The following is a 72,089-nucleotide window of genomic DNA, read 5'->3' on the forward strand; positions in this document are numbered from 1 at the left end:
AAAGTGATGATCGGTTAGGGTAAGGAAGTAAACCATATCATCAAGGTTCTTCGGTAAGCTTCGGGTGTTAAAATGTATGACGGAAGTATGAGAAGCAGAGTAACTAAGAAGTTGCTTCAGCTCAAGGACGGAGTGCGTCGCTATGATGGTTCATAATCATCATATATGCTTAAATGCTATTAGGAAAAAACGGCCAGATCACCAACGCCAAAGATACGGTACACTCGGCTATCCGTAGACTTTCTTGCTTTGATGCGGCAGTTGTCAACCCATAGGAACTGCCACTGCTTTTCTTTCTTAAGAGCCAATGCCTGAGCAAACAGCCGCTTGTTCTCTCGCGTTAGGTGATCGTTGACAAATATGGGTTTATCATGATTCATCATGGCGATAGACCGGGTTGTCAGACGCGCTTTTCTGGCCTTTGGAGCAAATTCAGTCTTCTTTTGTCGTGAACAAAAATGCGCAATAATGTTCGAACCACCTTTAGCGGGGACTCTGTGCACAACATCAATCTCGGTAGGGCTTACAGGACAACCAATCTTTTCTGCGATCTGTTGCAGAATTGCTTCACAGCTTTCGTCTTTTGTTTCCGGAACACCTTTGATTTCAACGTTGTTCATGCGTGAGTATTGCTGGAATTCAGCAACCTGTTTTGTTAGCTGCTCATTTGTTCGAGACAGCTCTTTATTTTCTTTGATCAGGCTTTCCTGCTTAGACTTCATTGTTTCATAGATGTCATTAAACATGGTGACGCTGTTACGCAACTGCCCAACTTCCTTGCGCAATGATTCCAAGTCTCTATGTAGCTCAGCACAAGTGGGCATTTTGGTTTGGCAGCAGTGGGTGCGGGAAAAAAGAAAAATCAAATTGTTTTCAGTAATGCAACTTCAACCAACCTGCGCGCGTAAGAGGATGCAGTCAGCGGAATGTTGCGTTGCCGCCAACCCAGCTGCCAAGTGATGAGTTCCGCGATGATACCATCTTATATAGCTTTCAGAAGATGGTTCTGATGTAGATGGACAGGTGGCGTTCGTCAAAGGTGGCACCTGGCGCTGTGATGACACAGCCAGTCCGATGATTTCTTCGTGCTAGGAGCATACACTTCTATTGATCGCTATAGAGTGCTGCGGTGGTTTCGCGGTGATTTTGCGCCGGATCCGTAGATACCTGCGCACGTAAGAGGATGCAGTCAGCGTAATGTTGCGTTGCCGCCAACCCAGCTGCCAAGGCCCAGCAGGAATCGAACCCAAGCATTCTGCGTGGCAATCAGGTATTTTACGAGAGCCACGCCAGGTCTGTAAACTGGTGGGAAAAACAGCCTATACAGGCGTAATGTCAGCGCAACGTCAATTGTGTTTGTGGTGCTGGCTATATAATTTTACAAGAAAGCAATAAACACTACATATGTACTCTTACGATACAGGTGTCATATCAGATTAACGTCTGTGGTTCCAGTGTTCGCGCCGTCTATAGCAGTCTAATAAACATTACGTTTGTATTCCTATGATTCAGCAAGCTATTTTGAAGCATTGCTCCACCCCGGTGGAATACATTAACGAATTTTACGTGTGATATTCTCATGATTGCACTATAAAGTGCACTTAGTTTGGATAATACTCACGCATGTACTCTAACGTGAGGGCTGACGTTACGTCGCACCATAAGTTACCCTTTAAACGCCAGCGTTGTCGACGTACCTGGTAAGCCCACGATGTGCACATAGCTACTGCACTTACAAAAACACGTCGATCCACCTCGTAACGCTTGGCTAAAAGCCATAAAATGCAGCAGAGAGAACTACTCTCTGACTGCTTCGCATGAAATCGAGGCAGCATACGTGGAGCACACTACAGGTGCCACCAGGGGCGTAGCCAAAGGTGGGGCGGGGGGGGGATGGGTGGGTTCAACCCCACCCCCACCCCGAAAATTTTAAATTTTGATTGGGTATACAAACGCACGCACGAACATACATAAAGTATAGCTGAACCACCCCGCCCCCGTCCCCCCCCCCCCCAAAAAAAATAATTCTGGCTACGCCCCCGGGTGCCACCGTTGCTGATGAGGCAGACTTCACATATAATGTCCTAAGTTCTGCGAGTCAGCACCAGGCACTTATTTCTTGATCCCTGCGCTCAGCACGCCCTATGCACACATTTAAAGGGCCTCATTGTTCCAGGACAAGCCTTGTATTTTAACTTCTTGCCAAAATGCAGCCATGATCTATTGCTATGTGCAGCACACCAACAACAACACATGTTCAAGTACACGCCACCAAAGTATGGCTGTTTTTGCGCAAGGAAATAACGAGAGAAAGGGTCAAGAGGAGCGCAAACTTTCGACTGTTTATTCAACAAATAGTGCAACGAAATATACAGGCACGCATCGAGCGCATACCACCCTGATCAGAACATGGGATCTATGATATTGCTTTGTGCCTGCGAGGAAGACAATGAAGTATCACGGAAAGAAAGTGACTTTTAAGGGCTCGTTTCTTCTTCCTTAGACACAATATTAATGAGAACTAACAGACAATAATGCCAAGGAAAGTATAGGGCGTGTTATTTCTAGTAATTAGAATATAAATGCGAAGAAAGTAAAGTGGACGAAAAGATAACTTGCCGCCGGCACGGAGCGAACCTGCGACCTTTCAATAACGCGTTCGATGCTCTACCACTGAGCTGCGGCGGCGGTCATCCTCTCGTCCACATTATGGGGTATATATGTGCATTTAAGGCTGGGAGTGTTAGTCACCTTCATTCATAGCGAGGGTCTCGTTCTGACAGACTTGATGCCTTCAGGTAGTATGCCACGGATTATTGGTCAGCTTCTGGCTTGTAAAAAGATCACGTGCTACGTGGCGCCAACAGGCAGAAAAAGAGTGTTCCACAGTCGTCGCCATGGCTGCGATCGGCACTGACTAACACTCCTTGGTTTAAATGTACATATATAGCCCATAATGTGGACGAGAGGATGACCGCCGCCGTAGCTCAGTGGTAGAGCATCGGACGCATTATTTTAAGGTCGCAGGTTCAGTCCCTGCCGGCGGCAAGTTATCTTTTCGTCCACTTTACTTTCTTCACATTTATATTTTAATTACTAGAAATACCACCCCCTATACTTTCCTTGTCATTAGGTTAACCTCCCTGCATTTCCTTTTCATCTATTTCTCTCTCTATTGTCTGTTAGTTCTCATTAATATGAAATATCACTGATACATATGGAATTTCGTGCTTTTATATGAAATGCCTCCAACAATTCTAGAGCCTTGGTGTCCGCGCTTCTACCAGAATCTGAATCTTATTCAGGCACGGCTCACACTTATGGGAATTGAAGTGCTTCGGCAAAAGTGCCCCATCTTTGCCTTTTAGAGAAAGCTCTTGTTGCCGAGCACGCACCTTCCCGTCTGGCCGGCATACGTCTTGCCGCAGGATAGCGGAAGTTCATAAACAACACCGGTGGCCCACTTTGTGAATGATTCAAAATGTGTCACGAGTGTTGTTTATGAATTTCCACTATTTCATAGCTATTTCATTTCATAGCTTTAGTGCCTCGACAACAATATTGCTTATCAAGCAAAATGGCATGGGCCTTTTGAAATGTTTCCTTCTTGTGATGTTACTGAAGAAACATGCACAAGAGGCATTATAAATAAATGTACCTGTCAGTCTTCACACAAGGTGCGCATCATTGTGCCTCAATATAAAATATTTTTAATGACCTACATATGCGTTGTCTATGAAATTACCTTGATGTAATAAAAACATTTTGCCACATAATTATTCGGTCTGGTTGACTTACTCCCATCGTGTATGTGTTCTGGAGCCATCAAGATCACACGCAATGCTGTTCGCGCACATGACAGACTTGTACTTCAGGGCATGCACGCCCAGAGAAGCGAATTCTCTGGTTCACCGACGGCCGGCAAATCGGTGTGGCAGTCCCGTCCACGTACCACTAGCACTTCTGCGATGTACAGCCTGCAAATGAAAGCACATAAGCGATTCCCTTGTCGCTCACGAAATGCCCAAGCAGTTTGAGAGTAACCTAGTAACGTTTCGTGCCAGTTTTACCACGCATCTCCAAGCACCGAAGTTCGCATAGCTCGGTATTTCAATGCACTGTATTTGCCTCAGAAAAACGGCCGAGCTCTCCCGTGTTCAGCCATTTGTTGTTCATCAAGTTAAGCAAATGGCCGAACTTCTCTTCAATGTGCGCAAGCACTGCCGACACAACGCTTGACAACGTCGCATAGTTACGGCCGAACAGAGGTTCCAGACCCCACAATCGGTTGGCATATGCTAGCCTGCGCAGGCTCATGAGGAGAGCTTCTTCTCTACTCCCACGGACACTTTGGGCCCTTATAACAATATCCGGGATGAGCAAAGACGTCTTCAGTTCATTCAGATGTTCCTTCCCTAACCTGAACATGCGCCTGAAAATGTCATCCTAGAACTCTTTAACATTGAACAGTCCATTCACCGACTTATATTTCCGGGGCATGCGCTCTCGATGCACAAGGAAAATGTCCTCGAAATCGCTCCAGCTCAGCTCTAGATACAGCAGGTGCTCGCAAAGAGCACCTGCGCGCAGTCGGCTCACTTTCGGTATGGAGCAAACTTTTAATGTTACTTCATTTTACGTCGCACGTCTCAAACACGACAGCAAACAAACAGCAAGACAACGCGCACGTTGGATTGGCTGGTGGATTAACTTGGCTGGTAAAAACGGGTGTTGGTTACTTTGAGAGCAAAAAGCTGCGTCCTGCTAATAGAATAACTTGTTATTTGGAAGTCAACGCGCAAACACGCAATATAAAATTATTGTTTTTATCACGCAATAGTATGTTTTACCTTTGCTGTAGCTCTTCTTTGACGGCGTAGTGGCGCTACAAACGCAAGACGCAATCGGTAAGAGCGAAACCCCATTCCTTGCTCCTGCGTGCCCCAACGCTAACACCCGCAAAGCTCTTTGGGGCCCCTATTCGAAAACTCCCTATCATATCCTCACCGCGACAATTAATCACACTCCAGAATATTTTAAGGGTACGATGTTTGAGGCCCGCATGCACTCTTCATCGCTGAGTTTTTAGGCCGACCAACGAGCATTGTTTAGCTGATTTGAACATTTGCCTCTGGCTTACTGCACATTATTAAAAAGCACACTATAGTTTCAATGATCGTTGCGACAGTCGAATACTCGTAAATATTACAAAGAAATACTGCGAGTTCAACTGAACTCGCACTGGCGCTCGGTGGGTGGCATTTCGTGGGTGTGGCGGCATTCAAAAAGAACTGGCATTACTGCTGAAGCGCCTAACAGAAAAACGCTTCTAACATTCCTTCCAGAAATGGAAGTTGTGGTACTTTTGCACTATTCTCTTTTCCAAAGGAACTTCATTAATGCATCTGAAAGTTAGTGAAACGATTTGAAATGAAGCGCATGAAGGCTTCAACGAAGCTCATATGATAAAATGTTTCCATACAACTTCCTCTTATTGAACTTTTGTTCACTCTTAGTTGATCCCCGCCACGTGGTATAGGGGTTATTGTGCTCGTCTGCTGACCCGAAGGTCACGGGATCGAATCCCGGCCGCGGCGACCGCATTTTGATGAGGGCGATATGCTAGAGGACCGTGTACATAGATTTAGGGGCACGTTAACGAATATCAGGCGGTCCAAACTTCCGGAGCCCATTGCTACGGCGTCCCTCATAGTCATATCGTGGTTTTGAGACGTAAAACACCAGCGATTATTATTATTATTATTATTATTATTATTATTATTATTATTATTATTATTATTATTATTATTATTATTATTATTATTATTACTCTTAGTTGACTCCTTCCACCTTGTTCTCTCGTACTCCTTTCTTTGTAGTGATGGCAATACGTATGTGTGAACACATGGGTGAGGAACGCAAAACTAGCTCGAAAATGTATCTGCTAGCTTCGAGCGGCATGGTTCGGATACTGCTGCCGCATCGAGAACTTAGTCACCGGAGGGCTTCGTTCAGAGGAAGCCGTAAACAGGACGCGGTATGGCAACGGTGAACGCGACACCACGCCCGCAAGCTTGCCGTGGTCTTTCGTACACATTGTGGCATGTCAGGCGACACCGCTACAGTCAGCGAATAAACAAGAGGCAAGCACATGCGCAAGCTTTGAGATGGCCCTTTGCACACTGACACGGTGATACCGCCAGAGAGCGCGAGAGCGGACTCGTCATGCAGTTCCCACGGGCCCAACTGGGAACCAATGCCTGCCGTTCGCTTTTCAGGAGCTCTAGCGACGCAATGTAACCCCTCAGTGCGACAGCTAGAAGCACGACAATGGCGCTATTTGCCGAGCGTGGCCGCAGGATGACGCTTTAGTCCCCAGCAGGCCTTTTCAATCGACCCTGTCGACTTTCATATCGTAACCATTGTGCGTGAATGGCAAAGATTGCGCAAGTGCCTTTCTACGGCGATCTTCAGATTGGCGTAGAAACAACGGTCGGTGACTAAAACGTGAATCAAAAGCCGTGATTCTACTAGAATGGCGATAGTAGCGCCCTCACGTAGCTTTCACCACTTCTAGCAGCTGAAGCATAGCTGTAACCCTATAGCGTAGCGCGTACACACTGTCCTTAACTGCTCAGGAAAGTTTCGTGCCAGATCGCTACTTGATCCTGTGGCCAAGCATTGCTGTGGACGCGGCAGACGCTACGCTGACTCGTCACGCTTCGCCATGGAGGCTCACGGCCAAGGTAAATACCCTGTTTACCTAACTTGCGGATATTTTGTCTACCAGGACAAGTTAAAAAAGAGATAAATCTGTATCGTCTGGGTGGAAGTTATTTAGTGCCCGTGCGGCTTGCTTGTTGAGTTCGTAGTGTGCGCTTATGTTTTTAAAGCGCATGTTTTTGCGAGGCGGTCGTGCTAGCTGTTTGGGCTTAGGGTACCGTGACTCTCCGATACAAACACTGTATCGGCCTACATGCAAACAGGCTAGCATTGACGCGTTGATGACCTTGGAGCATTCCGAAATGCATAAACAACAACACCTCGATACAAGCTGATGCTTCGTAGGGGCAGAGCAGCTGCACTCTATAGATTCTAGCCCTGTTATTCGTTGATGGGACCTCACAGTTTAGTTCTGAGTGTTCACATACTCGTTCGGGTGTGCCACGCGTATTCAGTTGTTGTACCTAGTGAAAGACACAGCTTCGAGACCACGACGTTTACTTTGACTAAGTTATATCACGACGTTGTGCAAGGCAGTAATCCTGAGAAGACGTCTACGCTACAGGATACAACAATGGTGATATGCATGCTTACTCGGCCCTTTGGTCCTGCAGCAGGGGCGTAGCCAAGGGGGGGATGGGGGGGTTCAAACCCCCCCCCCCCCCGAAATTTTTTAATTTTGCTTGCGTATATAGGCACGCACACATACAAACGCACGCACGAACATACATAAAGTATGGTTGAACCCCCCCCCCGAAAAAAAATTCTGGCTACGCCTCTGTCCTGCAGTGTGCACTGTGGTTGTGCTGTGCAATCGTTTCATTCTTTCATTCCTTCCCCGTCTATTTACTTGTGAAAAGTAGCCAACGTTTACCGCCGCTGATCTTCGTCCCCCCCTCGTTCCTTGACATCCTCATTGCGTGTTTCATCGTATCCTCTGCTAAAAACTAGCAAGTGCTATAGAATTTTTGTTTTACATGCGTGCATGTACTATATGTCTACGGTGAATGAAAACCAAATGACTAACACGAAAGACTTCGGCGAGGTTTAGGGCGAAAGTATATAAAGGCGGTATAATGCAGCAGTTATCTGTCGCTATATGACGGGTACAATAATTTTTACAAGCCTATAGGTGTGAAATACTGACAAGGAACACTAATATTAGTGCCAGAATGAGGGCCGGCCCTTTACAACGCTCCATCGGACTTTAAGAACGCGCCTCACAGAGCCATGTTTCATAAGCTTCCATTTAGTTTCGTAAAACCGCGCTGTGGCCCGCTAAGCATCACACATCGCTGCAGGCACCCGTATTTGAATAACACCTTGACTTGGGCGAGTTGGTAGTACTTTGGACGAATGCAGCGCGAATCGGTCGAAGACAGGAGACTGTCTTCGTGAAATCGCCGTCTCTTTCGTCTCTGTTTATCTCTGCCTCCTGTGTTCGTCTAAGTCGCGCTGCATTAGTCCAGTCCATATTTGAAGCTACGAGAGCATCCGTTGTGTTCTGTAACATCCGCACGCATCAAAACTGGTGAGGTGGATACCTCTGTACCACTGACTGCTGCTTGTCCGCTTGTTCTCTCCGTTGAGAAATACCGGACCGAGAGAATTCCTTCCGCTCGATTCTATGCCACTTCTATCATCCATAGTTCAGAGCCGGTTGATCTTGTGGACAGCGCGAGCACATCGCGCACTTACGGAGCGTTCATAGAAATTATATCGATATTTATTTATTTATTTATTTATTTACAAGCTATTTTATTGTGCGTGGAATATGCCTATGATTTTAGGCGTTCATAATCTTCGAGTGTGCATATCGTGATGCACTGTTGGTGACGAAACCGATAATTTTGGCAATGCCATTGTAGCCAAAAGCAAATCCTGAAAAACAATTCTGAGAAGGTCAAAGTACAGATATATATATATATATATATATATATATATATATATATATATATATATATATATATATATATATATATATATATATATATATATAGGATGATAACGAAAGAAGCAGTAATATCCCAGAGGAATCTGACATCCCCCCAGTATTAACAGAAGAAGTAAAGAAAGCCCTAAAGGGAATGCAAAGAGGCAAAGCCGCTGGTGAGGATCAGGTAACATCAGACCTGTTGAAAGACGGTGGAGAGATTATGTTAGAGAAACTGGCCACCCTGTATACGAAGTGTCTCTCGACAGGGAGGATACCAGAATCTTGGAAGAATGCCAACATCATCGTGATCCATAAGAAAGGGGACGTCAATGACCTGAAAAATTACAGGCCCATCAGCTTACTGTCCGTTGTCTACAAGCTATTCACAAAAGTAATTGCTAACAGAATTAATACGACATTAGAGTTTAATCAACCAAGGGACCAGGCAGGATTTCGTACAGGCTTCTCAACAATAGACCATATTCATACTATCAATCAGGTGATAGAGAAATGCGCGGAATACAACCAACCCCTATACATAGCCTTCATAGATTACGAGAAGGCATTTGATTCGGTGGAGACATCAGCAGTCATGCAGGCACTGCGGAATCAGGGCATCGACGAAGCCTATATAAACATAATGGAAGAAATCTACAGCGCATCCACAGCCACTATAGTCCTTTATAAAGAAAGCGACAGAATCCCAATAAAGAAGGGCGTACGACAGGGAGACACGATCTCTCCAATGCTATTCACCGCGTGTTTACAGGAGGTTTTCAGGGCCCTAGATTGGGAAGAATTAGGGATAAGAGTTAATGGAGAGTATCTCAGTAACCTGCGATTCGCTGATGACATTGCATTGATGAGTAACGGGGGAGACGAATTACAGCTCATGATTACTGAACTGGATACGGAAAGTAGAAGAGTAGGTCTGAAAATTAATATGCATAAAACTAAAGTAATGTGGAACAACCTTGGCAGAGAACAGCGCATTGCGATAGGTGGCGAGACACTGGAAGTTGTAAAGGAGTACGTCTACTTAGGGCAGGTAGTAACCGCGGAGCCGAACCATGAGAGTGAAATAACTAAAAGAATAAGGATGGGATGGGCTCATTCGGCAAGCATTATCAAATTATAAATGGTAATCTACCACTATCCCTCAAGAGGAAGGTATATAACAGCTGCATCTTACCGGTACTTACCTACGGAGCAGAAACCTGGAGAATTACAAAGAGGGTTCATCTTAAATTGAGGACGACGCAGCGAGCGATGGAAAGGAAAATGATAGGTGTAACCTTAAGAGACAGGAAGAGAGCAGAGTGGGTCAGGGAACAAACGGGGGTTAAGGACATCATAGTTGAAATCAAGAAGAAATGGATATGGGCCGGGCACGTAGCACGTCGGCAGGACAACCGGTGGTCATTAAGGGTAACTGACTGGATTCCAAGAGAGGGCAAACGCGTGAGGGGAAGACAGAAAATTAGGTGGGTAGATGAGATTAAGAAGTTTGTAGGTATAACGTGGCAACAGAAAGCATAGGACCGGGTTGATTGGCGGAACATGGGAGAGGCCTTTGCCCTGCAGTGGGCGTAGACAGGCTGATGATGATGATGATATATATATATACATACATATTTCTCTTTCCTATATTTCTTTCCTTCTTTCCTATATATATATATATATATATATATATATATATATATATATATATATATATATATATATATATATATAATATATAGGAAAGAAGATGACTCTTTTACGGGATTCTCTTTCTTTGATAGACACCATACTAATGAGAACTAACTTTACTTTCTTTGGCATCATTGTCTGTTCTTAATATTGTGTCTAACAAAGAAAAGCGAGCCCTTAAAAGTAATCTTTCCTTCATTCATAGCGAGGGTCTCGTTCTGGCAGACTTGATGCATTCAGGTAGTATGCGGGGGATTATTTGTCAGCTGCTAGCTGGTAAAAAGATCCCGTGCTACGTGACTCCAACAGGCAGAAAAAGTGTGTTCCACACTCGCCGCCATGGCTGCGATCGGCGCTGACTAACACTCCTAGGTTTAAGTGCACATATATACCCCATAAAGTGGACGGGAGGATGACCGCCGCCGTAGCTCAGTGGTAGAGCATCGGATGCGTTATTCCAAGGTTGCAGGTTTGGTCCCTGCCGGCGGCAAGTTATCTGTTCGTCCGTCCACTTTACTTTCTTCACATTTATATCCTAATATATATATATATATATATATATATATATATATATATATATATATATATATATATATATATATATATATATCAGGGGCGTAGCCAGGGGGGGGGGGGCTTAAGCCCCCCCCGAAATTTTTCGTGCTCTCATACACCACCAACCAGCGGCGTCACCCGGGTGGTGGGATTTATTGGGCTTCAGCCTGATTATCATTTATTTAATTATTTATCTTTTTCTGACCCTCAAAATGTTAGCAGAAGCAAGTTTGATATCGGGCTCTACACAGATGGCTCAAAAGTAGATGACACAAAACATCAACTGCTAGCTTCTCCTTAGATTCCTCCGCCATGCTATATGTTTAAGTCTATGAACGATTTGAAGCAGAAACGAAGTTTACGTGGCTTGGATGGACAGGTACCGATGGCTTAGCTACTCAGCGCTTCAAGAGGGTGCGTTTTGCCGAGTATGTGTCCTTTTTAGCAGAAGTGAGATTGGCAAGGGCCAACATGCGCGCACTAAGGCCCTCGTGTCCAAGCCATTTCAAAAGTGGAAGCACGCCCTCGGAGTCTTCGGTGCACATGAAGTCACTAAATATCACACTGACGCTCATCTGGTAGCCGATAGTTTTCTTCAAACCTTCTCAGGATGTGTGCCCAGTGTTGTTGATCAACCGGACCATGGCAGGCTAATTAAAATAAGAGAGACCCGAAGGAAGTTACAGCCTATAGTTGAGACAGTTCTCTTTTGCGGGCGGCAAGGTGTGGCTCTCCGTGGACATATAGAGACAGTGGTCCCATGGATTCAAGCACAGCCTCCTCTACAAATACAGGCAACTTCAGAGAGCTGCTTTGCATGCGCGCGGATTGTGGCGACACAGATTTAAAAAAGCATTTGGAAAGTTGCCCAAGTAAGGCCTCATATTTTAGTCCAGATGTACAAAACCACATTATAGAAACCTCTGCTGCAATCATCAAGGAAAGCCTAGTCGCAGAAGTAAGCGCTGCAGGCTGCTTCTCCGTACTTGCTAATGAAACGACGGATGTTGCTGGTATCGAGCAGCTTACTGTTTGTGCAAGGTACCTTAATAAGGATGCGAACGGAATCGAAGATGTGTTCTTAGGCTGTGTGCCAATTCACGACCAAATGGCCGGGCCCTCGCCGACACCATCATAAGGCGCCTTATAGAAATGGGAATTAACATGCAGTATCTCCGTGGTCAAGGCTACGATGGTGCAAGTTCGATGGCCGACAAAACGAATGGTGTTCAAGCTGCTGTTCGTGAGAAATATCCAGCCGCTCTCTATGTACTCGCTGCGCGTGTCACTACCTTAATCTAGTTGTGTGTGCGGCTTGCTCCATCACAGACATTCGAAACTGTTCTGTGACTCTGAAGGCGACGTCAGTCTTTTTCCGTAAATCTTCTAGCCGCTCACACGTTTTGCGAAAAATGATACGTTTGAGCTGTCCTGAGTCTACAAGGCAGCGCCTTTTGGGACTATGCGAAACGCGCTGGACCGAGAAGCACGATGCAGTGCTTTCATTTGTGAGCCTCTTTGAGCCGTTGATCGCAGCACTAGAGGAGATTAAGTTTAACGGAAATGGCGAAAGTCCAGTGCAGGCAAACAGTCTAATGTTGGCACTCTTTTCACCAGCGTTCCTTGTAAGCCTGCATGTGACAGAGCACGTGTTAGCACTGACTTTGCCACTGTCAAAGAAGCTGTAGACGAGGAGTATCGACATGAGCGCTGCCATTAAAGACATAGAAGTGGTACAGCAGACAATTTAAAGTGACCGCAAGAACACGAATGCTTCTTCCTCAAAAATATTTGCACAAGTGCAGGCATTGGCAGAAAAATATGTGATCACCAGCCGTCGAGCCGGTGTCCGGAAGCAAAACCTTGGGAGCAATGCATTCGAAAGCGCGGAAGAATATTTTCGCAGAACCCTGTTCATTCCGTTCATGGACCAGTTAAACCAACGGTTCTAAAAGCACAGGGCACTTCTAAAGGACTTTTCATTAATTGTACCATCCGCAATACCATCAATGCAAGATGATCGGGAGCAGAAAGGAGCAGCAAAACTCCTGACCGTTTTTGCGCATGACGTCGGAACGAGGGCTGGTTTTGGAGAACTGCGACTATGGTGGACAAAGTGGGCGAACGAAGCAGCAAACCAGCGCCCCGGTACTGGAACCGATGCCCTCTCTCATTGTGACAGCAGGTTGTATGCGAATGTGTACAAGCTACTCCTGATTCTAGTCACCACTGCCAGCGCAGAGAGAACGTTACTTAAGAGGTTACTTAAGAGGTTACTTATGAGGTTACTTAAGAACTACTTACGCTTTACGATGTCTGAGGAACGCATGGTTGGCCAGGCACTTCTGTACGCCTACAGAAATGTCGACATCAGCGTGTCGGAAGTCATTGACCGTTTCGCTAAGCTTCCTCGCCGGGTCAACGTTGTCCTTTGATACCGAGCAGGACAAAAATCAGCGCAAACGAAACGAAAAGACACTGCTGTTCCAGAGTTCAGGTCAATGAGCCCGTAATTCTGACGCAATATTATTGTTCATCACCTTTTAAAGCCGTGAGGATTTTGTACCTTTTAGCAGTTAACACTGTGACCTAATATAAACATAAGAATACGGGCATCAGGTGGACATTACCAGCCAATCGACAGCTTCGCCTTGTTCACTGAGAGGTCAGCATACGCGGCGTTACCAAACAAATTCAACTATTGGGAAACCATACTAGCATCATTGTTTGTTACATTAATTTGTCGTTTTTGTTCTTCATTGCATTTTGAAGTAGAAGCGGCAACCTTCCTTTTATATTGAGTGCACAATAGTGGTTCGCACTTTTAAAACAGTTTTGAAATAGTTTGTTTCGTTATTTCTGCGCTCTTCCTTTATAGACATCGGCAGCGGCGGTCACCCGGAGCAGACCGTGCTAAGGACTTCTTTTTCTACACGCAGTCCCCAGCAGCTGAACCGTGTCGCGGTTACGGGAGGATTTCCTACCTGCCAAAACCCTGGTCTGTCACGGCGTGCGGTGTTTCCGTCTACCGAACACTTCTGCGTTTCCCGGAGGATCATCTTTTTCAAGCCACTGCCGCGAGCACCACTGCGCAGCCATTTGGCGCAACTGATATCATCCGGCAAAAAACGCCCCCGTGCTCCTTTGCTTCACATCGGCAGCGGCGGTCACCCGGAGCAGACCGTGCTAAGGACTTCTTTTTCTACACGCAGTCCCCAGCAGCTGAACCGTGTCGCGGTTACGGGAGGATTTCCTACCTGCCAAAACCCTGGTCTGTCACGGCGTGCGGTGTTTCCGTCTACCGAACACTTCTGCGTTTCCCGGAGGATCATCTTTTTCAAGCCACTGCCGCGAGCACCACTGCGCAGCCATTTGGCGCAACTGATATCATCCGGCAAAAAACGCCCCCGTGCTCCTTTGCTTCACATCGGCAGCGGCGGTCACCCGGAGCAGACCGTGCTAAGGACTTCTTTTTCTACACGCAGTCCCCAGCAGCTGAACCGTGTCGCGGTTACGGGAGGATTTCCTACCTGCCAAAACCCTGGTCTGTCACGGCGTGCGGTGTTTTCCGTCTACCGAACACTTCTGCGTTTCCCGGAGGATCATCTTTTTCAAGCCACTGCCGCGAGCACCACTGCGCAGCCATTTGGCGCAACTGATATCATCCGGCAAAAAACGCCCCCGTGCTCCTTGCTTCACATCGGCAGCGGCGGTCACCCGGAGCAGACCGTGCTAAGGACTTCTTTTTCTACACGCAGGTTGGTGCCTTGTACCTTCCCCTTTAGTAGCGATTTTATCCCTTGCCGCTGCCGAATCAGTGTGTTTATGCATTTTTCTTGCCTGTCTTGTATTCTTTCGCTATCTTTTTGATTGCACTATGACTAGCTCTGAATTGTGTGCGTCGTGTGCAAAAGCACTTCCCACCCTCAGTCGCTTTTTAGCATGTTGTGAATGCAATAAGTCCTATCACTTAGGTAAGTGCTCAGGCCTTTCTGAAGCACAAGCTAAGAACAAATCTGAAACTTTTTTCGTCTCATGGAAATGCACAAATTGCTATTCGCAGCGCCTGAGGGGGCAGGGAGGTGGTAAAGAAGGTAATGACCAGGATGTACGTGCTCTGCTCAATACAATTCTAGAGCGGCTCGAAAAGCTTGATAACCTTCCGGCGCAAGTTGACAGCATTGATAAAGCCATCTCTCACCTGTCTGACAAGTACGATGAGATTCTAAAAACTATGAATCAGCAAGACGCAGAAATAAAACATCTATGCAAGCGTGTGGACGTGCTTGAAGTCCAGGACAACCCCGCGCAGATTCAAGAGCTTAAGTTTGCTGTGCATAATCTTGAATGGAGAAGCCGTAGACAGAACCTAATTTTCCATGGAATAGCTCAGTCTGACAAGGAAGATTTGCTCTCTAAGATTAACGCTGTTGGGCAATCCTTAAGTCTTCCTGTCCTTGCGAAAAGCGACGTGGAAGCCTTGCACAGGTTACCGTCAAAGGCTGGGAGGGTTCCAGGAGTCATTGTTCGCTTTGTAAAATTGGAAACAAAAAGTGAATGGCTGCAGGGGAATAAGAGGCTGAGAGAAGGGCGGTCCAAAGTGTCAATCACTGAGAACATGACACAACACAGCCGGATTTTGTTGCAGTCTGCGAAGCAATGGGCAGATCGCAATGACTTTAAATATGCGTGGCACCGCGATGGCAAAGTTTATGTGCGGAAAGGTGACGGGGAACGGGCTCATGTCATCCAACGTGCAGAGGATTTGACGCGACTGGCCGTGTAACGCCGCGACTAGCCGTGTAATGCTATAATTCCATTTGTACACTTCCTAATTCACGATGGATTCCCCGTATGTTTCCCCTAATAACATTGGAAAACTCGTTACTAAATCTACACTATCAGTGCTGCACATTAACATTCAATCGATCCGTGGTAAAGAAGATCTTTTAGAAATGTTTCTTTGCGAATTCAGTTTCAAATTTAATGCAATAATGTTGACCGAAACTTGGATGTTAGAGAATGACTCTTTCGCTCTCGAAAACTATGATTCTTTTTATTTGCATCGCGTTGGTAAACGTGGTGGAGGTACATGTTTGCTGTTGCTAAAGCACATGTACTCGGATAGGATTGAACATTTATGCGCTGTTACACCTGATTATGAAGTTCTATCTGTGCTTTCTGGAAAACTACTTTTCGTTGTTGTCTATCGCCCCCCGTGTGGTCGCATTGAAGATTTCTTTGCTTACATTGAAAGTGTTTTTGAATTTGCGTGTCAGTGCCAATATACTATTTTCCTTGGTGGTGATCTGAATATTAATATTCTTGAGAATTCTCCAGGACGCACACAGTTGTTGCTTCTGATTGAGTCTTATCTTCTCCGAAATGTTATCACTGTACCAACCCGTGTTACCTCGTCGTCTGCAACTGCACTTGACTTGATAATCACTAATGAATCTACTGAATGTGTTTCTGCAGGGGTTATTAACAGAGCATTGAGTGATCACCTCCCCGTATTTCTGTTGAGCAACGTCTCATTGGTTTCTAACAAAATTACTCACGACTCATTATTTCGGACACAAAATATTAACGCCAGCTCATTAGAAGAATTTCGTTGCATGATATTAAATTTTGACTGGACGCCACTGTACAGACACACGACTGCAGACGAGGCATTTAACTTTTTTTTAAAACACTTCACAATGTTTTACAGCAAGGCATTCCCATACAGGGTTGCGAAAAAACCGAAGAAGGCCCGTAAGCCTTGGATGACGTCTCGCATCCTTAAAATGATTTCCAAGAAAAACAACTTATATCAGAAGTTTTTACAGAGTCGCGAACACCCCGATCTCGTAGCTTTTAAAAAATTTCGCAATAATTTGAATGGCACAATAAGAAAATCTAAAAAAGAGTATCACATTCGCTTATTTTCAGGCATTAGTGATCAAAAGGTTCTCTGGAATAGATTAACATGTTGCTAAAATCTGAACGAACGTGCTCACCTGCTTCTCTTACAATTGATGGTATCAACTATGTTGGGAAAGATTTAAGTGACAAGTTCAATGACTACTTTGCATCCCTTGTTCAAAGTGAGCATGACCCTAGCACTCTCGATTACGTGAGAAACCGAGCACAGGACACCATGGCACTTATCGAGTGTGATAGCGATGAAGTATTAGCCGCTTTCAGACGTATGAAAATCAGTAAATGCGCGGATGCTTTTGGTCTGACAATGAGACCCGTGCTACATGTACTTGATGTCATTTGCCCCTTCCTAACTCATATTTATAACTTGTCCCTCAGCACTGGTATATTTCCATCAGAAATGAAAAAGGCGAAAGTGATTATTCTCCATAAGGGAGGTGCTAAAGAAACCCTCGGTAATTATAGGCCCATATCCATTCTACCAATTTTTTCCAAGGGATTAGAGCGAGTTATTTATGTGCGTATTTCAAAATTTTTCGAAAAATACGGGCTGATAACCAATACACAGTTTGGTTTCAGGGAAAGATCATCTACGGAAGTTGCGTTGCTCACACAAAAAGAACTTATTCTTCATAATATAGAAATGAAACTATTGACTTTAGGAATATTTATAGATTTTTCAAAAGCGTTCGATAGAATTAATCATAAAACCCTTCTTTTAAAACTTCCAGCTTATGGTGTCAGAGGTATTTCTTTGGATTTAATATCGAGTTATTTGCGTAATCGTACTCAGTATGTGGCTATCGACAACCACGACTCGTCCTGTAATAAAGTAGAACATGGTGTTCCTCAGGGTAGCCTGCTTGGTCCTTTGCTGTTCATTATTTATATTAATGATTTGATAGAAATAGACACTAGTGTTCAATATATTATATACGCAGATGACACGAGCTTATTCTTATCGGGTTCAAATGCAGATGATTTAGTCAATCGGGCCAATATCGTCCTAAATAAGTTACATACTTGGTCTCTTAAAAATTCCCTTCTTATTAATTCCAATAAAACTAAAGCAACATTTTTCAGAGCAAAAAATCAAGTTATTTCTGTCAGAGCCACACTTACCTTAGGAGGAAATGCCATAGAAATTACTGACACAGTTAGAACGCTTGGAGTCTACTTTAATGAATTCATGCTCTGGGATAGTCACATAGAACATCTTCAAAGTAAGCTTGCACGTGTAGTTGGCGTTTTGAGAAAATTCCAGCATCTATTGCCAGAAAAGGCAAAGCTTACGTTGTACCACGCCCTGTTTGAATCACAGTTAAAATATTGCGTATTGGTATGGGGAAGTTCAACAAAAACAAATATTAGTAAACTAGTCTCTATGCAGAAAAATGCGCTTAGAGCGATTGCTGGCGTGCCTTACAGAACGCACTCTGAACCACTGTTTACCACCTACCATATCATGCACTTTACCAACATGTACCATCATCGTCTTTTACAGCTCTACAAATCACAGATTGAACGCGGCATATTGTTCTTATGTGAAGTCGCTAACCTCCACACCAACATTCTTTGCTACCTTACAAGACACCACGAGTACTGGTCTGTGCCTCACCCACGTACTAATTACGGCTTTCAAACCCTAAGCTATACATTACCTTCCTTGCTTAACAAGTTTGGCTTTACTCACACCTCGATACGCGAACTTTCCTTTAACTCTCTTCGAAACTTATTTCGTTAATGTGTACATTTTTGATGATGATTTGTGATTTTTGATTTTTAATGTGTGCACCTTAATTATATTTTGTGTACGCAACTTTATTTGAATATATCTGGAGATATAATGTGTTTGTAGTGTCACCCATTTTATTGTGCACCGTGTTCTTTTTTCTGCTTTGGAGTTCTTGTTTGTTATGCTACAATGTTATCCTGTGCTATTTCTGTTTCGTGCATACCGCAGTGCCGATGTATACGGGGGGAAGGGAGCAATGTCAAGCCGCGACTGTGCGGCTTTTTTTTCCCTCCTCAGCCATGTATATATATATTTTTTTGTATGCATGTCTGAAATAAAGACTCAGACTCAGACTCAGACTAGTTCTGTCCACATGGTGCGCCCGAGACAGAAGCTTGGCCCAAGGACATATCAGTTGGGCATTATGTATAGTGATCATTGCTTAGTTCCGTTTATTGATTGCATATTTAAATGTACATTTGTGAAGTTTTGCGTAAGCATACTGCGCACTGTTTCCGGTGACATGTTTTGCCAGTATTCGAGGTGTACTTTCCCATTCTTGCTTTTCCCTAGCCGCACCATTTGTGCAAAAAGATGAACATTTTGCGTAAACAATCTACATTAAAATATTTGATCTCGTCCTGGTTATTTTGTGGACTTCATTTTTTTTTGTTATCAGGCGCTTCTTCAGTTCAAAACTGATGCAGTTCCGAAGTTTACGTGATATTTGCCCTACCTGTTACACACACACACACACACAAAATATTGAAAAGATTGATGACAGTTATTCTAGGAAAGATTCTGCGGGCATGCCAACATAATACTTTTACGAAAAAAACTTATTTCTTACTAGTTCTTAACAGAGGGCAGCATTCAAGAAGTGATTTGCAGCATCTAATACAAATTGTCACTGGTAATACATGTTAATGGTAATACCAGTAACAATGTATGTAACATGGTAATACATGTACATACCCACGCCTTTTTTGGAAAATTATGAAACCGGACGACAAAACCACAGTCTCTCTTTGTGACACTTCTGGATCCCCCGTTGCCGATTGCGACGTTCCATCCATCAATTCTGCATTTTGTTCCGTCTTTACTAACGAACCTAACAACGAACTTCCTGATTTTCCGCATTTTTGTTTTTCCGCCAATGCCAAAGATTGAATTCAATTCACAGGGAATCGTAAAAGTTATTAACCAATTAAAGAACTCTTCGTCATGCCGTATAGATGGCATAAACGCCAAAATTCTGAAAAATACTAAACATGTATGCAGTTCCATATTGCCAATCATTTTTCAGCAGTCACTCGACACAGGTGAAGTCCCATTAGACTGGAGAGTTGGGAAGGTCATTCCGGTCTTCAAGAAAGGTGACCGCTCATTTGCAGGTAATTACCGACCAATCTCGCTCACTAGTGTTTGTTCAAAGATCATGGAACACGTCATCTTTTCTCATGTTGCTACATTTTTATCATCCGTAAACTTCTTTCACCCAAACCAACATGGCTTTCGTAAAGCTCACTCATGCGAGACCCAACTAACATTATTCCTGCACGACATTCAGCTTCATATGGACCGTAACATCCCAATTGACACACTGTTCTTAGATTTTGAAAAAGCCTTCGATAAGGTACCCCACTCCCGTCTCCTTCTAAAAACCTTGCGTCTAAGCCTTCATCGGCATGTTTTTAACTGGATTAAAGCATTCCTAACAAACCGTAAACAATTCGTGCATGTTAATGATCACTCCTGCGACCTCTCCCATATGTCTTGTCCGGCGTGCCCCAGGGTACCGTCTCTTATATTCCTAATATACATTAACGATATTCCGCTTTCCGTTGAATCTAACATCCGTCTTTTTGCTGATGATTGTGTCCTCTACCGCCCTATAAATAACCCCACCGATGTCTCCCCTCTACAGCATGACCTCTCACGCATTCAGCAGTGGTGTACCACCTGGTTGATGTCTCTTAATGTGAAAAAAACATTACTAATTTCTTTCCATCGTAGCCGAAATCACACGCCGGCTACTTACACAATCAACAACTGTGATATAGCTGCTACTGACTAGATTAAATAACTGGGTGTCCATCTTTCGAGTGACCTATCTTGGGGCGACCATATAAATCACATAATTCACTCCGCTAACCGCGCTCTCGGGTACATACGCCGTGACATTTCCATGGCACCACCTTCCGTTAAACTACTCGCTTATAAAACCATTGTCAGACCAAAACTTGATTGAGTATGCATCTGCTGTTTTTGACCCCCACCAAACTAATCATATCGAAATACTTGAGTCAGTACACAACCGAGCAACCAGATTCATTGTTTCAGATTATTCCCGCTACTCGAGCGTCTCCGCCCTCAAATCCCAGTTAAATATTTCTACCCTCGCTCTTCGTCGTCGTATTGCACGTCTCTGCCTTTTTCACAGATTCTTTTATTCAACCCCACGTGACAACCACCTCAACAGCCGGTCCATCAAGGTCATCGCACAAGTCATCCAAATGCTGTGATTCCGCCACGTGCCCACACCATCTCATTTCAGCCACCCTTCTTTTTGCGCACCGCCCGAGACTGGAATGACCTTCCGAACGAAGCAGCAGTCATCCGCGATTTTGCGCGCTTCAAAAATGCCATCCAGGAAGCAGACACAACCACATCCTAACATACACCTTCATCGATACCGCCTTTTTATGACACCCACCCCTGATGTAAAATCCAATACGGGACCTTTGAGGATATAATAAATAAATAAATAAGTAAATAAATAAGTAAATAAATAAATAAATAAATAAATAAATGTTATTCATATACTTGGTCGTTCTAAAAATTCATGTGAGGAGGTCGCGCTGCAACGTGAGCCCCCCCCGAACAAAATTCCTGGCTACGCCACTGATATATATATATATATATATATATATATATATATATATATATATATATATATATATATATATATATGTATATATATATATACTACAAAGCGACAGGCAGCTTGAGCTAATGAGAAAGGTTCAGTTTTAATGGATTACTGGTGATACACCATTGGCTCGTGCAAGACTGGTACGATACGATAAACCGATTGGCTCGGTTCTGAATGCGTTCGTATTTTCTGATGGTTTGATTGGACATCATAAAAAAAACAGTCCTAGCAGACTAAAATTTTGGACGCGCAACAGTTTTACATTATTTAAAATTAATAGTAGGAAACACTGGAAACACGAACGTGCAGCGCCACTGCGGACAAGTGGAGCATAATGTTCCGGTTCCCTTCTAGGTGCGTAACTCGAGGTTGGGTGCGGTTAACGTCGGTGCTTGTGAATGACAAGGCGAAACGAGGGCCTCTTGCTGTTTGGACGCTACGGAACAATACCCAACGTTCACGAATACTTCAAACAAAGTAGTTTGCATCGCGCTGGCGACTTGTACGCCGCTTATGACGTTTACTGTGTGAAACGAGAACTTCAAAGTGGCATATTTTCGTCGAAAATTTTCGGAAATCGCGTTGCACAGATGCAGAGCGTGCAGTACTACACGCGTCTAGGGGTGATTGGACTTAGAGGTGTGCACGGGCTCCGGGTAGCCCGAAAGCCCGAGCCCGACCCGGCCCGCGGGCCGGGCTCGGGCGGGCCGACGTATTTTCACCTCGGGCCCGGGCCGGGCTCGGGCTACTTGGAGTTTTATCGGGCCGGGCTCGGGCCCGGCGCAAAGCCCGACTCAAGCCCGAAATATAGAGAATGAGCGGGAATTGTTTTCCAGCACGCATACAGCGCCTTTTCCGCGACCGCCCTTTACCGTTTTTCCTTTCCATTCGCTACTTTAAACAAAAGGGGAGCAGGTAAAGCACTGCCTCTGTTGCACTCCGAAGAACAGAGAAGTAACACCACCTGAGCTAGTGACGGCGCCACGCGACTGTTCGCGTTAGATTTAAGGCCAAAGCCCATATGAGTGAAAATGCACGCGACAGCGACGAGCGACCGATCGCCTTCGTGCAAGCTGACGCTTGCATGGGCATGCCCCATACACGCGACGGCTTTGGCGAGCGAACTCCATTGTTGCTGGCATGAGGCCGTCTACTTGTAATTTATAATCTGTTTAATAGAGACTGTTCGTCGTGTGTCGTTTGGTCATATTTGATATGCTCAATAAAATGTTAAATTACCGGAAAACGATGTGTCGTTTTCGCAGCGAACCTTCAAAACCTTCAAAAAGCCGGACCGCGCCGGGCCGGGCCCGGGATTGTGTTTTCGTACGTCGGGCCGGGCCGGGCCGGGCCGGGCGGGCTCGCAGCCCTTTGTCGTCGGGCTCGGGCGGGCCTTCGACAAAGTCAGCGGGCCCGGGCCGGGCTCGGGCTCGGAAATACGGCCCGTGCACAGCTCTAATTGGACTGTTTTGCCGGTATGCATTCCGGTTGTATGCCTCTTCTGTAAAGCTTACGTTTAGAAAAACTTTCCATTGCCAGCCTGGCGTGTTCGCTTGTCCCATCATCTGCGTGCATTATAGCAGAAAGGTCGACTAGTTGCTTGGGTTGATTTGACATATTAGCAGCGGCTAAATAAATAAATGAATAAATGAATAAATAAATAAATAAATAAATAAATAAATAAATAAATAAATAAATAAATAACTGAATAAATAAATAAATAAATAAATAAATAAATAAAATAAAAAAAAAATAAATAAATAAATAAATAAATAAATAAATAAATAAAAACGGCGACAATGAAGTGCCCGTCCTGTATTATTCGTGTTCCGCATTCCAAGTATCCAAAAAGTTGTTCTGGTTCAGTGTCAACCGACGCTCACACTCACGCGGCAATACGCAGCTCGCTGATTCGTGTTCAGCGTAGGGCGTGCCGATGGCCGTACGTGCGCCCATGTTGTGTGTCCGCGCGTGGTGGCAGCCGGCTGCATGTCACCGTCTCCGAAACCTATGCGAATGAATTCACCCGTGCCTTGCTTTGCACAGGCAGTGCAACTGACTTCGACGTCGTAATGAGCGACCCGTCGACCGGTTGACGAAGGATTTGGCGCAGCTGTTGTAGCCCAGGCTGAATCGGCTGGCGTCTGCCTCGTCCCCGCGCGGATGCCAGCCCATCCAGTTCGGACTTCAACAGCCGGAAACGAGGAAAACCAGGAAACGAGGAAACGAGGAAAATGCAGCACCCATTTGATAAGCGCTGAAACTTATTTTTTCTACCAGTAGTAATTTGTGCGGGGAAAATATAACCCCAATTTTCCAAATAATGATTTAACCGTGATTATTCGGTTGACGTGGGTTCAGCAAAACACAAGAAACACGCATTGTCGTAGAAATGAATGCAGTTCGCCGAGGCACTGCGCACCACAGCTTACCACTCTGTTCGAATAAGCTCCTTGGCACAGCATACTGTTTCAGGAGGCACCTGAGCGTGGAGCCATCTCATCGTAAGTCAGTGAAGGTTGACCTTGGTCTCTGTAGGTTACCAGTCAATTTTCATTCCTTTAGTTGTGCATTACGAGCCTGGTGTAATGTCAAAGATACGTGCATGTCGCCTACTTTTTTATGCATGCAGGTGTGAAAGAAATATAGCGTTGCCGTGCCTCGTGTTCTCAATGCAGCGAGTCAACTAGTATATGTTCTGCGTTGCAGCTATTGTTATCTGCTTTCAGATACCTTTAAGGTATGAAACCAAGTGTCCGAAAAAAATTAAAAAAAACGATAAGCACTAGAGACTATCAGTCTACATTATAAAGCACAACTTTTTAGCACATGTGGGCATGAGAAAGCAAGTCCTATTTTTCGTTAATTTTTCACTATTCAAAATTTCATTAAAAATGGGCCTTATGCGAACGCTCTCAACTTCCTCTCAATGAAAAACTTCATTTTTTGTTGGGATATAAAAGAAGCTTTGTTCAGTGCAATGAACCAAAACAATTGAGAACAGATGAATATTAAATACCTATTGATTAAATAACCAAAAAGTTATGCACTAGCACTAGGGGCACCTTCGTGTAACAGGCAGCCATATTTAATCTTGTGGCACGATTTTTCTTATTGAAGTTCATTGCACACCTTATGTGATAAGGAAGTGTGCTATGTTTTGATGAAAAATACTTTTTTTAGCAAAAACGTTATGACTGTTCGCGTACGGAAAAATGCCAGAAATATAAGTTCTGAGAAAATCAACAAAAGATTTGAAACAGGTGCAGCGCTTACAAATGGTGACCAGGAGCGCTAAAATCCTCGATATTTGTAGCTAGTTCCATCCTGGACCTTGTTCTCGTCTGCCATTGCTGGAGCGGTACCTCGCCATTTTTTTCTAGCTCGCTCTGCAGCATCAGTGCTGTGACGGATGCTTTCGCGATGCGGTGCCAATCATTTGAGAGGCAAGCTTTTGCAGTGTAGAGGCCAGGCTCGATATGCCAACTTGCTTCAACATATCAAATGTGCTTCTGTTGTGGTTATTGAAATGACACACAGTGTCGTACAAAGCAAATTTGATGACTGACAGGCACATACGTGTCCTTGAGCTTAAAGAAAACATGTACGACGTTGCGCGTCCACCCGGTCAGGAGTTTAACTATTGAGATAAAAAATGACGCATTGACAATGCTGTTAGAGCATTATTACATGTTCGCACTTGATATATGATTGTTAAATAACCAACAAACTGTTACGTATCAAGCTAATCTAATGATGCACACAAAACTGGCACTTTCAGTTTCGGTTTCTTAGATGACGGGCGGTCTAACATTTTTGCTTGTATCTTTTGAAAGAAACTGCGCAAACAGAAAATTTATGCAGCAAAATGATGGACGATAACTCGTACATCTAACATAACCAAAAACAAAAAAAAATGACTTTTTAAAAAAGATTCGCTTTTTCCACTTGCCTCATACCTTAATCCTTTACATCTCGAGTTATTCTTAACAATCGTATTCAAAATGCCAATTTTTTAGGTGCTTAATTAATTGCATCGGCACATTGAATAAATGCCGGAAATACGCTTGGACTAATACATTTATTTGTATAACCTTCATAAGCGTTTGTTCAGTTCTAGAGACAGTTGGCTCCTTCACTGCACTGTGATCGTCCCAGACAGAACATCTCTGGCCTGTGAGAACACACACACACACACACACACACACACACACACACACACACACACACACACACACACACACACACACACACACACACACACACACACACACACACACACACACACACACACACACACACACACACACACACACACACACACACACGCACACACACACACACACACACACACACACAACACACACACACACACAACACACACACACACACACACACACACACACACACACACACACACACACACACACACACACACACACACACACACACACACACACACACACACACACACACACACCAAGTGTCCCGGCTAATTTGTCCCAAGGGTTAAAAAATAAAATATTAGCGGCAGCTGAGTGAAATAAGTTGCATATTGCTGACAGCCACTTTGCGCAGTACAGAAAATATTGTGTTTTGTAATTATTAATTTGCTAATTAGGATTGTCTAACCAAATTGCTAAATATTGACTTTAGGCAAGACATGCAATTTGCAAAGTTCGACAGCGTCTTCACAAACACCCACTGCATTATTTGCAATAAAGAAAGTCTGACGTGTACCAATTTCTAAGCTGCAAAGAAAGCCCTCGAAATACAAGAAAAAGAACTCGTGACCAGCTATATCTATCTATCTATCTATCTATCTATCTATCTATCTATCTATCTATCTATCTATCTATCTATCTATCTATCTATCTATCTATCTATCTATCTATCTATCTATATATATATATATATATATATATATATATATATATATATATATATATATATATAAATTGAGTTGAGTTCATTTACCACGTACAGTTGTACAGTAAGTGGCAGGGACAGGGGAAAAAAGCTGTATAAAAACAGCTTGACAAAGCCCCACATCCCCATGTTCACTGTGACAACAAAACGGCAAACGCAAAGTAAACCACAAGACAGTTTAAACCAGCAATGCACATGCTTTGCATCGGAACAAAGAAGTTATACAAACTTATACAACCCAGCAACGCACATGCTATACATCGGAAGAAAGAAGTATACAAAACCACAAATAATACTACACGCATAAACTAATAAAGCATATTTAAAATAGAAGTATTAGAGAGCGTACGAACATTTTCATAATTAATTCCTAATTTATTTAGTGTATTCGGCAAGCAATAATGCTATGTCTCAAAACCTTAATTTGTGCGCGGTCTCGGCACATGCCAATGTTCGGAATGTCGGTTTAGGTGCGTCGACGGATTTAATTGTAAGTTAGCTAAACTGCGTATATAGCTGCGACCTTTTATGGTATCAGATCTAAAAGAGATTACTAAGGAATATTCGTAGAGCACGTTTAATTTGATTATTTTATATTTAACGAATATTTGTGAAGTATGGGCATTAAAAGGAAGGTTAGCAACAGAACGTAGCGCTTTTTTCTGTAAGATAATAAGATTACTAATAGATTGCTTTGTTCCATTACCCCAAATTAAGTTGCAATAACTCAGATGTGATGTAAAGAGCGCATTAAATATCAGAAGTTTTTGAGGAACTGGCAATAGACCCTGACATTTTCTCAAGACACCTACGACTTTGCAAAGCTTGTTGTATAAAAATTCTGTATGATAATCCCATTCATGTGCTCATGGAAAACAACGCCCAGAAACTTCGCGATGGAGGAGAATTAGATTATGCTGTTATTTAACATGAGATTGTAGGATTCAGTGACTTCATTAAGGGGGATTTGGAGCGAAAAAGAACAGCTTTTGTTTTGGAACAATTTATAAGTAAAGAATTTTTAAGGGTCCAGCTGTGTATCTTTTGTAATGTTGAGTTAGCTGTATTTACGAGATGACTAACATTCGTTCCTGAAAAAAAATAAGCTTGTGTCGTCTGCGTAGATTATGATTGGGCTGACCGCCCTAAGCGGCCGGGCGCCCCCTTCAATGAAGGGTGACATTAAGCCCTGCTCGAGAGGCTAGTGCCGAGCGCTTTCGTGTACTCCGTTTCATATATCAGGTACAACGAGAGGCTGGCGAGACTACTTGAAAGAAATGCGTTTGCGCCTCCAAATACTTCAATGTTTTTACCGCCATAATGTGATTTCGTTTTCTTTTTCAGGCTAAGTAATACCTGAAGATATTTGGCGCCTTAGAAATAAACTCCGTTATACGGCTTTTAATATGTTGTTCCACATCATGTTTTCGGTTCCTGGTGTTTGATATGTAGTCAGTCGCGACGCTTCACGCGCAGGCTCATGCTCGGCTCGCAGAAGCATTCACAACCGCGAAAGCCGACGAAAGCTGCTGACCGAACTTCCTGCATAGCTTCAACAGCGGTACACCTCATGTGGGAAACGGAGTGAAGTCTGCCGAAGCATCAGAACAACTGGACTGCCAGCCGCGCCAGTCCAAAATATACTTGTTACTCTGGCTTGGTGTCATCTCTGCCATTTAGCTTGGTCACCATACGTGCCCTGACCCCGCCGACTACAGCAACAGACTGTGAGTTTCATTCCACACGCTTCGTGCCCCTGAACCGCGCTGCGTCGGAATTCCACGTCGCCAGCGCCGAGTGCGGAAGCCACTTCAGCGCGCTTACGATGGTGTATAATTGGCGCCGTCATGTCGTGGCGGCCGTTCCTAGGCGGAAGTCCACGGCGGCGCCCCTGCGTGCGCGCAGCCAATAGCACGCCGCTGCCGTTGCCATGCTTTGAGCGCTCAGGCTATTACAAACATGCGACGCCGTGCGCGACCTGAACTCTTCCATTTCGTTTGTCTTAAACCATTTGATGCGCTTACATTAAGAGAGAACTGAGCTGGTTGGTACGTATTCTTGTTAAAACACGCGTTAGGAAGTCTTATACGCGTTAGCGAACCTTTGGACCCTACTTTTTGGCTTCTTTATTATTGTTCTTTCTTTGTGTACACATATTTGTGTAACCACAGCGGGTAGAGCAGCGGAAGGCTCGACGCGCCGAAGCGCAACGTAAACGTCGGCAAGCGGACCCCAAGCTCCGAGCTAGGGAAGCCCAGCGCAAACGGCAACGTCGGCGGGAAACTGCTACGGATGAAACGCGAGCTCGACATGCCGAAACGCTGCTTCGCATCGCCTCATGGTACCCTTTAGCGGGAGATGGTGTAATTTTTTTCTTCGTTTCAATGTTCTGTCTTGAGCATCGCGATAATGCTCTTTCAGAGGAGGGAAGTGCCATGAGTGCTCCTTTTTCTATTTTCACGTTAAGTAATGATGGTATTTTTGGGGGTTTAACGCCCCGAAACCACTAAGGGACGCCGTAGTGGAGGGCTCCGCAAATTTCGACCACCTGGGGTTCTTTAACGTGCACCTCAATCTAAGTACACGGGCCTCACGCATTGTTCGCCTCCATTAAAAATACTGCCGCTGCGGCCGGGATACGATCCCGCGACATTCAGGTCAACAGTCGAGCATGATAACCACTAGATCACTGTGGCGGTGGGTTAGTGAGGGCCTAGATCACTCTTATGTGATCTTGGCCCTCACTAAAGCATTATCTCTGCATTTTACATCATTCATTACTTGTATGTCATGTACTAGGCGTATCCGCAAATCATAAAGTATTTTTCTTTTCTTTCTTTTGTCCCTTAGGGCTTTTCCGTGTCCGCTCTTTATTTTTATGTTTACGAAAAACGGTGTTCATTATACGGCGTCGATTTCTTTCTGTGAATTGCACCAGCATTTCTCTTCTGCTACTCCAAGAGTCGATGCCATAGTTGCCGATTGCCTGTTGTCCTCCTGCTTTCTTCGCACTTTCGAATTGGACGCCCTGTGAATATGGTGTACTGGATTCGTTTCTATTGCATTGCCAATTCAACATCCTCGTATAACTGCTCTATGTTTTCGTCGTCATGGCCGGGTGTTGGAGGGCACCCTTGCGCTACTTTAAGTTTCTTTCTAATTTTTAGTTTTATAACGAATGACCAACACGAACACTTTTTTTAAAGACCTGGCCAACAACGCTGACACTGTTGTCACAGAAGCACATGACACTACAGCAGAGTCAATTGCAATGTGGCATGGTAGAAATAAAAGCACTGAAAAATGGTCTTGCTGAAATATGACAATGTTTCGACTTCCACATGGAAGCCTTGTTCGCTCTAAAACGTTATTATATTTTCAACAACACCGTTTTGGTCGGTGTTCAGTGTTTTCATTTCTACGATGTCGTTACATCCGGGCCAGATGAGATTTCGTCCAATTCTCGATTTCACAATTGCAATATTTTTCTGCACAATAAATGCGGCGCCTCTGGTGTCTGCGTTTGCTTGGCATCTGCCGCATCGTTATGGTTTGAGGCATGCGTCCAATACGGGCAGCTGTACAAAATAAGACTCATCATGTGGCATCATGTACCGACGTTGAGGTAGGCAAGGTGACGTATATTCACCGCAGCAGAATCGACGCAGCCTGCTCAAAATGCTTTAGGTATAAAACTCGACAGTTAAATTATCCAAAGTGCTGTGTGACGTCCTGTGTGACAGTCACCACTATTGCTAAGAGCGACAGATACCAAAGGCAGCCCTACATTAGTAACGCGACTCGAGCTTGGAGCGGGGGCACCTGCACGGCTCGTGGCAAAATACTGCATGCGCCCTAGCAATATTGCCACACGCGCTCATTTCTTTGTATGTTTTATGTTGCCGCTCCCTTCACATGTTAATATTGCCTTGCGCAAGCCGCGCCAGAATGTCTGGGAACATTCCAGATTGTAGTAGATCATTTCGTTAAGATTGCGCACATGACACGAATAGTCAAGAATATTCCGGAGCTTGTGCGACCACCAGTGATAAGGCTGGAAAGTTCGATGCGTGATGTATAAAAGACGGCGCGTCTCAGCGATGAGCAGTTTCGTCGATGGCCGACGCTCTGTTCGCCGCTATCAGTGTACAGTGGGTATTGCTGTAGTTTGACTTTCCGTTTCCCGGCCACAAGTTCGGCCAAATAAAGAGTTTCATCTTCGACACGCCGACTGCTGCCTTCGTCGATGTGACGACCCTGTGATAATATGAACGCGCTGGCGGTGTTCCCAAGGGCAACATGCCATAGCAAAAGTGTAGCAAGGAAAAAATAGCTGAAAGAAAAAAAAAACATTGGTCGCCCTATCTGCCACTTCCCGGCCGATGAAGTGCGTCGCTTTTGTCTTGCAGAATCGGGCTGCAATCAGAACTGCGCTCCGCGTTATCATTGCGAGCAGACGGCCGTGACATATCGATAATGATAGAGGCGTACAATCAGCGGAAAGATTACCTGCGTAATTGCGACTCATGTTGTTGGTACTCGTCCTGTACTCTTGCCAAAGTGCGGAACGCTGCCACTGGCACCGAACGACAGGCAAAGCGGATGCTTGTAGTAAGCTTATTAGAGGGCACTACTTTTTGCGCAGGTCGGAGCGTAGTCCCGTGGTATTTTTCACACTAAGAGGACTTTCTTTATGAGGCGAAAAAAAATGAGCACACAATTAGTACGCTGTTGAATATAGCGCAGTTGGATGTCATTTAAATAGGCCTGCACATGCTTCATTGACATTTTCAAGATTGGGCTAGTACTTGTAGTGTTACAAATTTATTGACATCAACCAACTAAACCTCATTATTGAAGAAATTGCTAGTTGCCACTGCAGTTTACTGGGAATAGTACATAAAAATCAGGAGCCCATTCCCAATCGTGGAAATGCGGACAAGCGAAGCATGGCGTGGGCGTACCTGACGTACTGCTTTCCTTTCCTGCTTTCTTTCATTATTTCTTTCTCTCTCCCTTCCTTCCTTTACTTCTTCCCTTTGTTTCCTAGTTCCTCCCTCTTCATATTTCTTTCTTGCTTTCTTCCTCCCTCTCTTCGGTCCTTCCTTCCTCTCTTTCTTCGTTCCCCTTTTCCTTTCTTTCTTTCTTGCTTTCTTCGTTCCTTCCTTTTTTTTATTCTTACTTTCTGTCTTTCTTGCTTTCTTTCTTCCTTCCTTTCTTTCTTTTTTCCTTTATTTCGTCCTTTCCTTTTTTCTCTCTTTCTTTCTTCCTTCCTTACTTCGCTACTTTCTTTATTTCTTTCTGTCTCCCTTTCTCTCTTCCTTTCTTCCTTCCTTTACTCCTTTCTTTCTTTCTGAACTGTAAGCTCGCAAGGAGCGTTCTCGCTCCTTGCGAGCTTACAGTTAAGCGTCCATAGCAGAAAGAGCGTTTCCGGAGCCGACGCGCGCCTTGCGCTCTCTCGCCACACGGCGCACGCTGATTGGGCGCCGGAGAAGCGCCGGTGGGCGAGGCGATCGCGCCTTTGCTGAAGCGGTGGTGCCGTCTCTTCCGTTAAAACCAGTTTTAATCATTTAAATGAGGCAGACTTGCCGTAAGTTGTCTTCAAGCTACGAAGTATGATTTACAGGACAAAACTTGGTATTTGAAACCAATTTTGGGACGGAATTTAACAATATTTTGTTAATAATTTAAATTAATTTAAATCGTGTTAGTTTATTCAGAACTGGTTTTGACTAATTATACCCTTCTTTTTGACCATAGTTTACAACTTGATTTACCGTGACGACGACGGGACAGACCGGCAAGCCGAGACCCTAAGGTGTTTTTGCCCCTAAAATGATGCGCAAAGGTGGTTTGCCTCTAAAATGGGGCAGTCATGCAGTAGTAGCGGTGGTGGACTGAGGAGGCAGTGGAGCTAGTGGGGTTCCCCTGTTCTCCCTCACTTGTCTTTTCCACCCCGTTGCTTTACTATACTACACAAGGCTATGCCATGCTTTACTCCGTTCCCTCCTCCTCACCCCCACTTCTCTTTTCTACCCCTTTGCGATACAATACTATACAAGGCTGCGCTGTGCTTTCTTTTTCCCTCTTTCTGTTTCTCTTTCTTTGTCTCTCTCTTTCTTTGTCTTTCTTTCTCTCTTCTTAGCGACATGGTTCTCTTTCTCTCTATCGTTTTCTCGTTCTCTAGCCCATATCAACGCAAAAATATTGTTCCCATAAATGTTGGCTCAGCTAGCCTGCCTGGACGACCGAGAAGTTACGACGCTCGTCACCGTCAGACCATGGGAACGCGGGATCGAATTCCGCCTCGCCAAAGACTTAATTTGTTTTATTTATTTCTTCTCCTCCTACTCTGCACTTCTCTGCTCCAACTTTGTCCGCCACGGTAGATCAGTGGTTACGGTGCCCTGCTGCTGACCCGAAGGTCGCTAGTTCGATCCTGGGCGCAGCGCTCGCATTTCGGGGGAGGCGAAATGGTGGAGGCCCGTGTACTGTGCGATGTCGTTAAAGAAAACGAAATGGTCAAAATTTCCGAAGCCCTCCACTAAGGCATGCCTCATAATCATATCTTGGTTTTGGTACGTACTAAAATAATAATAATAATAATAATAATAATAATAATATTATTATTATTATTATTATTATTATTATTATTATTATTATTATTATTATTATTATTATTATTATATTATTATTACCTGCGCGATGACATGCTTCATCCCTCTGAGCTAGTGACTGGAATCGAAAGTGCCGTGTAACGTAGACATATTCTACCAAAATGCTCGTGGTCTACGTACCAAGACACGCGAGTTTTTCTCTAACGTTCTTTCGTCTTCTTTTCCTATTATTGCTATTTCTGAAACCTGGCTAGGCACTGAAATTCCCTCATCTGACTTTTTTCCCCCGACCTACACCACCTTCCGCAGTGACCGAGATTTCAGTGAAACCAAGCAGAAAGGCGGTGGCGTGCTGATTGCCATTGACAATTCACTTAAATCCGTTAGACGGAAAGACCTACACTGTAAACCATATTACACCCATATGGGTGTTCTTTGGTGTCTATAACTCACACCCTTACACCCCACGAAAAGGGCGTAACAGGCAGGATTACACCCTTCTTATGGGCGTACTTCACGGACTTACACTCTTTATGCATCAATTTTCAAGGGTGTAATATGAAAACTACACCCTTATGGCAAAAGTGGAATGGGGTGTTTAAGCAAACATACACCCCAACACCCTTCCAAAAATAATTTAATAATAATGATTGTAGGGATTTAACCTCCCAAAACCACGATATGATTATGAGAGACGCCGTAGTGGAGGGCTCCGGAAATTTCCACCACATGGGGTGCACCTAAATCGAAGTACACGGGCCTCAAGCATTCTCGTTTTCATCGAAAATGCGGCCCCCGTGGCCGGGATTTGATCCCGCGACCTGCGGGTCAGCAGTCGATCACCATAACCACTAGACCACCGTGGCGGGTCGCTTTCAAAAATATAAATAAAGCGGTTACACACGCCTCCTTTCCTCCCTTTCTTCTGAAGCACTATAAATCAAATGACATAGCTACTTCTTCCAGGGTAGGACTATAGCTATAATTCACACTCCTAAAAAAATCGGGTGACCCTCGCTCCATTAAGAGAGAAACGGCGACAACGGAAGGCTGATGCAGAGGATTTACATACATTATATTGATAGCGCACGTTAACTGGTATGCGAGACACATAGTACACACACTCACTGAATTCAATACACAATTCATTCATACTTATACAACCCATAGTACACACTCACTCAATTCAATACAGAATTCACTCATACGCATACAACCCATAAGATGAACAAGTCACTACAGCGTAATATATGGACCCGTTAACACATACCCTAATAGAAAGCGTGGCGCTTATATAGTCAATGCATTACGAACAGCCCTGGTGGGTCAAGCGATGCGTCATTTTTCTTCAACTCTTTACATTTCATGGCTGCATCACAAGGTACGCAGACATTATCATATTGTAGCTATCACTTGGCCAAGCACGTTTTTTAGTCTAAAGTTGCGTAATAATGAATGGTATAATTACAGATTTGATTAATTTTATGTGAAAACGACCACCTTCACAAAACTGTATAGGTGTAACATTTCAAGAAACACCCCCACACCCTAGCAGTTATTTAGGGTGTTATATTTGAACATTTGCCCTTTATGCACCCTTATTTCAAATAAGGGTGTGCAAAGGGCGTTAGTGTTGTATTTACACCCTTTGAATAAACATTGTCAGATATAAGGGTGTACCAAGGGCGTTTCAGTGATTGAAACACCCATATGGGTGTGAAAAGGTGTACAGTGTAGAAACTATCGAAGAATCCATTTGGCTAGAAACCAACCTTGAGCGCAGTGAAAAATTGTTGATTGGATGTTTCTATTTACCGCCCAGCATGTCCCCTGCCTCGTTTCATGATGCCATGTCTTCCATTGAACTTGTGGTATCTTCTCATAGTGGGCACAGAATTATTGTTCTTGGGGATTTCAATGCACCTGAAATTGACTGGAGCACGCTTACCTTTTCTCATTATAATCTTTTCATAGAGAAAAAGTGCAGCCTGCTCTTAGACTTTCTGGCGTTTAATTCCCTACTGCAACATAACTCAGTCGTCAATTCCCGTGGCAACGTCTTAGACCTGTGTGTGTCAAACGATCAACCCCTTAAAGTTTCCCGCTCTGACATCTCTCTTGTACGTCCTGACAAATTCCACCCACCACTTAACGTAAGATTATCCGCATCAGCCGAAACAACAAGCTTCAGCAGTTACGTAAACAAATCTCCGAGATTTGCCTTCAAGCGAGGTGATTACACGGGCCTCTATCATCACTTGTCCACCGTTGAGTGGTCACAGGTTACTGACAAACCAAATGTTGATGACCAGGTTGATCAATTTACGGAGCTTGTACTGAGCAGCATGCGTAATTTTATTCCCCAATATACACTTAAACAACGTAAATATCCCCACTGGTTCTCATCTGAACTTATCAGTGCACTGAAGCATAAAGATCATGCACACAGGAAATCTAAATGTTCTCCATCCAGCGAGTGGAAGGAAGAATTCAGCTTCTTTCGAACTCTCTCTAAACGCCTACATAAACGGGATCATAGTTCGTATATTGAATTCTTAGAAAAAAGCGCCTCTGACAGGCCGGCTGAGTTTTGGAAGTATGTACTTAAACGGTCTAGCAAAAGCGGAGAGTCCTTCAGACTACTGGACTCAAATGGCGTAGAAGTGCATGCCGTCGCTGACTGTTTAGCCACGCATTTCTCATCCGTTTATAAGGCCTCAGACTCTAGCACTGGTATCAGACAACAGCCCAAGGCAATTAGCTCATCCAGTGCTTTGTCGCTGGATGAAAATCTTATCTGCGAATGCATTAAGTGCTTAAAACCATCCTTATCATGTGGCCCAGATGGCATCCCCTCCGCCATATTAAAAGCTTATGGTAGTATATTTGTCCCAGTACTGACTACAATATTTAATAACTGCCTGGACACGTCCACATTTCCTAGCATGTGGAAAACTGCTCGTGTTTTTCCAGTATTTAAGTCGGGTTCTAAAACAGATGCTTCTAATTATCGCCCGATTTCTCTACTATGTGCCACATCAAAGGTCTTCGAGCTGGCTCTTCACAACATATTGTCTTTTAGTGTGAAAAACTCATTGATTCCTAATCAACATGGTTTTCTCGCTGGCCGCTCAACTACCACAAATCTTGCCAGTTTCATGACGCAGATCTCCACACCTATTTCTCAGTGAGGACAGGTTGACGTAATTTACTGTGACCTGAGCAAGGCTTTTGACGTAGTCAGCCACACACTGATTATGGTTAAACTTGCGCACTTTGATGTTGACTTGTCAGTTGTGAATCTCCTGCAGAGCTATCTGCTCAATAGATATTGTTATGTAGCCGTAAATGGCCAAACGTCTTCTTTGTATAAAGTGACTAGTGGGGTCCCTCAAGGGTCGGTATTAGGCCCACTCCTACTTTTAATTTACGTTATTGATGTTTCTTTTGCCATTCGTAATTCTTCTTTCCTCTTGTATGCCGATGACATCAAGATTTTTAAGGAAATTCATTCCGTTAACGACTGTCGCTTGCTGCAGTCAGACTTGCGCTCTTTTTCCGAATGGTGCAATGGTAATAACCTTTCTCTGAATACCTCGAAGACAAAATTCATGTCTATCACTCGCAAAACATCTAGCGTGTCATTTCAATACTCTGTCAATTCTGTGTCCTTATGCAAGGTTTATGAGATCAGTGATCTTGGTGTTGTTGTTGACAGCGCGTTAAACTTTTCTGCTCACGTTAAGCGTGCCGCTATGCGGGGCCTTCGTTCTCTCGGATGTGTTTGTAGAATATCTCGAGAATTCAGGTCTCCCATGGCCCTCCACATATTGTACACAGCAATATGTCTTCCACAACTTGAGTATGCGTCCGTGATATGGAATGGCATTGCTCAATCCAGCGGTAACACCATTGAACGAGTCCAGATAAAATTCCTCAGCATATATAACCATCGTTTTGCTAAAAATGAGTCTGGATCTCGTTCGAATACTGCTGAATTATTATCACTGCCATCACTTCACTGCCGACGAAATCGTTCTGATCTCTCATTTCTTTACAAGCTAGTCCACGGTATCATATCCTGCCCTGTACTTCTCAATAGTGTTAATTTTCGAATTCCGCGTAAGTTAACCAGAGAGAACAGACCGTTTCATGTACCCGCCTGCTTCTTCCCACACTCTACCGTTCACAGAATACAAAGTCTCTATAATGTTAATTTTCTTGATCTTGACGTTTTTCATAGTCCACAATCATTGTTTTTATCCGAGCTTTGCACTGTTTTGGCATAGTGTGGCACAATGTACAAAGTCTTCCCTTCTCAGTCTTTCCGCATAGTTGTATATATGCAATCTAATTTTTTTATTCCCCGTCAATATTTCTCGTGTTGTCTTATTTTACTCCTCCCCTTTTGTGTTCATTTCTCTTTGTCTACGTGGTTTTGCTCTTTTTATTTCTGAAAACTGTCTGTATTGTATTGTTTATGTTTATTGTTTTTTTTGCGTGCGCCTGCATAAAGACCTTACGGTTGTTCCTGGGCACGTTAAATAAATGATTGATTGATTGATCATCATCTCCTCCTACTTTCCTTCCTCCAACGCGTTGCTAGGCGACGCGAGATATCTGATAAGGTAGAGGCTGTTCATGATGATGATAGTTTTCTGTTACCGCCACACGGACCTTTGGCGAGCTTAAAGGTCCAATGTTAAATATGGATGCCTAGTGTAGTGGTGAAGACACTCGTCTACGGAGCGTGATGGCCCGGGTTCAAACGCAACACCGGAGTGAAAGCTTCTTTTATTCTACATTCATTTCTTTATAGCGGCAATCTTCTTTGTGACAAACGGACGGACAGTTTTTAGGGGCGAAGCTCCTTAAGGCGGCACCCGTTCGTCCCTCGTAGTCGTAGTCGTAGTGCGTAACCAGTCTTACGCTTTGACCTCCAAGGTGGTGCCGGTGGGAGATTTTTCCTGTGCGTTGTTGAACAATAAAAAATTCGCAGCGGTAGCTAAAAGCCGACTTCTTCTGCCTCTCATTCCCATTAGCAGCCATTCTTTACCTCCAAGGTAGTGCCTGGTGAGATTTCTCCTGTGCGTGATTAAACAATGAAAATTTTGTTCAAAACGCCGTTGATTGATGAAATAAACCAACGAAAGACGCCAGATGTTTTGTAAAAGCAAAACGGAAGAACGCCAGATGTTTCTAAAGCAAAACGAAAAGACGCAAGCTGCTTAACGAAAGACGCCAGATGTTTGCTAAAGCAATGGTTTTCTAAACAATGAAAATTCACAGCGTACATGTAAAATTAAAGTGAGCTGCAAGTCGTCATAACTCATCGAACCTTTAGTATAAACGCGCCCGATCTCACGTCGGTGATGATGTACTGGGCAGAATTCACGGAAGATTCACGGTTTACCGATGAACCTCCGCAGCTTCGCCCACTCATCATCATTCACTCCGTGGATATGTTTCTTTCTTTCTTTTTTCGTTGAATCGACACAGCAATGCTTACGCTGAACACCGTAACTAGTGTACTTACATCTGGCCATTTTATGTACCATTGTCATTGCTTGAAACCTGGAATACCAAGCTGGGCTACAAAACAGGCTAAAATCTCTAGAAATATCTTTTGGAATCATTCATCCGTCCGTTCATCTATCTATCTATCTATCTATCTATCTATCTATCTATCTATCTATCTATCTATCTATCTATCTATCTATCTATCTATCTATCTATCTATCTATCTATCTATCTATCTATCTATCTATCTATCTATCTATCTATCTATCTATCTATCTATCTATCTATCTATCTATCTATCTATCTATCTATCTATCTATCTATCTATCTATCATCCTCTCTTTTCTTTTTTCTTTCGTTTTTTCTCTCTTCACGCTTTTCCTTAAACTGCTACTCAAGCTCTGCATTCACGGAAGAAGTTATGGCTATGACTTTGGTGAGGTTATTTATACTCACGTTCCATACTCAGCCGTAAGTGCACGGCTGGTACGGAAACTATCCGTAGATTGGCCAAGTCACAGAAAAAAAAGGGTGTTCGCGCAGGTGATCATGCGTGGTTCTTCTGAAATAGTCTCAAGGAACCCACGCGTTCTGGCGGTAAGATGTCATCGATCACCAACATTCCCTTTTCCGCAGATGCTTTGTTCAGGGACGCCTGGCTTGGGCCAAGGCCAGCCACAGACGACTCCTACCTGCAAACTCTTACCGACAGCAGTGAGGCTGACAAGGCTGGCACCCACGGGGCAACCATTAGCGACACAGAGGGCGGAACGACGCTAACGCTCGCTGGCGCTCAGCAGCTGGTGTGTTCGGCTGCTGCCGAGCTGCAGTCTGTCGAGCCCTACCAGTGCACAACAAATTTGCAAACATGCACAGCTGCAGCGCCAGGACTTGTCGCCGATGCTGAAGCGCCACCACCGACCAAACCCCCGTACTCGTACGTTGCTCTCATCGACATGGTGCTCAAGGAGGCTCCGGGCGGAAAACTTCCACTCAGTGGCATCTACAACGCCATCATGGAAAGGTTTCCGTACTACAAAAAGGAACAACGTGGATGGCAGAACTCCATACGCCACAACCTCAGCCTGAATGAATGCTTCGTCAAGGTGGGCACTGCATTTTCTTCAGCTTCGTGTCTTGGGTGTATCAGCCGTGGCTTGTTGTGTCACGTTTCTCCGACGCGCATTAAACAGAGAGTGTAGCTCGAAACCAGTAGTGCAGTAGTTCATTAATGCCCCATATATCAATTATGCCTGCCACTGGGTTCCTCGCTGTCACGTTATCTCGGGAGCGCTTGCGAGGGATGGAAATTGAGACGTGGGAGACATAGTGCCACAGCAAACACTTTATATTGAACAACATAGGAAAAACTAAGTAACACTAAAAAATTCTCACAATCAAAAATACATAAAAATAAGCTACACAGTCTATGACTACACTAGCAGTCCCGCCACACAGGCCTCCCGATCGCGTCCGCAAGGAGCGTCCTTACTGCACGGTCGGCGTGGCGTCCAAGTCGACTCCGTCGTCGTCCGTGTTGCGTCGCGCTCGCCGTCGATGCTCTCGATGAAGTCCTGCGGTCGTCGTTACTCAGCAGCAGCTCGACGATCCACCTGCTGCCGGTTTCCCCGTTGTCCTCGTGGCCAACGCTGAAAGCAGACGGGTTAGGTCTAGCTGCCTCCTCGGTCCACAAGAGAGTCCCGGGGACTGTCTTGTGGGTCCGGGTCGTTCTGCCAACGAAGGTAGAGCGTTGCAGGCGCTTCGAGAACCGCACTGAGGAGGAAGCTGCAAGTCCGTGGTAGCCTCACCCGGTCATCGCCGAGGTCGACATGGACTCATGGTGCTGCACCTTCCGACCTGGAACCCGCTGCTCTCTTCACTCGTGAGACGCTCGCTCCACTGACCTGCTTCGAACAGTGCGCCACAGACAATCCCCGTTCTATCTTCCTGGATTTTCTCCACGGCTTGGGTCGCTTGCCGCGAGCCCTCCTCCGGCCAATCGCGTGCACGGACGTGGAAGAGGTACATACCATCGAGGAATTTATCGCTCCTCGCACACCATGAGTACTTTCCATCATTATGGGCGTGCCTCGTGCCCCTTACTCAAGAGACTCAAGAGCTACCGTTCGGATAATGATCATTATAATTTTTTCATTGACCGCGTTCGCGGTGTGGCGTATGCTGGTTCCCGGTTTTTTTCTTTCTGACTTCTTGTCTGCTTCGTTAGCAAAGATACATCGCTGCACTGCGTCATCCACCCTTCGCAACCCTGGCCTGCTTCCTAAAATCACATCGTACATTGGATCGTCCATACACTTTGCAGTGTGTTCGCCTACAAAATAAGGGGTATCTAGCCTTATTTTTTGCCTCGGGTAACCTCTTCTTAAACCCATCTACAACGACCACTATTCCTATTCTCCCCGTGAAATCCCTTTCATTCGCCAGACTTCTCCGCAGCCCTCCAAGGGCACAAATGTGAATAAAGACGTGTCAACTACAACAACCTCACTAATACAGTTGTAAAAGTCTACAAAAGCAGTGCGCCTTCGGTAGTTTATTGAGGCTACATGAGCGCCATCTTCTCTTCCTTCTCTTCTCCTCCCTGTCCTTTCACCGTTTCACCACTTTGTCGTTCTGCCATTGCGATGAGGTTAAGTTTGCGGAACGCTATATCCTCCTAACCTTCGATCTTCATCTCTGCTGGGACTGTACGGAAGAACATTTCCAATCGAAGCCTGCTATCATTTTCCTCTCAAGCCTTGGTAGTGCACTGTCTTCAATGTTCCTTTTGGTTTGCCATTTTAAGCACTGTGAAAGGGCCGATGAACGGAGACTTTGCATCGAGGCCTTTAAGCACCAAAATCATGCCGCCAGGAATAATATCCGGCATCTTTGCCACGTGTCGTTTATCGAAGTTTTTCTTCACGTTACATTGGTACTTCTTCCACTGTTCTGTTGACAAGGGCGTTTCTCGAAGAGACACTTTACCAGCGATGTCCAGCGCTTTATCATCCGCAAGCCCTGCACACGTTCCAAAAGCCGCAAAATGTGGACTACATGGTATTTCAGCTGTGTAAGCGATTATGATGTGAGGCTGCTGCCTCGGAGCTTGTCACTTCGGAAAGCTGATCCGTTGTCGGCCACGATAACTTTCACATTTTTGAAGATGTTTCTTTCAAGAAGCTGAATACCGGAGTTCGCGTCCTCACTTCCGGCATTCGCTTCAACAAACCGGGTACATTCATCTACTGCCACTAGAAAATCCTGCGTTTTTCTAACACCCTCGGCCTCCTCTTTTATCTCGGCGAAGTCGCGGTGCAACACTACGAAGGGAAAGTTTGAATATGTTGGCATGGCGATCTGATTCCCTGTTGGCTTGAACTTGGCTTTGTTTACCTAACATTCGTGGCATGTCTTGATGTAGCGAGTAACATCTGCTTTCATGTTTCTCCACGTGAATCTTTGTGTAAGTTTCCGGTATGTCCTCTAAAAACAATCATGACCACCTGATTCCGGGCTATTATGGTAAAGTCTAAGAATTAATGGCACACTTGTTTCAGGGGCGTGTATTCGACCATTCTTATGTTGTAAATCCTGTGTGCTTTCCCAGAGCGCCGTAATGTTTACGCTCTCGCAGCTGGCCTCCCTTGGCACGTGCAATGTTGAAAGCGCATCAGCGTCTCGATGCTTGAGCCCCGGCCAAGCGCAACTTCGAAACTATACTGCTGGATTTCACTTATCCGCCGAGCCAGCCTTCCTTTAGGCTGCGTCAGCTAAAGGAGGTGCGTGAGAGCTTGATTATCAGTGAAAAGCTTGAAATTTCGGCCTTCGAGGTAACTCTTGAATTATCTTAAAGCCATCACAACAGCAAGTGCCTCTTTTTCAGTAGTTGCATAGTTAACTTGAAAATGCGTAAGAGTCGTATCTAATTGTTGCTGCCTCCCAGTTGGCTTCTGCATGTCATGTTGATAGAGTACGGCCCCCGTTCCGTAGTGACAAGCATCGGTACACAGTTCAAAGGGTAGTGAAAAATCCGGTAATGTCAGTACTAGGTCAGGACTCAGGCGAAATAATCTTGACAAGATCCAAGTCATTCTTCGGTCTATGTAAACAGAACTTCCATTTCTGTCAGTGCTGTTAAGCATCTCGTTTTCGTTGCGTAATTCTTGATAAATGTCCTGCAGTGACCCGCCACCCAAGAAAACTCTTAGGAAATGCATATCATACGGCTTGAACAGATTTGAAATTCTCTCCACACTTTCTTTTTTTGTGCTTTTCGCTTTTCCATTGAAGGCTGCCGAGGAATACCACAGTTCGAAAAAAAATTCAATTTTCTTCACATTTGTCTTGAGTCTCGCTCGGCTCAGTGCCTCTAGTACTCAGGTAAGTGGCGAATGTGGTCCTCTTTCGTCCTCGAGTAAACAATTATGTCATCAACATACACGTTGCAGAATTTGCCTCTGTAATCTTTCAGGACATTATTCATCAGCTTTTGAAAGCACGCCCCTGAGTTCTTCCATACAAATGGGAGACGGTTGTATTCATGTATATCAAGTGGTGTGACAGATGCTTTCAATTTCTTCTTTGAGCGGCACTTGCCAGTATCCCTTGCACAGATCATTTCTTGAACACCATTCACATCCGCCAGTTTCATCGATGATTTCACCTGTACGAGGCATTGAGAAAGGGAACCATTCAGTCTGTCTGTTAATAGGTCGATAATTCGTGCACAGTCGGAGGGAACCATCCTCCCTGAATACAATAGTAATTGGCGACGCAAATGCGGATGTCGACGGCCTGATGATGCGAGAGTCAAGCATACCTTGGAGCTCTTGTTTCAGCCAAACTTTCTTTTCATGATTTAAAGGGACAATAAAAGCAAATAACAATTTATTTCAGAGTGAAAGCTCATTGTATGACAACGTCTAAAAGGGCAATATTACCAACAGCAGTGCCCTACTTACCGAGAAATTAGGCTAAATGTTTCACAAGATGAGCGCCACGAGCGGCACATTGTGGAAATGATCCCGATGACGTGAGAGAGTTCGACTGCAATTAATCACTCGTAATCAAACTAGCTGCAATAAAAAAAAAGAACTTTCCGTGCATCAAGAGACGTAATAAAATGCTGCTTGTTCGTTTCTGTTTGATTCATGGAAAAAAGTACCTCTTTGGCGTTGCCATGGGGAACGGCGCGCGTGGTTCGAAGGTTCCGTTTTCGCCGAACTGCGCTTCGCCCGGCATCCTGCTTCGCTCACGCGGTCGCGTCTCAGTGGTAGTTTCGGTATCGCGTACTGCCGCGTGTGTTTTGCGCGCTCGTGAAAGTCGCTCTGACAGAAAGTGCAACAAAATGCCGCATGTATGTGATGTTGCCGGGTGCCCGAATAGCGCACGCCGCCAGTGCACGCCGCCGCGCAGTAAAGGCGGGCAACGTTGGGCTCGGAAACAGTGACTTGAGAAACACCGCTTTGAGGCGGGTGATTTGAAGTGCGCTAACGTGATGCGGACCACTAAAACATGATTTTATTTCAAAATAAGCACCTCCTTGGCACAAAAGTAGCACTACGAGGTTTATGGACCTTTATTTCAAGAATCAACGTCGACTTAATATTTGCCTTTAGTGTCCCTTTAAGGCGTACGCCTTTTCTTCGGACTATAGTTGTATCGTTCAACTCAAATGGTACCTCTATTGCTGTTATCGGTAGTGGATATGTGCCGACGCATATTAGTTCTGGGAACTTGGCTGCGATGTCATGAGGGCACATAGTTATTCTCTTTGTCTTGGTCGCAACATTATTCACAGGTTCTATCCCGTTCTTCATTACTTTGCCTTCATCCGTTGCTAGTACATCATTCCAGATGATGTTGATCTTTAGTCGTTTCATATCCGGCCGAGAGAGGATAAAGTCAAAGTCAACTCCGGATAGTCTAGGTTATCCGGATAGTATAGGTTTGGCTGTGACCTCCTGGCTGCTGAACTGAAGCTTAGCGTTTGTCCATCTTGAAAAATCCCTGCGTGTTCCATCGTAGCCGCGCACCTGAATGGACTTTCCCGTGATGATATCATTGGGACACACAATTCCTTCATTTATCATGCTAACAGATGCTCCTGTACCAACAATTACTGACACTTCTTGATTATTGACAAGCATAGCAACATAGAGAATGTTTGTTTTTGTAATAAACACAGTCTCTATTTCATTGCTATGTTGTGTTTTATTCTCTATGACCTCCCTTCTGTCGCATTTCTCGAAGTGCCTCGCGGTTCTTGAGGATGGAGCACTAGGACAATAAGGGCGTGTAAATTCATGGTATGTCTTCTCTTGTAACCTTGAACCCGGAAGTTGGGCTGCTTCGTGCGACGTGACCCTCGTTTCTATACAGGTATCTGTGACAACAACATTATTTATCATACGAAGAAGGTCTTCTAGAGAGCGCGGCGACATGAGTTGTATCTGCTGTCGGCATTCTCTCGTGATTCCAAGCTGTACAAGCTGTCAAGCTGTAGAATGACCGACTCCGGAAGTTTAGGCTCTGCGAGTTGAAATAGGTGGCACTTTTCAAAGAAATAATTAGAAAGTTTTCCTTCTTTCTGTCTATATGCAAGCGCGTCATCCCACAACTCGAGCGCATAACCTTGAAAAGCAGAACGAAAGCTGTCTTTCCATGCACACTAGGGCTGTTCTTTGCTCTCTACAATACGGATATCGAACCATTTTTTGGGATTTCCATTTTTTCAACCATTTTTTTAAGTATTTCCGCATATGGAACACGAGGTCCAAGTTCAAGCATCAAGAATTTCTTTCGCAGGCGTATTCGTAGTGTTCAATACATGTATGAACACTAGAAGAGGTGCCATGAAATACTTCTGGCTCAATTTGGGCTCCACCTTTACAGTATCCTGCGAGGGTACTTAAAAGAGCTTCTTAGCGTTGGGCTTGCTGACTTTGTGATTGATTCGACTATTTGCAACAGCGCATCTGACAATGCCCTTTGCGGTGAGGCTAGGGGCATTACAGAGATCATGCTTAGTCAGACGACTTAACTCCTCGAGATGTCTTAACAGTCGTGGTGCCTTTAGCGATGATGTCGCCCAGTGCTGCGTTGGTATTGGAAGCGATAGCTCGTAGTAGAGCCGGAGTTGTCGCCTCCTCTGGCGCAAGCACGAAGTCTTCTCCGTCGAGCTTGTAGCCGTAACGGTGGGCTGGCCGTCTCGCTGTACCACGTTGAAGGTCACCCACATCTTGTTCTGTACTCGGCTGCGCCAAATGGAAAAGTCTACGAAAGCAGTGCGCCTTTGGTTGTTGTTGTTGTTGTTGTCCTCTACTCATGGCACATACCCATTGGAGCGGATTGGCTGAGTAGTTCGTGAATTCTTCCTGTATTCTCTGTATGGTGTAATTCCTTGGTACGCTATTTGTTTTTAATTATTGAATTGAAGTGTCAATATTGAGTAATGAAAAAAATAGTGCCGATGGAATTTAGCAAGGAATTCTTTTAGTAGCAATGAGATATTCCTGGAGAGCAAGGAAAACATCCCTGTGTAGAGTAGAGTAGACCCTGGAAGCTGTGGCTCATACCCACACTGGGGGATTGGCCAAGAACCGGTTAGTTCTTAAAGGAAAAATTGAAATTGAAGTTCAAACTTTGTTTAATTGATACGAAAGAAGTATAAATGAATTAGAGTTAAAATTATACTACTAATAGTAATATAGAATAGAACTGAATCAATAAAACCTATAATTTGGGGGAAAGATACAAATATTATTTTGGAAAGGTAGATTTTACAATCTAAATCTTTTTGAACCTTTAAGAAACTCCTGCAATGCATCAGCAATCTTCCCCTCACTGTGGCCCAGAGAAAAAGCCCCGAAAGACAGTACATTTTGTTGATTTAATTCTAATCTAAGCAGACGGAAAACGACACCTAAGGTATTTTTGCGCAAGGTAGAGTACCTCTTGCAGGAAATGAGAAAGTGCCTCGTTGTCTCACGTATTCCCTGAGGCTGTACCCCAGGATAGTGGCCCCAAAAGAAAGAATGGGTTCTGATAATTCCAGGCCCAGCTTTCGAAGAGTGGTTTTGAAATGTTTTGAACCGGCGACATGATATGAAAAAATGACCAATCGTTTGTTCCTGATTACAGAAGAGGCGCAGAGAGGAGTTCGCTAAACCTGATCGATGGTTGTTTATTGAGGCTACATGATCGCCATCATCTCTTCTTCCCTTTCTTCTCTTCCCTGTCCTTTCACGGTTTCATCACTTTGTCGCTGTGCCGTTGCTGTAAGGTTAAGTGTGCGGAACACTATAACAGCGTCTGCTACAGAAACACAACTCAGCTGCCCGTTTGCCGTTCACCTTTCCTTCCACAACTGACGCTTACGTTTTGCTACAGCGGTTTAGAAATTGCTCAGCAACTATTCTATCGCGGACTCGTTAGTACATTTCTTTCAGTCTCTGGCAGCTCATTCAACTATCAAGATAGTTGGCCAGGCGGCATACAACCTCTTTGCCAGTTTAATAATCTTCAGGCTTACAAGAGCGGAACTTTTCGCAAAACCCTTCGGCACTTCGCCGGAATCTTTCTAATAAAGTTTTCTTTACCAAATCATAGTCTAGTGACTCTTGAGCCGGCATGTGACCTAACACGCTCAAGGCCTCTCCCACCAAAGACTCCAGGCATTAGCCCACTCTCTTCTCTCCCAAGCCCTATGGCAATCCTATCAAAACGATGCAAATAAGCATCGCGGTCATCCCTTCGTTCGTCGAAGGGCGCCATCAGCTTACGAGGGCAGGAGGTTTCGGTCTGGGAGAAGGCGAAATGGCCGACGCCGTCGTTGTAGCGCTAACATCGCTTGCGTCGTCTCGCGCTACCTCATTTGCCTGCGCTAACCGCAACTTCAACTCGAGAATTTTTTTCTCGCTCTTGCTGCTCGAGCGTACGTTCGTGCACTCTTTGCTGTTCTTGCTAAGCATTCTTTAAAAAAAAGCTGCTCATGTCTAAGTCTTTGGCCATGGCCGCCAACTTCTCCCAGTCCATCTCTGCAATCCCCGACGATACGTGACTGGCCAAAAGATGGAAAAATTCCTGGCTCAGGCTCGCCACTTACTATGTCGCATTATCTCGGGAGCGCTTGCGAGGGATGGAAATTGAGAGACGCGGGAGACGGCGGCGGCACAGCAAACACTTTATCTTAAACATCACAGCAAAAACCGAGTAACACTAAAAAATTCCCACAATCACAAATACACACAAATAAGCTAAGCACATTCTCTACTACACCCTATTCAGTATGGATAATCAGGGTGTTTACATAAAAGGGTATAAGTATATTAGGTTTTCCAGCATATTGTATGGCAAGGAACTTATACCAGCGAAGTCTCTTTTGTACAGCTAATTTAAGAAGGCTAGGTGCCCTCGGGAGCTCAGTCGGAGAAGCGACTTGTATTTGAAGCCTTCCTATACACTGAAAAGAATTGAATAACTGCAAGAAACCGAGCGCTTTTGCTAAGCCACACGAGTCAAAAGGCAATGTTTGCTGCTTTCTTTACTTGTTGCCAGGTGCCTCGTGATGGCGTGTCGGATGCCAAAGGCCATTACTGGTGCGTGCACCCTGCCTACAAGGACATGTTCAAGGACGGAAACTACCAGCGGCGCCGGCGTATGAACCGCTGCTCAAGGCCTGCCCCAGGGACAGTCCTGCCCGGTGCCGCACCAACGACCTCCAGGATGGCGCGCGTGTCGGGACCAGCAGCAGCCTTCGTTGGTTGTGTACAGGGTGCCTTCTCACCTGTTCGGCCTTCGCAGCCAGACGCATTCCTCGGCTACCGCGAACAGATGCTGCATCATCACCAGCACGACTTGGCCATCGCGCGGCCGCAGGTCAGCGCGGAACCATTTTACGAGGCGGCGCAGAGGGCTTCTGGCCTATGGACACAGCAGGCGACCTCCAGTGCCGATGGACGACACTACTGACAGGCTACAGGACCCATGCGCATAGTCATTCAAAGCAATTCTCCTTCACAACTAAATATCGGGACGTTGTTCCGTATACAACATCATGAATCATTGTCGCGAGTTTTAAAACATAATTACACGATGTGAACCAGAATGGTAAAGGGTGTTTAAGTTTCTGTCCATGTCTTCATGAGTATAGAAGGAAGTATAAAGCTAGTTTTACACTGACGCACACACTTGCTTTATTGGCTGAGATCTTAAGAAGTGGAGAACTCCCGCCCAGAAAGGTTGCTCACATACGAGAAAATATACGGCAAACTAAGCTTCATTCTGTTACGCATATATATTTTTGAACCCTCACGTGCTATTTAGTCACCAACTGCACCTCCTAGAGTTAAGCTTCTGGCATATAACACCTTCGTCAGAACTAAATTAGAATATGCTTCAATTGTATGGGACCCCCACAACAAAAGTGATGTTCAAGAACTAGAACGTGTCCAAAGAAAAGCAGTGCGCTTCATATTTAATAAGTATAGGATGACTGACTCGCCTTCCTTACTAATGAAGCAACATAACATGCCTTCGTTAGAATCGCGCAGAAAGGTCAGTAGGTTGACTTTTCTTCAAAAGTGTCTTACCGGAAATACGAAAGTAACTATGCCTCATTGTGTACGTCCCCACTCAACTAGAAAAACTAGACACACCCACAGTAGGGCACTTGCCCCAATTTTCGCGAAAACAAAATCCCATAAATACAGCTTTATTCCTAGAACTGTGTCTGAATGGAATGCCTTACCCTCCACTGTTGTTGATGCCAATGACTGTACGCGAACTGGAAAATTTGTATTTTGTGTCGTGATTGTAATCGATGTTTCTCTTGCGTTTCCTTCTTCTCATTGTACTTATTTTTGTTTTCTCGCTGTGATTGCGATGTTCTTTATAATTTTGTAATCACTGTACAGCCCCTCCTGCATGGACCACACTGTGGTCTGCAGTATTGCTAAATAAATAAATAAATAATAAAAAAACAATGAGGAGGTAAGGAACACGTCGAGCAAAGCAAACACAATGGCTCAACATCTGGACGCGTTCATTCCATTAAGTCGAATTCATTTCTCCTGTCGCCATGACAGACCGCATGGAAAGCTGCGCATTGCTCAATGAATGAATGCATGACTGCTGAAGTGTTTGGGAAGCCGTGTTTGGGAGGCCAATGAGTCAGCCGTTATGAGTGCTAAGATGTCGCAATGTCCCACGCTACCACTGATGCGTCATAATGTCAAGATACAAACGGCAAACTGAATGGCAAATGAAGCACCTATTACTGGAAAACATCATTGGCAGACATTATTGCAAACTATTATTGCAAAACATTTACGGTACTCTTTCAATTTTGTCAAAGTATTGTCCCGACCTTCAGCCAGTGCCAATTATAATATAGTGGGAAATGTGACGTTGGCACTTCTTAATAGGAACTTATCTAGAATAAGCAACAAAAATATGCAGTCACGCCATCGCACAGTCTAGATTAAGCGGCTGTCGTCAAGGGTGTAAATACGAATCAGATATGTTGGCACATACGAGACGCAAGTTGATGATGATGGTGACGATTATGTTCGTACGTGGCACACACAATGAAGGTAAACTAAAAGTCAAATTGTGAAGCTTTAGGTAATAGTTTTAAAATAAAATAAAAATTATGTTACTTAAGATTAAAACCACACGCAGGAGAAATACCTGTGCTCCACAATGGGCTGTCAATCTTCATCAGAACTGTACGATGAACCTCTACGTGCACAAGAGGTTGGAATACTAACTGCAGCCTTTAACGAAATGACTTTCTAGCATTCAGAATAGGAAGATTTAGAATTGTGGGCATTGAAATTATATGCATTTTTTATTTGGATGAAATCGCTAATGCCAACAAACTTGTCCTGCATGGTGACTAAAACGCATTACTGATGTTCCCAAATAGATATATGAACCTCAGGTCAAGTCAAGTGTACCCTGTTGCGCTTAAAGAAGTCTTTTATTTTGTGAATTATACACTGGCTACTTCATACGTAATGAGGCCCCATGGTTATCATCCTTTGGTAGAATTAGTTAGCGCAGGCGTGAACAGCCAGACATGTGTAAATATGGGGTGCTTCAGCTCAATTGGGTGAACCTTTCCAAAAACCACATGCCCGCGTTACTAGAATGCAAGCAACTTAGTGTTGTTCACTACTCTCTTGACCAGCTCAGGTTATTTTTAAAGTAAGCTTACGTAACTATTTAACAACAAATATACATTAAAAGCTTGTAACTCGGATTTCACAGCAGCAGAAGAAACGTCTGAATTAACCGAATGCCGAATTATCGAAAGTACAAAGAAAACAATGACCAGTTGTCTATTGCATCAATGCATTTTCATTTTCATGGTGAATACGTAAATCCCGTACTTATTTTGCATAAGAGCAATGCAAGAGATTGTGTTGCGCTATATTATTTATGGTTCTCTCTCCGCTTTACTATGTCTTCGGGTTTTTGGGGTACTTCAATGAAAGCCGGAGTTTTCGTAATTTCGACTTCGTTCGCAATGTGACACCCGTGTCTTAATGCGAAACGTGCACTCAACCCATCCCTTAATGCGTCCCACTACAGTAAAACTGATAACTGGGCAAGTTGGTATGTGTCCATATTTAGGCAAGAAAGAAAAGGTTTTCAACTGCTAATATCGGTTTCGCACAGTCTGCCCCGGTATATATCAACGAGCACTTATGTTTCGAACTGAAGAAGCTACTGGGCATGACTATCTCGAAAAAGAAAGAAAAGAATTCGCGTTTTGCATGGAAAAAAGACGGCAGGATTTTCGTAAGGAAAACTGAATCTTCCAGAGCACTGCGCATAGCTTGTGTCTCGGATCTCGATAAGATCGACTGGAAAATCATGGCTTCTTTCGATGACGTCATATCCATGAGCAGCTCTTGTTCTGCTTAACTTTCGCCTTGCGAAGTGGGTAGCTTATACGCAAGAAACAAGAATTCTTTGTCTTTCATCCACATTAATGCACAATCAGTTGGAAACAAGGAAGAACAAATTGTCGCCCTTTCTGCCTCGTTCGGTTTCACTCCAGATGTACTGATGATAACTGAAACTTGGTTTTAAAATGACGCAGATGTTTTCAAGATGCCCAGTTTTAACACATTTTTTGTAAATAGGCGTTTCGAAGAGGAGGAGGCGTTATGGTAATGGCAAAAAACACGCTACATTGCCAACTTATTCAGTCATTTTCCTTCGTTACTCTAGATTACGAAGTGCTTTCGGTCAAATGCAATAATAATGTGTACTGTGTGTTTTATAGACCTCCAGGTACGAGTATACCTAGCTTTTTGTCTTTTATGGACGATTACCTAAACTGGATTAATGAGAGCGATTAATGAGAGTAACATTATGGATTAATGACAACCGTTTCAAACTCATTATGGGAGGTGATATTAACATTGACTTTTTGAAGACTTCGAAACCGCGAGGTGACTTATATAGGACTCTTGAATCTAACTGTTTTGCAGATGTGATAAATGCTCCTACTCGTGTTTCACTTAACTCAACTACATTGATAGACGTCTTCATAACCAATGTTGAAATTACACACTTATCATCAGGTGTTGTGAGCACGCACATTAGCGATCACCTCCCAGTTTTTCTACTCCTTAAACAAACCATGCCTCTTGAAACCGCAAATCCTTTACCTTTGACTGTACGGGATGTGAATGCACACAGCTTAAACAACTTTCGTAATGAAATATTGCTCATTGATTGGTCGCCTTTACTGTTCATTACTGACCCCGAAACCGCGTACGATTATTTTCACCAAAAATTTAAAGTTGCTTATAAAAATGTTTTAGGTACAAGGTCGTTAAACCTGCGCGCAAAAGTAGAAAGCCGTGGGTCACAAAACAATGTTTACAGGAAATAAGCATTAAAAATAGCTTATTTCATAATTTTATTTCAACGCGGTCTGAAGAAACCCTGCGCCAGTTTAGGGTTCAAAGGAATAAAGTAAACAGCCTTATACGTCGTGAGAAAAGATTATACTTAGAACATTTATTTAACGTTGACGTTACGAAAAAATCAGATATTCTTTGGAAACGCATTAACTCTGTTCTTGGTCGAGATGTCTGTAAGGAGACTATTAAAGAGATTACGATTGATGGCAATACAATGTCAGGAAATGACTTGGTGGAAGCTTTCAATGAATATTTTACTAGTTTGGTAAAGAGTTCTCACGATCCCAACTGTTTAAATTTTTTAAGTTCGCGGACCAGCCAGTCTGCATTTTTGGCTCCTGCGACACCTAAGGAAATAACTGACGCATTTTTGTCGATTAGAAATAGTAAATATTGCGATGTAGATGGTTTCGAAATCGGACCCGCAAAGTACGTATTAGATGCCATCACTCCGGCACTGACCCATATTTACGATCTAGTTCTATCTGATGGTACCTTTCCAAAAGCACTCTAGGTTGCTAAGGTTATAGCGTTGCATAAGGGCGGGGATAAAAACCCGCTAACTAACTATAGACCAATATCAGTCTTACCGATTTTTTCAAAACCGCTAGAAAAATTATTTCACAGCCGTGTTACATCTTTTATAACAAAGCATAAATTAACGACAAATATGCAGTTTGGATTTACGAAAGGGCAGTCTACTGAAACTGCGCTTCTAACACAGAAGGAAATTATATTAGATACTTTCGAACGTCAGCTATGCACTTTGGGTATTTTTGTGGACTACTCAAAGGCGTTTGATTGCATCAATCATACCACACTTATAGAAAACTTTAAGTATTATGGCTTTCGCGGTGTTTTTTTTTTTGAAATTAATAAAATCATATCTTCAGCACCGTATGCAAAAAGTAGTTATAAATAGTCACGTGTCCGATTTGAAACCAGTTATTGCAGGAGTACCCCAAGGAAGTATTTTGGGGCCCTTGCTTTTCTGTATTTATAATAATTACTTAGTTAGTATTGATAATGACGTAAAATTTATTATATATGCAGACGACACTACAATTCTAGTAACCGCGAAAGATGCTGAAGATGTCATGATTAAAGCCAATGAAGTGCTGTCAAAATTATCATCCTGGAGCACCGCTAACTCGTTGCAAATAAATGTCAATAAAACAAAGGCCGTACTTTATAGGCCGGAAAATCGAAACGTTGCTACTACAACAAATTTGCATCTTAATAACTCTATGTTGCCTATTATGCCTACTTTTAAATGTCTTGGTGTTGTATTTGAGCAATATTTATCATGGAATGCTCATGTGCAAATGGTAATAGGTAAGCTCTCTCGGCTAACTGGAATACTATGCAAGTTGCGCTTTTTTCTTCCTGAAAGTGTTAAACTTCTACTGTAAAAATCCCTGTTCCTGTCGTACGTACACTATTGTCATCTCGTCTGGGGCACTACGACACTTATTAACATCATTACCTTGCATAGAATGCAGAAAAAAGCCGTGCGTTGCATTTTAGATGTGCCTTACTTAACGCCAACTAGTCCTCTATTCGAAAAACTGAATTTTATACCAATGCCTAACATTTACGAAAACATATTAATAAGAAGTTATAAGAACGCTATTAAAAAGAACAATGACACTCTAAAACGTATTTCTAATTTAACGCGAGAACATAAAATGGCCAATACAATGAGCTCTGAAATATGGGAACTACAGAGGTCTAGAACGAACTGTACCTATCAGATGGTACGTTATAGACTACCCTATCACCTAAATACAAAAAATGTAATATAACTCTTCATATTGTCAAAAGAAACATGTATGCAACTGCAATGCCTATGTTTATGTACTATGTTTAATTACTGCAAAGCCAATGTTTATTTACTAGTGCTTATAATGCTGTGTACTTTTTGTGTCATTCTTGTATTCCTGTTAAATGATGCGGTGTACTGATAGTGTAATTCTTGTGTAATGCGGTGTATTTATAGTTTAATTCCGGTGTATTTCGTGTTTTTCCCGTGACTGCCTGAAAAATAGGCAATGGACCCTGTCTAGCCTTGCTGGCTTTTAGTTCATCGTCCACGACATCGCTTGTATGTTGAAATAAATTTGATTTGATTTGATTTGAAACTTTTTAGCGCGCACAAAAGACAAAGACATACGTTCATAAATTTTCTCACGGGCTAAAAAAATGTTGGCGGAAGGTATGGCATTGAAGTTGTTTTCAGCGTCCCAATTAAGGCGCAACATTTTTGTGCCAGGCCGTTGCTAAAAAGTTTAAAGCAGGGGAACGAAAATGTAGCTGCCGCTTAAAGGAAGAATCGAAGCTAACGAAATGCCGAAAAGGAGTGGTACATCGGATACCGTTAACCTGTGGAAGCATCACATAGGACAGATTGGCCGCTGTATCAACACACGACTTAAAGAGCATGCTAACTCACTGGGAAAAGAAACATTTTCTCACTTGTCTGATCATTGTAAATCATGCAATTGTGAACCCGTTTTTCATGATGCAGATATCTTGTTTGCAGATAAAGACAAACTAACACGTGAAGTTACGGAAGCCTTTTATATCAATAGGTGTGCAAAAAAAGTGCATCAGTCACCCTTCGGTGGCTCTAACAGATAAGGAGGTCGTTTTTTTAAATTCTGTTTAGCCCTTCTGACAGTGTGTCACATGGCTTGCGCCGCACATGCTCTATGCGGGTTTTTGGGTACTTATATGTATCGTTCCTTTCAAAAATAAACAGTTGAGGGTTAGCGCTCGTGTGTCTCTTTCTTGTCCTTTTCTTTTGTGGGCGCTAAAAAGTTTAAGTATACGTACCACTACCACAAACACCACCACGCCCAGGTGACGATAGTTTTTTTACCGGGAAAATGGCCGGTAACTGATCATTATCTCACCGCAATGAAGCGAGTTTTGTGCCAGCATGCGGACTGTGGCTGAAGCTCTTCATCTTCAACAACTTACAGAATGTTTTACTTTTGTGACATTTCGTGCACATTGCCCGAAGTTAAAATAAGGCTACTGTGTGCCGCATCCACTGTGGGCAAAACCGCGGTCACTAAAGACACGATCATTGTGTCCACGCAGTTTTGAAGGCACACGTGCGGCCTTCGTCCACAGTTGAAACGAAACTGCTGAGCACCGCATCTCCTGCTGAATAAACCTGGCTCGCTAATTGACAATCTGGACGGCGACAACGCAGTTCTGAATGCACGCGGCGAAAACGACTGCTTGTCGCAGCCTTGACCCCAGTCGCTATCAACGCGATCATAGATAGCACCCACGCAGCTCGCGTGGACTGAGCAAAATTGAAAGCGGAACAAGTTTGCCGCAGCCGTTGAAGCCTTGGTCGCCAACAACCCGATTGTGGTAAGATTGTGGATGGCGAGCACGCCTTTCTGAAGGCCCGCGGCCGTTTCGGTTCCTTGCGAACGCCGTTTTCGCTCCTTTGCGTCCCAGATTTGCGACGCCTCGTGCTTTGCGCTCTCCGAGGATTGTCCGAGATAACCGGCTTGCGGCCAAATATGGCCAAATTAAAGGAGAGTTTCGTGCCATTAAACAATACACATGTTTGCCGGGACCAGAGAATACGTCCGAATCATCCGATTTTCCAAATGAACGGGTGTCGAATTAACAAGCTCTTACTCTATAACCCAAAGTATTAAGTAAACGCTTTCAAGGGGAAACCTTCAGTTGAATATTTGTGGGAACTGAAAATCTGCTATTTCTTCCCTATATAATTACTGCTCCTTTAATTTTTGTGGGCACAAAAGACAGAAACGACGCGAGATTAGAAAACGTACCTAGTAACTAAGTAACACACGATCTCATTATAAAGCACGCCAAAGGGGCGATGCCGTGTACACATTTCCGGAATAACGTTGATCACCACTTCGTCCATCGTAAAACGATCGGCGCAGCCGCGTAGGGCACTTGTCAGCAAAAATCCCAAACATTTCGGCGTCATCTCTACGGGGGGCACGGCTTCAGCGCGGCAGCACAAAACAAATTAGAACATGGGGGCCGCCATGTTGCTTGAAAACAAACAAAAATACCGGAAGCCACATAGTTCACGTGACCACCTCCAGCCAATAGCGGCGCATCATGGGCCCTAGGGGATACGCTTTTGAATACACGCTACCCGGCATACACTCTACCACGGCCCATGGAATGCGGGTATGAGCCACAGTAGATTCACAGTTTGTATCAAACCGGGAACTGCGATATATATTACAGCGAAAGCTGTTATGAGATCATTTCACCGGCCGTTTTTGGTGCCGTAGTTGTCCGCCGCCGCCGCCGGTGTCCGTAACCAGTATCGCTCGAAATAAGAAAAAAAAAAAACTAAATAAGAAAAAAATTCCAGGATGGAACGAGGTTCGAACCTGGGCCCTCTGCGTGGGAGCCCAGTATTCAACCTCTGAGCCATGCCGGTGCTTGAAACTGCTTTGCAGAAAGGTCCTATACAGGCTTCATGTCGGGAACGAACCACATTAGCATATGCAATATAGCGTGGTAAAAGATTAGAATAAGCACCAAGCGTCGCACAACGCGAATTCTGTAACCAGGCGTCACACAATGCGAATTGCGCAACGATAGGTTGTTGAATGCTTCCAACCCATTACAAAGAGCTCTGCCATAATTCTTCATCGTCATCACGCACAGCATCAACAAAGTGCGCATAATGCCTTACATGCGTTTAGCAGGTACCACGGCTGTCTGTAATATGACGAAAAATGGCGCAGTGCCTACTGCCCTACTTCTCAAAAATTACAATGATTTATAGCGTAGTGTGTTCCTCGCAAGTGCACTTCTGTTGGTTGCCAAGGAAGCCCATAAGGCTCCCATGATCCATTTCCTCAGGGTCTCAATAAAGTCAATTCTCTCTCTCTCTCGCTCTACGTTTCTCCGGTTAACGTATGTTATAAAGCGTGGTGGGACAGTTAAATAACGACCGGGCGTCACACAATATGCATTACGTAACTAGTGGGTCGTTTAAAGCTTCCAACCCATTACAAAGGGCGCAACTATAATTATTCATCGCCATCAACCGCCGCATCAACAAACTGCACATAATCGCTTACATATGGTACCTCGCTTCTCCGCAGAACAACGAATAATGTCGTGCTGGGTGCTTCCAAACTTCCCAAAAATTACGCTTTGTGGCGTAGTGGGTACGTTGCTAATGTACCTGTATTAGTAGCCACAGGAGAGTTTATAACGGGCTCTAGAAATGCCGCTCTTCCAGCTTTCGCTGTGACTGTGCTGCGCTTTCCGCGCAGGCCTGGCGTTTTTTTGTATTTAAAAAGTTCCAAAAAAAAAAAACCTTTACACGAAATGTTATGAGGCTTGTGTTGCAGAAAATGCGGGCAGGCGTCGGTAGCGTTGTCGGTGAGGGAAATATCAAGGCTACGGAAAGCTTGAAAATCACGGTTAGAGAAGCAATCGAACCCAGGCATTCTGCCTGGCAGTCAGTATTCATCCGCAGAGCTACGCCAGGAACTGCTTACGAAAGAGACCCTATAACAGCGTCATATTGTGGCAACGTCCACTGTGATTGCAATATTAATTATCGACGTTTGTAACAATTCAATGAACATTACATATTAACTCCCATGAATCGCCAAGCTATGGTCAACCATTGCTCAAACCGGAGGAATCCCGCAAAAACCGCTTCTTATGATGTGCATATCATCGCACCGTAGCGTACGATGATATGACATCTGTGCTCTAAGATGAGCAACGACGTCGGACCACAGGATACCTTTTGGGCGTCAGTGAAGTCGACGTACCTGGTAATCTCACGATCGATCTCGTACCTACTTGAGGAAGCAACAATTTGAGTGGGGAAGGGGGGTGAAGGGCCCTAGGAGCCCCCCCCCCCCCTGAAATTGTTGCTTCCTGAAATGGGTACTTTTCTCAAATAGTCAAGGCGTTCAGGAAGTGTTCCACCCCCTTTCCCTCCGCTTTGTAAAAAATTCCACGCTACGGGCATGCCCACAATATGCCCATAACTATTCCGAATGCACAACGAAGTTGGCTCAACTCGCAACGCTTGCTTCAGAGTAATAACAAAATTTCAGTATAGGCCACTAACTGCCTAATGCTGCGCACGACATTCACTCTCAGAATGAGTGAGATCTGCCGAATTTTTTGTTACTCTAGGGGTATTGTTGCGACCGGGTATTTGGATCCGACCCACCACTGCAACCAGTTGTTGCGACCGGTATATATATCCGTCCCTTCTCGGCAAAGTTATCTACCAGATCTAAAACCCTCGTTTAGAACCTGGTCCACATCAAAGGAAAAGGCAAGCACTCACCCACACGTGATCGATGTCTCGAGACAGCTGCATTCCCTTAGGCCGACTGTTGTTGTCGCTTGTAGCTTCAGATCCCACCGCCGATCACCAGTTGTTCCGACCGGGTATTTGGATCCATCCCACCGCTGCAACCAGTTGTTGTGACCGGTATATAGATCCGTCCCTTCTCGGCAACCAGGTTGTTGCTACGCTAGGGCAGCGTCGTACCTGGACTCCGTTTGGTAGCGTAGTTGAGTCTCCGGGTTGAGGAAATACTCCTAGCAAGTTGGGAAAACAATAACAAGTTTACTGGCACTTTTCGTACACTCAATTACATCGTGACAAGGTCAGAGTTCAGCGACGAGCGAATTGGATGAGCCTGTTACCGAGGGCTCAGAGCCCCATTTCTCACTTAGCACCGTCGTTTTAACCCCTCAGGCTGGCTCCTTCTCGATGATCACCAATCACACACACGACCCCACCCACCATGGCACAGTCAATTTCACTGTCGCTGAGGGGTCGTTGCACTGTTGAAACAGCAAGGGTCCGGCGGTCGACAGCACGCTTGTGGGGGAAGCAGGGCAACAGGTTCCTCGGGCTTGTTCCTCGGACTCTTCCCCGAAGGCAGAAAAGGGTCTGTGGCGACTCCTGTCAAAACATACAGGTCAGGTCGTCTTGGCAGCACACCAGTACAAGCCCAGGTGGCCCATTGTGGAAACGTCTCCAACCTGGCCGTCCCTCTATTAGGTCGAGATTCTTCACATTGTCGATCGCTTGCCGTCCCGGCTATTCCGTTTCTAGGATGGATGCAGGTGTTCTAGCAGTGTGAGAACGCAACGCCCGTCCATTCTCATGGTCAGCGCGTCGCCACCGACTGCCAGTCATAACAATCCGTTCTTACACGTATCGCGTTTATGCTGTGGTTTCTACTCTCTGTGCAATCAGCGAAGACTATTTTTATGTCAAGTGCATAGCTAGCTGTGTCGGTCCGTGGAATGGTTAGGTGAATGAACGCCATTCACACCAGGCCTTCTCACGAGGCCTTCGATCTGGATAAATTGCACTGACTGCATAATACACTAGTTGCAGCGATACTCCGTTACATTGTGTTCGTTTATCTCGAAGAAAAATCTACACGTCTTTGTCACGGAGTGCTGCACACACCGTAGCAGAACGCCATTCACACCAGGCCTTCTCACGAGGCCTTCGATCTGGATAAATTGCACTGACTGCATAATACACTAGTCGCAGCGATACTCCGTTACACTGTGTTCGTTTATCTCGAAGAAAAATCTACACGTCTTTGTCACGGAGTGCTGCACACACCGTAGCAGAACGCCATTCACACCAGGCCTTCTCACGAGGCCTTCGATCTGGATAAATTGCACTGACTGCATAATACACTAGTTACAGCGATACTCCGTTACATTGTGTTCGTTTATCTCGAAGAAAAATCTAGACGTCTTTGTCACGGAGTGCTGCACACACCGTAGCAGAACGCCATTCACACCAGGCCTTCTCACGAGGCCTTCGATCTGGATAAATTGCACTGACTGCATAATACGCTAGTTGCAGCGATACTCCGTTACATTGTGTTCGTTTATCTCGAAGAAAAATCTACACGTCTTTGTCACGGAGTGCTGCACTCACCGTAGCAGATTACCCGACGTGAATTGCATGTAAGAAATAAGGACGAAGCGGGCGTTCTCTGTTGCACACACAATTACCCACATTTTACGAATGCACAAACAACTCGCGTATTACACAGTGAAGAGAGCTGAGAGATTACTGTATAAGGTCTACAGTTGGCCAACAAGAAGAGTACAAAGCCAGGGTGCCATTATCACCGGCTGGAAATCAGGAGCGTTCCCGAAGCGATGTTACGGAGTCGCTGACTCGGTGCTCGACGTTCAACCATGAGTCAGGTGGCGTGCCACTAACGGGTGACTTCGGCTCACCGCAGGAAAACTGGAGTAGATGCGGTGTTGGACTGCCAAAGGACATCATGTTTCGTCCGCATGGCTGCTTCCCCCGCCGTTTCTCTTTCCTCACGCGCCGCTCCGCGTGCTCTTCTTTCCCTGATCCTCGCGCCACGAGGCATTCTCCCGTCGCCCGTGTTCTTTTATTTGCTTGCATTCTTTTTTAAAGACGATAGTCTTTCTTGGGGAACTTAAACGCAGAAATTTTGGTCTGTCTTTCTGTCTGTCTGTCTTTCTGTTTGTCGGCACGTCCCTCGATTCAGCCACTCGGCCAAAGTTGAACCACTTGCCCAAGGGCCAGCCGTCTTGAACTGGTACGGATGTTCATACTTGTGAACGTTGTCGATCAAAAAGTAAATATCATGCATATCTGAGGTGCAACATCACTAGGTAAGTATTAGGTGGCGTGTTCCTTTAATAGAAAATGCATACATACGTAAATTTAAGGACCCTAGTTTCTTAAGCTGCGCTGAAAATGCATAAGAATGGAAGCTTGAGCGAGTTGGTATGCGTTCATCTTTGTTGAAACAGCGCTCACTAGACGACGACGAAGTAAAAGAAGGCACACGACAGGCAGCGCCTGTCCTGTGCCTTCTTTTACTTCGTCGTCGTCTAGTGAGCGCTGTTTCAACAAAGCTGAAAATGCGACTGCGCTGAAATTTGCCTTCCTCCGTGCCCTTCGCACGAGTTCATTGTTGTGTTTCGGTTTCGGTTCTGTATTGCACTGTACGAATGCCATGGGTTGGTGTTGAAAAACTTTAGTTTTGAGAAGGCCAAGAAGGTGAAAAAAAAATATTTAAAAAATGAAAAAGCAGCGTTGTGGGCGGCCTTCAGGCTGCCGGTTGTGGGCGCCGCTCTGGCGTTCCTGCTTTACCCAGGCGACGTGTAAATAAAAGAGTGTGTGGAGAGTACTCGTTGAGTGCGGACGTTTCTCTGCTTCAGCGCTTCGCGCCAAACCGCGTTTTCGGGCTGGCTGGCGTCCCCGCCGGTCGCGTTGGTCACCGCCGGTCTTCGCCTGCTGCTGCGCCGGGACTACCAGCACGCAACACAGCACTCATGTTTCCCGACGTATTGCCAGATGGCGTCCATATCTCACACAGCGCCTCTTCTATCGTCTTTACGCGACATTTGCAGCGAAGCACGCAGATACGCGGCCAATTTTTTCCCCGGTGTCTCAAGAGTAGAGAAGAGTAGAGTATAGCCTTGTATCCGTGGCACACACCCATGCTGGGGGATTGGCCAAGAACCCGGTAGTTTTCAAGAAAATTCTGAAATTGTAAATTTGACTACGTTTGTGAAAAACACGAAAAAAAAGAAAATAAACCAAAATTTTGAATATTAAGAATAGATAAGTAGAAATTGCGGATGTAAGAAATGAAGCGGGTAATTTGAACCCAAAAATCATGCAATTTGGAAAACCAGGAAACCAGAAGTAAAGATTGATTCTATAGCCTCAATCCCTTTGGACCTTTAAAAAACTGCTGAAAGGCATCGGTAGCCTTCCTGTCAGCGTATCCAAGGGACAAAGCCCCCAAAGAAAGTACATTTGGTGCACTTAAATCTAATCTAAGGACGGCGCGTAGTGTAGTTTTGCCCAAAGTGGAGTATCTTTTACAGGAAATGAGATAATCCCATGTTTTCTCATGGACTCCGGAAAACCAACAATTAGGGGAAGCTGCCAGACCAGCTTTCTGTAAATAAAAATTGAGATCTGGAATTTGACAACGTAGTCTAGTGATTGCGACTTCAGTTGCTCGTATGTGACATATATTTTGATATACCAATGATGAATCAAGTCCTGAAATTCTAATGGGCTAGTTATAGACGGCACAGAAAATTCTTCTACCATAACTTTTCTCCTTAATGTAGCACCTATAATGATTTCGGATGCCGGTATATATTTAAGTTTTATTTGCCCGATTTCTTGCTGCAACGTTCATTTTCGGAACGTAGAGTAAAAGCAGCGCCATTCGCCTACTCGAGGTGCCAGGTCGTCTTAATATGGAGCAGAAAAAAAGAGCCGAGCAGACGATGATCCCAGCTGAGCGCGTTTTGTGGGTATGCGCTTAGTACCCTCGCCCTGCTTGCAACTTGGCTCCGTCATATGGCGCTGACGCACAGAAAAGCCGCCGCTCGCGCAAGCTAGTGAAACATTTGGACGGCTGTAAGTGATACCAACTGCACATGATCGAGGATATTGCTCCATCTCGTAGGCAAAACTAGTCCACGTATTTTCCAGAGGGCAATTAATGCAGGAAGGACCGACGTGGTCGAGGGTTTCGTTTGCTGTCACAACGGTAGCGTTTCGTTCACGTTTATTCTGGCTCTCCAGAAATCATAAAAAGGAAAAGGCCCACCGACACCTAGACAAGTTATGGGTGGTTGTGCGTCACGTCCCTCTCTAGTGAATAGTTGACGCGACTCGTCAGCGCCGCATTGGGAAGTACGGTTAGTCGCAGTCCTTTGTAAGCTCGGTCAAGCAGTCAGCCGAGGCCAGTGAGGCCCTGGACTGATGAGGGCTCCAACCCACTACTACGAGAATGCCTTTTTCGCTCAATAAGTTTAATGTTTCGCTATGCATATTTCTACCATCCGTAATAAAGCACCTCAAACACGAACGGCTTCTTGGGGCATCGTGCGTGAGACAGAAATGAAAGTTGATCCACCCTTATGGCGAAACACCGCTTGGATAGATTCCTTTATGCCGAGCTCTTTCAAAAACCCCCTTGCCGCCATTATCGCTGCTGCAACTTGTCTTCAATTCACCTGGACAAATTTGTTCGTGCCCTCCCACTCTGCCGCTTCAAATAAAGTTCAGTGCGAACACTAAATTGTGAACTTCCGCGTGACTGGCGTAATCGACGATTTCCTTTGCTTCTGATTATCCTTATTAAAATACCGTTTTCCAGCAGGGCTGTTATGCTCGAGGTTTGCCGAGTGTCGTAGAAAGATAATGATCGTCATCATGAATCGGCACGCGCTTTCCTCCTCTTCTGATTAGCTCCTGCTTTATTTCATGCCCTGTTTCACTACTAACGTAACGTGTTCGGTTTTTCCTGCCTGCCAGGCTTTGCCGCTCAAGCCACCAATGCCTTTGGCAGTCGTATGCACTGTCTTATTTCAAGAAATAAAATTTATTATTATTATTATTATTATTATTATTATTATTATTATTATTATTATTATTATTATTATTATTATTATTATACCAAGGGGTGGGAAAGAGAGGGGTGAGAAGGTAAAAGCCAAGCTAAGACAGGACCAGCTAAGTGCCCACCAGCTCTACTGTGACCCTGCCTTGCGCGACTTAGTGCAAGCTGCGCAATTTTTTGCGCAGCTTGCGCAAAAAAAGGACGGACCCAGGACGGAAAAGGACGGAAAGACGGACACAACGCCGAGCAAAAGCTGCGAACTCTCGGCCGAACACGTAAGGGTGAAATTTAGCGATAGCCCAAGCCATCGCAACACGTTCACATTCAGTCGAAGTTCTTTCTCTGTTAGGGTAAACGAGGTCGGCTAGCATAAGAGATTAGACGAGTCTCGGGGCTGTGTATGTCTTTCCATTGGCGACCGTCCGCTCGGGAACCATGTGTGCTGGCACGCGCTAGCGCGCTCGGGCCTGTGCAAGGGGCTGGGTAAGACGCTGTGGCCTCTCCCCCTTACACTCTCTCAGCAATCAAGGAACTTTAAGTCGACCCATGCGCTGCTTCGCATCCCCACATGGTTCCCTTTAGTGGGCGATGGTGTAATTTTTTATATTTAGAGTGAGCTAAAGTTAATTGCAGATCACTTTAATCGATGTTCATCGATAAATAACTGTAATATATGATAATTGCAGTATAACCCCTCGTCTTTCCAGCGTAGTTTGAATATGCAAGCAGTCTGTCTACGCTTTCCTTGTGATAACAAAAGCAAACTGTGCATGCAAAGGCTGTTTCCAGCATTGTTAGCCGAAAAAACTTACGAGCGATCCGCATATTGTGCGACTCGATTTAATCCAAAGCATTCAGCGAGTAGATGTCTATGCTGCTTATTAACGCGATAGCGTTAGAGAGCTGGTTTTCAGAAATTCCGGCGTTGGCGTCGTTGGCTGTGAGTGAAAAATCGGCGTTTCCCGCGAGCGAGAAATCGCTAAATAGGCAAATAATAAAATTCGGCAGATGCCACGCCTTGTGGGAAATCGGAATCGATGCAATGCGAAGGGTTCAGCGAGGAGCTCAATACATCGCATTGTTTATGTTCGAGCCAACAGCCCCCTCCCCTATTTCTCTTGTTTCCCCCCCTCCTTTTTTTTTCGTTCTCCCGCATGTGCCCTCACAAATCAAATGTGAAAAGCCATTGTTTTTTCTTGCTTTTTTAGGCGAGAAAAACCATAGCACGTGCTTAACGTGTAAGCTATGCAGGGTGCCCCAGCCTTATTTAGCCAAAGTTTAAAAATTTGCCGACACACTCAGTGACGACGCGACCAAATGCATGTTGATGACTGTTGCCTGGAGTGCGTCAGGCAATTTTTTTGTATTCTGATTAATTGCTTAATTATGCCATTTTAATTAACTAAATTGTGAAGCACAGAACCTGGGCTTCACAAGTTAGTTCACAAGAGGAGAGGCCTGCTGCCTGCACGAGACGAGCCGAGCATGCGAGGGAGGGAGAGGAGAGGCTTGCTGCCGGTACGAGACGAGCCGAGCATGCGCAGTGGGGGTGTGGACGGCGGCCGACGCCGCAGGTGCGACTAAAGAAATGCTCCGCATTTAAAACATACCACGTGACATGCCTGCTTGTGGGCCTATGCGCGCCATGATTATAATGCTCCATAAAGTTCAGCGTACAAACGATATGCTTCCCTCGCGCCGGTCCATGGCAGCGATAAGCAGCCGCAGCGGTTATCGCTTGTGCCGCCGTGAGCAAAACGTGTTCGTCGCACAGCCACCACAATCGTCGCTGCCCTGTCGAGGCAGCACTACTGGGCGAATGCTATGGTCGTTTGCAGGCGGCACGTTAGAGAGCGCTCGATTCATCGCGCGCACTGGCGCGCTACCGGGCATGTAACGTTGTATTTTTTGTTCTAAAGAGACAGGACGTGCAAACACGGACAAAGGAAGACGTCAGGACACCACAAACGGCGTTTGAGGTGTCCTGACGTCTTTATTTGGCCTCTTTATTTGGCCGAACTTGTGGCAGGAAAACTGAAAGTCAAACTACAGCAATACACTGATAGCGGCGAACAGAGCGTCGACCGTCGATCAACTGACAAGCGGTGAAGCGCGTCGGTATTTAAGGCTCTGATATACTCCAGCGTAACGTCGACGCGCGCGTGCGCGCGTCACGGCGACGTTACGTCAGCAAGAAACAGCCCTCTATAGTCCGGCGTCGGCTGACCGCCGACGCAGCCGACGGCTGCTGGCGCGCTCGGGCGTCGCTCGGCTCCGAATAGATCCTGCTGCATTTCGCGCCAGACGCGTCGGACTCGCATGTACAGGAACCTGCTTCGCGGGCTGTTTCGTCTGTTCCCGACAGGTGGCGCGGGCGTTCTTCGCTTCACTGCGCATGCGCTCCTCTAGATGCGATCGCACCAGCGCGTTGGAGCCGGCTCGACTGTAGCGGAGGCCGATTTGCGCCTGGCGTAGCGTCGCCGGCTCGGCGTGACGAAACGCAACGTCTTCGCGCGCGCTCGCGTCGGACGTCGGAGTATAACAGAGCCTTTATACATGTGTCGTCGAATATTCCAGCGTTATCGCTGGTTGCCGCGCAAACTCTAGAATAAGCTCGAGTGTTCGCGTCTAGCGCGCAATCTTAACAAAACGATCTACAATAATCGGAAAGCTTCTCGAACAATGAGGCGCGGTTTGCGCTGAGCGTTGCTGACAGTCCTTGTGGGCGAAAACCGAATACAGCAATAGTGATAACAAGAGACACACGTGGCAATACTTATCAGATAGAAAGTTAGAAACGTTCTAATCGGTCGTTTTGCAAAGTGATCTACAACTGTCTCATTGGAATTTATTGCCCAGCTACGTCGCTTCAAAAGTTAGTTCATTAAAGTGGCTTAATTAAGCAAATAATCAAAGCACAAAATATTGTCTGTCCTATTCCAGGTAACGCTGCCTGGAATGCATTTGGTCGCGTCGTCATTGAGTGCGTGGGCATATTTTTAAACTCTGGCTAAAGATAGCTGGGGCACCCTGTATATGTGTTGCCTCATCAATACACTTCCAGTTGCGAGTACGCGCCTGTGTCGTCGTTGTCTTCTTTTGTACCTGTTTTGCATTTCATATGGATCGTTGCCAACTAGCATGGCTGTTTTGCTACAAAACAAGGCTTTTGTGACACGAGCGCACCACGAACATGGTATGTAAATCATGTCGTACATGATATGCATGTATTATTTTTATGTTACACCTGTAATTTATGTTCGTCATACCGTCATACCACGCCATACCAATTTTGGTATATGTCAAACTAATGAAATAGCCGCGAGAGCACCAAGACCGTTGCATGTAAATCATACCGTACAATACATGCATATACGAAAAATAATAAACTCTCCAGCCACTTTGCTAAAGTTAAACTTTAGAAGGTTTAAAACTGACCCGACGTTTCGGGACCGATTCGGTCCCTTCCTCAGGGGTCAGCCAGACAGATCTCTGTCGAATATGTTCACATTTAAATACATGCATATCACGATTTTCATGTTACAAACTGAAATTTATATTCTGTGTACACTGACGTCATATCATGCCAATTTCGATACATATCACAATAACGAAACGGCCGCGAGCCCACCATGAGTGTTTCATGTAAATGGTGCCGTACATGACATGCATGTCATGATTTACATGTTAACGCCTGCATTAATTCTTGTCGTAGACTCATGTGATGCCATACAAATTTTCATGCATAGCAAGCTAAAGAAATGGCCGCGAGCGCACCATGATCGCGGCATGTATGTCATGCCGTACATGACATGCATGTCACAACTTTAATGTTGCCATCTGATATATGTTCATAATACAGTCATGTCACGCAACATAAATTTTGGTATGTATATCACACTAGCGAAACGGCCGCAAGAGGACCATCAGCGTGGCATGTAAATCCTTCCATACGTCACATGAATTTCATGATTTTCATGCTGCCATCTGTCGTTTATGTTCGTCATAGAGTCATGATACACCATACCAGTCTTGATATATGTCAAGCTAGTAATATGTCCGCGAGCACATGATAAGCATGTCATGTAAATCACGCCTTACATGACATCCATATCATGATTTTCATGTTGCCACTTTTCATTTATGTTCGTCATATAGTAACGTTGCGCAATACCAGTTTTGGTATATGTCAAGCCAGCGAAACTGCCGTAAGCACATAATGAGCATGGCTTGCAAGTAATACCGTACATTACATGCATATCATGATTTTCGTGTTACCAGTTGTTAGTCATGTTCATCACCAACTTACGTTGCGCAATGCCAATTTTGGTGTACATCAAGCTAGCGAAACGGCCGTGAGCACGCCATGAGTGTGACGTGTAGTCATGCCGTACATGACATATATGTCATGATTTCTGTGGTAACACCTGTCATGTATGTTCCTCATACAGAAATGTCTCGCCTCACCACTTTTGGTATACATTATTTAATTAAACGGCCGCGACCGTCCCAAGACCATATCTTGTAAATCATGCCGTACATGACATGCATGTCATGATTTGCCCATTATGACCTGTTGACATGTCACTTATGTTTGTCATACTCTCCTGTCACGCCGTAACAATGTTGGTGCGTATCAAGCTAACGAAACGGCCGCAAAAGATTAAGTCCGTGACACGTAAATCATGCCATGAAAGTCATGACATGCATGTCATGACTTTCAGTATATGAGCTGTCATTTATGTTCTTCATACAGTAATGCCATGCAACACCAATTTTGGTATACATCCACTAAACGAAGAGGCCACGAGAGCACAAAGTCCTTGGCGGCCAGATAGATAGATACTCTCAAAGTCTGAGCAGTTCGCTAAGAAATCCTTCGCATTAAAAAAATCATGGCTCCTAATTGAAATCAGACCCTGGCATTCTGCGCAGCATGCACGTGTTCTACCACAAAGCTACGTCTGTTGTTTTTTCATTGCCTGTGAGCCACGCCAGTTCTTCAAATTTTTCCGGGGAAAACGCTATGCATGTGTCATGTGCGAGGAGTCGCGTTAACACATGCAAACTTGGGTTGCAGAAGCGTAAACTCCCACCAGGCGTCACATTATCTGATATGCACAACGAGCGTGTGGTTTAATGGTCCACCCATTACAAAGCGCTCAGGAATATTTATTCAGCAGCAGCGCCTAGATCATGAGAAAAGTGTTCAGGTGAGTAAATGAACGTAATGCCTTACGGGCACGTAATTTGGTACCTCGCTAATTCGCGATATGATGAACAGTAGTTTAGTGGGAACTTCACAACTATACTAGCAGAAGATGTTCTAGGATAGTTTAAAACGGCAAACAGTTCCTCTCCTCGCGACATGGTTGAGGTGTTCACAGAGAAGCGAAGCCATGCTATCGAATGGCATGGCCGTACTGGAGACGCCTCTCTAGTCCAGCCATGCGAATGAGAAGGCGATACAATGCTTCAGATGCAGGCACCGGATTTCTCGACACGGGTTCCCTAACGCTGTCGCATTAAGGTTTCCGAAGTCTCTCTTGCCATTGCTGGGTTGATACAGAGCCACCTGTGGCGCATACCGCATATCATGGGCCTTGGTATGCGGGTATGCGCCCCGCGTGACCGCGGAAAAGGGTTTCATGACGTACGCGACAAGCATGTCATGTTATTAATTTCATGACCAGTCAGGTTCGACATGCGCTCATACGGTCCTATGCAAGTTTTGGTGAATACCAAGTTAACGAGTCGACTATGAGAGCTGAAATAAAAGTGCGCGGGGGACGGAAGACGAGTAGAAGTAGTAGAAAGGACCGGCGCGGACGGGCGTTGCGCCCATCCTCTCTACTTCTATTTCACTTTCGTCCCCCGCGCACTTTTAGTTCAGTTTCAATGTCGTACGAACTAGCCCCCCAGCGCACATAACTTGACTATGAGAGCACCTAGTTGCAGGCGACTAGATAGATAGATAGATAGATAGATAGATAGATAGATAGATAGATAGATAGATAGATAGATAGATAGATAGATAGATAGATAGATAGATAGATAGATAGATAGATAGATAGATAGATAGATAGATAGATAGATAGATAGTGAAATTGCATTTGGGTCCCCTATAAATGCTTCGCTTTTAATAAACTCTTACGTAAGGCATATGCGCGCCGCCATGATGAGCTGTTAAATGAATGCTTTCTTATTTTTGTATCCCCTGACGCGAAATGATAAAGTCAGGAAACGCCGAATGCGCCAACCCAACAGTTTTCCTGTGTATACGCCAACCGTAACACTGTTCGCTTAGGTGTTCAAGATAAAAGACGGCAAGGTTAACAGCCCAGCATGGCGGCACCGAAACCCGTCCGTAAGAAGGTCTATACTGCCTGTTGTGTGGGTGTGTGGTGCGGATTACCGTGACAGGAAACTGGGCACTGCAGCGCAAGGAAGACACAACCAACGGTATTTGGGCCTTCATAATTGCATCTCTTTAAGGCAATGTATATTTTGGGCTACAAGAACGCACAGCACAAATGTGGAAATGCAAACGTTATCGTATTTGCGGTCAGTATTTTATAAGTGAATGAATGATCGCCACACGAGTTTTATGCAGATGGAAATCATTACGACGTAAGTATATAGGAGCATAAAAAGTGTGAAGACTTCTTCACTTTTCCCGTGGGCTAAATGTAGCATAACTGAGAAACAGCGAAACAAATGAGCAGCCTGTCATGTGCGAAACAGACAGCACGCAACTCACCTCAAGCTACATCATGTCCTTTCAGTAAATAAACATGAATTCTTTGTTCGCAAAAATGAACATGAAATTTGACGAATACAAGTCAGGCGATATATGCTGTGGAACATCAGCAATCAAGAGAGCACCAATCCTGTCGCGTTAGAGATCAATCCTGCCAGGAAACAAGGATGTTCCGATGACTTCTCATTTTATGCCGGCCAGCACGCGAGAGCTACTTCTCCTCGGCACCGATCTGAGGGTCCTTGTCGCGGTGTTCCTCTGCCTGTGGCCCTTCAGGTGAAGCTTTATGAAGAGAAGCCGCTGCTGTGCTTCCGTCAGCACCTACAATTTGTCTGGAAATAAATTAACAAAATGTCATTCAACATGTCTTGTTGCTGAGCTAGTTGGTTCATTACTAGAGGAAAATAGGTTTGGCGCTAAAAGGACGGGGATGAAGTGTTTGTCGTTCTCTGTCTTCACTCCGCCCGCATCCTATTAGCGCCATGACTATTTTCCTTGAGAAAATGTGGGCAGCGAGCATCTCATAGAAGATATGTACCTCTAAGGCTATTGCGTGCACAATTTTAAATGTGGGTGAAAACGCATAAACAGAGAGAGAGACGAGAGGAGGTCAATAATTGTTGGAGTTTTACGTCCCAGTACCCCGATATGATTATGAGACGCCGTAGTAGTTGGCTCCGAAAATTTTGGCCACCTGGCGTGCTTTAACGCGCACAGAGATCAAAAAAAGAACAGAAACGGGATGACAGAAAGGACCACGAGGAAAAGTGACGGTTTGTGAATTGGAAGAATTGTCATCCACCACAAAAGAAGCTAAGGCGTGCAAACACGGACACAGCAGAGAAGAGGAAGACAACACAAACGACGACTATCAACATCAAAGATGCACTGCTGCGAAAACGGAAATAGACATGAGACCTCATCTGCGCATGCATAGCTATGGCAGTGCCACCTCTGAATTAGGCACACACAAGGGTCCACGCGAGAGATTCAGGCGTTTAGTTTCTTCTTTATGTAAGTCAATCGGACGATTTTTAATGGAAACTCATTTTTATTATAAATCATTACCAACTATCTCAACTCTGTCCTCCTTATGTGTGAGCCAACGTTTGGTAGCGAGAGCTACAAAAAATTATGGCTGATCCCTCCGTCATAGGAATCGGTGGATAACACGAAAGTGGAACGCGTCGTCACAGAAATAGTTGATTGTTTATAGTGCATTCTTATATTAGAGCTTGTACAATGTATATTATTGTTTGGCAGATATAGCACCGCTTGATGTGGACGTACCCAGGTTGACGCCTGGCGGCACATCTCCATACCGACAACTAACGCCCATAATCATGATTTAACCTTTGCGGTAGCT

General features: G+C 44.7%; 1 protein-coding gene across 1 annotated transcript; it reads left to right on the forward strand.

Moving 5' to 3' along the window:
• The first annotated feature begins 6,308 nt into the window (after window positions 1–6,308).
• Window positions 6,309–48,897, forward strand: LOC119390929 (forkhead box protein L1). The gene is made up of 3 exons (XM_037658645.2): window positions 6,309–6,746; window positions 39,204–39,673; window positions 48,129–48,897. The coding sequence occupies exons 1-3, from the start codon at window positions 6,728–6,730 to the stop codon at window positions 48,540–48,542; spliced, it is 903 nt and encodes a 300-aa protein (XP_037514573.1). The 5' UTR covers window positions 6,309–6,727; the 3' UTR covers window positions 48,543–48,897.
• Window positions 48,898–72,089: the final 23,192 nt, after the last annotated feature.

This window comes from Rhipicephalus sanguineus, chromosome 4 (assembly GCF_013339695.2).
Source record: "Rhipicephalus sanguineus isolate Rsan-2018 chromosome 4, BIME_Rsan_1.4, whole genome shotgun sequence".
Lineage (NCBI taxonomy): Eukaryota > Metazoa > Arthropoda > Arachnida > Ixodida > Ixodidae > Rhipicephalus > Rhipicephalus sanguineus.

Bases quoted from the DNA above. Each gene is read 5' to 3' on its own strand.
- LOC119390929 (XM_037658645.2), top strand. The intron at 39,674-48,128 runs GTGGGCACTGCA...ACTTGTTGCCAG, and splicing joins TGAATGAATGCTTCGTCAAG to GTGCCTCGTGATGGCGTGTC.